Genomic DNA, 72,089 nt, shown 5'->3' on the forward strand with positions numbered 1-72,089 from the left:
CATGACCACATCCAAGTTGTTTGCAAACAACATCAGCATCTGATAGATCCCAATTATCATCGCAGATGGTGCCCCAGATACCATCATGATAAAGCTCTACTCTCCCAGCGCAGCGCTTTGTTCCATTCACCAGCCTGATCTGTCTGCTACCTGTAGGAGGAAAAGCCAGTTGTCAAGCTGCAACACAACCAAAATGCACAGGTCAGCAGAATGGCTGTCTTTTAAAAACATTTTTAAGACATCATGTTTTTGTTATATTACAATTCTTCTGCTATGCTTGCTTAGGCCAAACTTGTTTGAGGCTAAAATTGTATAAAGGGAAAGGCCTACTCCTCTATCATGTAAATGTTTGAATAATTCCTGTGAGATGTTGCAAACAAGGAGGAGTATCTGATCATACTGAGTATATGCAGAGGTCACCTTATCTTCTAAAGCCAGAGAAGCTATTCTCTATTCATACTCGTTTAGTTAGACAGAGACAGTTGCTGTTACAGATGGGTTACAAAATCAGAGAAGAGTAGAAACAGTTATAATATTCTTAGGAAAGGCTGCAGGTATCTATAAAAATAGAAATGTCACAAAATAAAAGCTATTTAATTCTCAAATATCAATCCGAATGCGTGGCAATCATGGCCAAATTAGTGATCTTATGGTTTCTGTATTCTAATATTTCGTTTTGATTCTGGAAGATAAATCCTTTAAGAAATTTAGATGAAGAAAGCATTATGTTAATTACACAGGCTGCCTTAACTATCAAGCTCAGACTCATGCATATGTAAGATCTGCTGAGACCACAGCACAGGGTGGCCTGGAGCCAACCCTAGGAAACATTCTGTGCCTTTCACAGGTAACTCACCTGAACAAATCACACCAACATCTTCAGAAACTCCAGTTGGCACTGTCTGATACTGGTAGGTCTTGCAGAGCATCAGCTGAGTCTCATTTCCAGTACACTGGACACTCCTTAAGCCAACAAGACCCATACCTCGCTCAGACTTTGGAAGGTAATAGGCTTTCTCAGCAGTTCCACACTGGAGCTGCCTGCATACCACCTGAGCATCCTTAATGTCCCAGTCGTCGTCCAGGACTCTGCTCCACACACCATGGAGTGAGATCTCAACTCGCCCATCACAGCGGCTCTCTCCACCTGAGAGTCTCAGTGATTCAGCGGGACCTAGGCTCAAGAGAGTTGGAAAATACATTGAAGAATATCTGCTGCTCTTACTGTAGTATGGATAATTTGCAGGACACATATGGAAGACAAATTTCTATGTTGGTAAAAAATTAATTCTCACCACTGATTAAGCCTTAGCCTGTGCTAAGGCTTTCTTTGCTTTCAGGTACAGAAGGGTCTGCAATAGGAAGCAAGAAAGGCTTCCTCAGCTCAGAGATTAGATCCTGTGGGGAGTCAGGCACATCTAAACAATGTGAATCCCTCTACTAAATCAAGTTTCTATGCTGAAACAAAAGGCTGGAGGGGTGGGGTAAAAGAAGGGAAAGAGTATTAAAACAGGCTGACATACCAGACTTGCTTGTGAGAGTGAGATCACCAGCACTGCTCTGTTCTGAAGTTGCACTGCACGTTAAAGGGCACTTCTGACTTACCTGAGCAAATTACAGTGGCTGCTTCTTTGGCTGAACAGGTTGGATTGCCCAAAGTCACTTGAGCACAATCCCACAGGCAGGACTCTGTCCCTTCACAGTGAAAAGCATCTCTCCATATAGGCCCATTCCAATCCGCTAAATGGTCTTCCATCTGGATTGACTTTGCATAGCCACAGTTTAGCTGACGGCAGAGAATGCTGGCAGCTTGCAAATTCCAGTGGGAGTGGCAGAGTCTTCCCCACGTGCCTTCATGGCGGATCTCCACTATGCCAGAGCATGTGGTGCCATTCACCAACCTGCCCCCTGCACACCCTGAATGTAAGAGAAAGTGAGTACCGAAACTTTACATTTGTAACTGCTCATGGGCACAACCTGGAAGTGACTGGGAAATGGGAATGAGTTTTCCTTATCATTCAATGGTAAAAATGGCTTCACTGGGCCACTGGAACTTCCATACTCATAACTAGACTTCAGTCCACCCTGTTTTACTCAGAAGAATGACTAGAAATCAGGATCTGGTCCCCTTTGCTGTTTTTAAAATCAGGGCACTAGGTTTTGAGACCTTAATTGTTTGGACTAGCCTCACCTAGGGCCTACAGCTATGCATCCTCAGACTGCTGGTCCAAGCCTCACTTAAACCTGGAGCAGGAATTCAGTTCCTTGTCTCGAGTACGTGGCAGGTGTAACTGTCTCCAGTCTTGTTTCTTGCTATGTCTGGCTGTTCTCTCCGCATGGACCCTGCATTTGATTGATTGCTTTGACTTGTCTGGGACTGTCCATAGACCTTATTACCAATACCTTCCTCTGTCCTCTCTGCAGATGCTTTAGACTGTGCCTTGGTGGTAAGGACTCTGCCTGTGCTGTCCTCACTCTCTGCCCCCAGCTCATCCCACCCTGTGGAGCAGCCCGGCTCTTGCTGTTCCCTGACACTAGGAGCCTTTCACAGAGAGCGACCTTGTGGTACAGAGGAAGTGCAACCTTGACTCCTGTAGCAGCAGACAAAAGATGGAACATAACTCCACAGACTCCCCTGAATTTTGGGTTGGTATCTTTCCTCAAAGAAGGTGTTTTTCAGTTCTCCTCTTATACCTTTCCACTGCTTACCTGAGCATACCACACGAGCATCTTTTCCAGCAGGGCATTTATCATGACCTAGCGCACTCACAGGACAGTCTCTCAGGAGTGAGTCATTCTTCTTGCAGCTGAATGTGCCATTCCAGACAGATCCATTTCCTTTCCCTAAGGACTGTCCCCTTGGTATCAATAGGGCAACTCCACAGTCTAGCTGCTGGCAGAGGATATTGGCAGCTGATAAATCCCACAGGTAGTCACAGAGGGTTCCCCATGTGCCTCCATGAAGAAGCTCTACTCTCCCTGAACATGTGGTACTCCCGTTTGCCAGCCTGTACCCGCCATAACCTGAAGGAAGAATAAAGGAACTTAGCTGTTACTTTTTGTTTTTTTGTGCTATTGCACCGAAAATTGTAAGCTGCAAGAAACTAGCTGCAAGGAACTGTCACTCACTGTGTCTCAGGTTATTGGAAAGCAGGTTGTTGATGAGCCAGCTCTGAAAAAAAAAAGTCTGTGTTGTCCATGTTGTAGCCTGCACTGCATGACTAAAAGTTTTTTGATTCTAAGTTCAATCTCTCCTTTTCTGCTCTGCTCTCTCCTCCCCCCCACAGTACTGCTGCTACTTTACAACATCTTTTCTTGCAGAGGCAGTTCTGGCACTACCTTGCTTGTGAGAAACTCAGAATAAGTGCTACCAGTAGCACTCTCTCTCCCAGTAGTTGGTTATCTCATGTTTCCCAGCAAGCAGCAACTACAGTGTGCAATTCTGAGCTTTTATCCATGTCCCAGCGTAAGGCTCTGAACACAACAGGCCATACTCATCAGCATACTCACAATAAATTAAGTGTGGCATGGGTAGGACTATTGTGTGCTGCTACCAGCCCCATGTAGTCCCTCTGCCTTCTCACACTGTTACTTCCTATCTTTACGTGGTCCTTGCATAGTATCCCCAATGAGAGCTGGATTTCAGCTCTGAGCAGAGACTCTTGAGAGAGAGAGATAGGAGCCAAGACCTGTTAGATACCTTAACTGAGCTTTTTGGCTGCTACAGCTCCCCAGCCAGTGCTCCAGGTCACCGTGGCCAGCGGGCCAGTGTCCAAGGCAGTCTTGAAACAGACTGCAGCCCTTTGACTGGGAAACAGACATGAACTGCAGTCCTTATCCAGGCTGGTTTTGTGACAGGGTGTTGCCAGAACCTCTGCCCCATGCTTAGTTTACCCCTTTGAAATTGTGGCCTCAGAAAAAAAGCTGTGTTTGCTAGGTCTAATCTTCACTTTTGCAGGGGGTGGCAGTACATTAGCAGTATGTAGATCCCCCAGCAGTCATGACCATAGGGAGTTCTTAAGTGATGTTACCTGTCAATCACAACTAAAGTCATCTAGGCCTCTGACAACTTTTTTTTTAATAACTGAATTTTGTAACTTGTGCCTCCTTCAATCTTTTGGAGGTATGATACCTCTCCCAGTTTTTTAATTAGCTGAAGTGCCAGGGGTTAACATACGCACTGTCACCACAGGAAATAAATTAATTTCTCCATATTCCTGCTTGTCTTTTCTGGCCGTTTCTCCTTTTATAAGAGAAAGATGTGTAAAGAATTCTCAGCACTATTGAGTGCATGTCTCTAATAGCATAAAAGAAATTACAGCCCTTTTGAGATCTGCCTCTGGTGCAGTAGTGAAGTGATTAGAACAGCCCATGTCAAATATAGACTCTCAGTGGAGTGAATGAGAGATGGCAGGGCTGCTCTCTGTAGCGTCCTGGCCTCCCTTGAGGTGTGATAGGGGAAGCATCCAAGAATCCTGAGGATCACAGAAATGAGTGTGCAGAGGCTCTGAACTGTGGGTTAACAGGAAGAAGACATATAGGACACAAATTATGTTCTCCAGTCCAAAGTCTCACCTGAACATACAACAGTGGCATCATGAGAGCACGTGTTAGTGTGATGTAGGTTCCTGGGACAGTGTGCAAGGTGAGTCTCATTCCCTACACAGTGAAACTCTTCTTGCCAGATCAGTTCATGTCTGTCACCAAAGTGAGTTCCTCTCAAGATATCCACCGCCTGGCCACATTCTAACTCATTACATATAACAGAGGCAGTTTTGAAATCAATGTGTGAAAAACAGACAGTAGCCCAAGTTTCTTCTTGCTTTACTTTCAGATTTCCTGAGCAGGCGGTGTCCCCTCCAGTCAGACGTAGACCAGAGAAGCCTGTGGAAAAAAAACACCAAGAAACCCAGCATCAAAGGTTGATTGTACTGACCTAATTTCATAACTCATATACCTTCATGGGCAAGTCACGTCACTTCTCTGAGGACCACTGATACTTTTAAATAGTGATTGGGGCAATTCCTGTATGCCACTGACAAGAAAGAAAATGGTGTATGAGATTGCTTATTTCTTAGTATGTGAAAATATTAAGTCCTTGGGAAGCTATAGAATTAGGGAATCTTTGAACATCTGCCAATGACTGAGAAGTAGCAACCCCTAAACAGATAAATAAATAGCCATTTACTAGTGTGTGTCCACGAGACTTCATTATTTAAATGAATAGGAAGCCAAAGCTTCCTTCTTTCCAGGAAGAGGAAACAGGAAATGTTGCACCCATCTTCATAAAAGGCTAAAAAGACAGACTGAAGATCTACAGGCTGATCAGTCTCACTTTGGTGCCTGGGAAAATTATGGAGTAAATCCTCCTGGGACACATCTCTGGACTCAAGAAGATGAATAGGAAGAGTCAACATGGATTTATTGAGGGTGTATCATGGCTGTGGGACCTGATTGCTTTGTCTCATAAAAGTGGATTTATGGATGAGGGGACAGCAGCTCATGTAATTTACCTTACATTTAGCATGGTCATTAGCGCTGTCTTGCACAATATTCTTATGTCCAAAAACTAGGATATTACGGTCTGGGTGGAAGGACAACATGGTTAAACAGCCGACTGAATGGGTCAGGCTCAGAGAGTCATGACTGGGGGGTTGCACTCTACCTGAAGACTGGCAGCAAGCAGAATACCACTTGTTGGGTCTTTCCTGGGACCCATTCTGCTCAGTGACATTACCAACAACCTGGAGGAGGTGATGGAGTACACTATTATCATTTTGGGGGGTGGAGGGAGATAACCATGAAAGCAAAGCTGCCATTCAGAGATCTAGACAGGCTGTATTAATGGGCTGAGAGGAATCTTATAAAAATCAAAACCGACAAATGTAAGGTTTGAAGCTGGGAAGGAAAAACCTCATGCAATCATGCTTTATCCAAAGAGCAAAACCAAGCACATCTTGCGGAAGAAGCAGCCAAACAGATATTGGATTTGTTTGCCATTGAAGACTGTCCTGTCTTAACTTATGTGAAGATCTGGAGAAGGAAGGCAGTTGTATGGCGTAACACTGTATTTTCTTGCTTCTCCATCTACACTTGCTTTTTTAGCTCGCATTCCTGGTCATAGAGAAGTTTAGTACTGCTGTCCTGTTGCCTGGGAGAGTTGTGATAGAAACAAATATTTTCTTTTTCTCTTCTATGTCATTTAATAAGTCCATTCTATGTCACTGCTGTGCCCAGGCAAAGTAGACTTGCACATATAGTCAGTAGAAGACTTAGTGCTGGTGCAACTTGCTGTGGCTGAATGGAGGCAGTACTAGGACAAAGTTTGATCCCAGCCTCGTATCTTTTTTCTATTCTGCAAGGCTGAATGAATTCTTACCTGAGCAGATCACTCCAATATCAAAGTAATGAGGGCAGGTAAAAGCACCCCATCCTGTATGTGTGCAGTTCCAGAGAGCAGATTCATCACCACGGCAATCAACTCGATACAACCATGTTGGTCCAGTCCCTTCTCCAAAAGGAGCTCGATTAAGGGCCTTAACAGCAGATCCACATTGTAGTTGCTTACAAACAACCTCAGCATCTTCTATGGTCCAGTCACCATCACACACAGTTCCCCACTGCTCCTCGTGTTTTACTTCCACTCTCCCAGAGCAGGGGCCAGTTCCGTTTGACAGCCTCAATTCATCAGCACCTTCAGACACAGAGACATATCAAGATTATGGAAAGGACAGTGCCTGATCATGATTATCTGTTACATATGGTTAATGAGATTATTATTGCTCTTAATTTACTCTTACATCAGACTTAGTTGGTTCACCTTTCTAAATAGTTCAATTCAAAGGTTTTTTTGCAAGGAGCTTTATCTGTGTTTACAAATTTGACCAAACTGCAGAGCTAAAATTTAAGTTATTTCTAATGACAGGCAAGCTTTCTCTTCTTCTGACTTATCAGGGCTAGGAAATGCTGAGTAACATCCCCACTGTGTGATTCACAAAGCACACCACAACAGACACCAGCAACTGGAGTGAGCGAGGGTACGGCATGTCAGTATGTGATTGCCAGTGTATATCAAGCTAGATTATCCCATGGGTTAATTGACCTGTGAGCCAAGTGTATGTGTCTTTGGGAGAGAGGTAACTGGAGGAGTTGGCTACCAGAGAGACCAGGGGGTCCAGGCCTGCTACTAGAGGGATGATAAGGTCAACTAATTCTTCTCTCTAGACGCTGCAAGTATGTCAGTTTTAGCCCATGAACTGGTGCTAATGCAGCCACTTCTTTCAGTAACTAACCACTGTTTCATTTCTTAATCCATCCTAAACTGTTAGCAGCAGTCAACTAGAAGGCAGTTTTGCCTCCATCTTCATGTGGTCTGTAGCCCGATTCTTCACTGCTTTATCAGACACAGACAATGTGACTTTGACACATGATCACCTCTTTTACACACAGGCAAAGGTTTTACCTCTTCACTAACACTGCTGGACTTCCACAGAATTTTCTGCCTATCATATGGATTTAGAAATAAAAAAAGATTGTTACTCAAGTGACTGAGAGTTGATAACTTCCAAAAGCTATTTTTTCTGCAAACTGTCCTCTTTCCTCGAGTCTCCTGAATAAGAACATCTCTCACATACCTAGCACAAGCCTCAGATAACTCGAAAATCACTTTGCTCTTTCAACATGTTGTCTCAGAAGGAACATAATCTTTCTGTAATAAGTCTTATAAGACTTCTGAAAAATATTCTGGAGAACAACTCACACTCTATTTGAAGAATGTAGTCCAAAAAAGAGTTTTCTTAGCTAAAACATTTATACATTTAAAAGATAAATGAATCCTAAGAAAAGTTTAATTCATAATACCTGTTTAAAGGAATCAGATAACCCATATCCATAAGCCATGTCCAGGAGCAAAACAAGCTCAACTAATTGACCTCTTTGCACTTGAATTTTTAAATAATCCAATAGCTGATGTTTTCAACATGTAATAGCATGCAAGAGGCAAGCATAACTCAATCAACAGATTTAAATATTCCCTAATAAAAGCTATAATTTGCTGTAATCAATCTACTGTGAATTTTTTATGATTCATACAGACACTCTGTTTTGTATTTCCTCACATGCCATAGCATGTCCCACAGGTACCTTCATTGAGTTCAGTGGTTTGGTGTTCTGCTTGGGTAAGGTAAGAAGGCATCAGTTTTACTTGCTCTGGCTGAAGACCCAGTTCTCCTCATAGACAAGGGATGAAAATGAGCCATGTATTCCTGTACCCAGGCCCTAAGAGGAGGTTTTCAGCAGATTGCCAGCTCATTCCCTGAGGGTTGTGCCTCCTTCACTGCTGGTACAATGCCCCTGCCTGGGGAACATCAGTGGTCTTTAGAAGCATGGAGTGTGCAAGTACTTCCAGAGCAGAGATGAAGGTGGTAGGTGCTGATGATGGTGTCAAGGTAAAGCTACCCTTGTCTACATCTTCCAGTCAGTCTGTTACTATTCTCTGACATTAAAAAGAAGTTGGCAGAAAACTCACTCTCATTTCTACAGTACAGCTCAGTTGACACTCAAGCATTGCTAGAAAGATGTCTAAATAAAAACATTTCATATTGTGAAAATGTGTGTCAAGAGTGCCTCCTCTTCCCTGCAGCATGAACTGTGACTACATCCACACAACTGGTGAGAACCTTTAAGATCAGGGCCATACTACATCAAAGCATCAACCATGAAGTCTTGTTCTCATCAAGTAAGTACAATGCTATAGTGCCACCTCCATGTGTAGAGAGAAAAAAAAAGAGATTTCCAAAATCTGTCTCTCATTACCAGCTTCAAACATGTACATATAGCTCTAGAAGAGCAGAGAGACAAATAGTAGTAAGCTGCAGATATACAGGAGTGACTGAAGGGATGGTGTGTTACCCAGTCAAATTCCACTGGACACACAGGGCACAACCACGTCATTTTAACTGATGTTGAACATAGACCTGGAATTATTAATTCTGTCTACAACCAGTTCAGAAGGAGAGGTAAGATAGTAATAAGAATATCCAGCTTGTTTCCATTACAGCTTGACTTGGACTTGAATTCCTGTGAGAATGTCTCAGTAAAATATAAAACTTTTACAGATGGCTTACCCTTCTTTATCTCAGGACCACCAAGGAGATTAAATCAAAGACAGAAACATATTTAAACACCTTCTTGTCTCTTTACCTTAGAGGTTGATAGAATGACAACCTATTTATACTAAATTTACATACTTTTCCTATATCACTGTCTTATGTGAAATAAAGTATGTACTTACCCAGGGATACCTGAATGGAGAGGAGAAGCAACCACAACACTGGAGCAGAAAGATGTCCTTTTGTTGCCATTTTGATTACAGATAGATGAAACTTTGCTCTTCAGGCATTGCCTAGATCAAACTCTGCATGGGCTTTTCTGTGTCTCACAAGTGACTACAAAAGAGGAAATATATAGATTCACGTGCTAGCGTGAACTACATGAAGGAACCAATAGAAATATTGTTCACCTTTTTAGACGTTATCGATAGATTAATCTCAAACCTGAAAGAACCAAAACTTCCAGTAAAATTTGAAAAGTGTGCTTGTGACCTTATATGAAGGATGATTGCACATCTGATGTGATCTTCAGAATTGTTTTACTACGGGACCAATACTGGTGGCACTGGCAGAGCAGTACGCAAAGTGGTTATTTGTGACCTGACAAAGGAATGTAAAAGTGCAGAACCATGTAGTAGAGAAAAAGGTAAAGAAAATCCCTGAATTTTTAGCTTATCCATCTCATTGGGAAAAATTGTTCTCTAATCAACAGAAGTGGTGTTTATCACTAGCGGTAGTTCTGTGAGCAAAAAATTACACCTACTTTGTCTTGAGTCAGGTGCTTCTCAGGGCTTTCTTAATCAGTCAAAACTTTATGGGCAGAAGCTCTTGAAAGACCCTCTCCCTGAGGATGTGAATTACAGGACGTCCTGTTTCGTCTGCTGAATTTCTTTTTGTTTCAGGTGACCGTAGCTGGTAGTTCTACCCACTCATTCATTCAATTTAGAATGGTGAATTTATGGAAATAAAAGCTGCTGTTAATTAAATGGTGGCTACTTGACTCATTCTGGCAACTGGAACAAGTTGCAGAGTGCTGTTTACATGAGTCTAAACACACAATCCTCTTTATAACACTGACAACACATACTCCTTTCATCTGATGGCATTTATCTACTGTTTATCCAGAATCTCAAGTTCAGTAACATCCAAAGTATTGGGTCCTTAGAATATCAAGCTCTGCAACCTCTTCCCCTTCTCACTGGGTTTTTTCTGCTTGTTCAAGGTCTGTATAATATTGCAGCAGTGTAACCTTTGGTCAGACTGCCACAGAAAATGCTGCATGAGGAAGAGCAGAGAGAAGTCTGGGCAGAGGTTGCCCATTCTTTGCTTAGGAGTTGCTCAGGAGCTCAGACACTTGCCTATGGTCTCTACTAGAGCTATAAGGCAGCCAAGCTTGGATCTGGCCATAAACTTTGCTGATAATGACCCTGACCTGATGACTTGACTTTATGGCTTGGACTGCCACCTTACTATGGTTTTGTCTGCATTGTCTGGGCTGCTGGTTTAACCTGGTTGCAGTTGCTGGACCTATTCTGGTTTTATTGTTCGGGTACTATGGGATTGCATCCCTCGTGAAATTCTTGCCTCATACCTGATTTGCTGTTAGCTTCAATTCCTGACTGACCTTCTCTTGCAGAGCATCCTGCTTCTGCTGCCTGATACAGACCTCTGAAAAACAGAAAGTTACTTCCACTCCATTAGAAATCTGGTCAGGCTGAGGAAAAACCCACTACAGAAGTGCTAATGAGAGCTAGACAAGGTATCCATTATAATGTCTATTCCTGTACCGAGGTTCAGTGATTTCACTTAGCACTATTCCTTGCTGATTAGGGGCCATCAACTGAATTCTTATTGACATTTAAAACCCATTCCAGGAAGTCTAAGATTAAGATTTGTTTCTCAGCATACAGGCCCTTGAAGACCAGAGCCTCTTTCATGAGCGCTGCATCCAAGTAACCAGGTACATGCCAGTGCCCATGGATGTTAGAAGTCAGAATTCTCATCTGGGAACACTGGTACTCCCCTTTTCTTCTCTTTTCTGTTGCAGACAGGCTTGTCTTCTGGATCAGTACTCACTTAGGTTGAGACTGCCAGCATGGATTTCCCCATGCCCAATGGGCATGAGAGGCTTCCTAAAAACTACCCATGATGACTTTAAGGAGCCCTGAGTATGTCTAGTGACAACAGGACATGCTCCTAGTTGAATGACGAGGAGAAGACATCTCTTCAAGGACAAGTTCAGTGGCAACATGCTGCCACATCTGTCATCTAGCCTTATCTATCTAGCAAAGTTTGTGAAGGACCTTAATGGTATATTCCTACTAGACTTGGACTCAAAATGTTCCCTATATGGAAAAGTAACCCATTCGTTATCATTGCACAGCCAAGCATTGCTGCTGGTATCCATTGTCTGAATAGAGGGACTTTCTGGGACACCATTCCTGCACAAATAGCAGAAGAAAATCCAGCACCATGTCCATTAAGCCATAACTTGGTCTACATATCTAGAAATTCTGCTCTTTCCTGAGGTGACTGAAACCCTTGTTTCATAAGGAAATCTCCAGTTCTTATCATAGGTATGGTGAGAGATTAATAGGGAAGAAGAGAGGATTCTATTTTCTGATGCTCCTCATGCCATCCACTTTGCATTTGCAAAGAAATGTAGCATAGGGTACTGGCAGGCACAAGGATGTTCTTATAACATGGCTTTGAACCCAGCTGAATGCGCACCATTCATGACATGTCCCATGGGAGTAGCTGGAAGACTCTTGCTGCAGGACCCCACAGCTGGGAATTGTGTAGGGACTGCTTTCACACAGACTCACTTAAGATAGCAAGTACCATGGAGACTCTGGGGTTTTCATCTGGAGCAACCAACGAAGGATGTGGTTAGAGGCTCACCTCATTTTTGAAGCAATCAGCACAAACACTGTCTACAGTTCTAAACGCAAGTTAGTCAGGGACTGATTCCTGGGTTCAGTGTCAAGACTTACTTGCACCCCCACTGCAAATGATTATTTCCCTCTATATCATATTTTCCTTGAAGTGTCCCAAAGCAAAGGTAGAGACTGAACCGGCGCCTGAGTCATGGTGCTTCATGCTCTGAGAGTGCTTGAGTTCACTTGTTTATTGTGCAGTGTAGGGGTACCCATAGGGTCCCTACAGTCTCTCTCTCCGGCAGATGAAGAGCTTCCTGATATTCTTGACACTTTCCAGGATTCATCCCCATGGCAGCATAAGGAATCCCTCCAGATGGACATTAATATGAAGTATATAGAGTAGAAAGTCAAGTCCTTCCTTGTAGCCTGTAAAAAACTTTCTAAAAGAGTTTTCAAATCTGGGAATACGGAGCTGTCTAATGGAAGATTGCTTAGAAAAAGTTGCAGTGGAGATGGCTAAAAAGAGCATTGACAAGCTCCTCTGGATCACATGGACTACACAGAGGTCTTTGCAGGATTTCAGGCATGCACACTGATGCAGGGTAAGCAACAAAGGAAGCAATACAGCCCCTTTTACAGGACAGGGAAGGAAAAAGGGAAAACATCATCTGAGAAACAGAGGTGAAGCAGAGAAAGTCATGCAGGGATGGGAGAGAATGGGAATGTGTACCTCAGCCATCCTTGCACAGTGCTGTGGTACTGCTTACTGTCCAGAAGGTAGACACAGGGAATCTGTGGGGAGAGGAGATCCAAGACATCAGCAGATGTCTGCTGCCCAGTGGAAAAGGACCTGTGGGTGCTTGTCAACGGCCAGCTGCAAAAGAGCCAGGATTGTACCCAAATGACCAATGAGGCTGATGGCATCCTGGCCTATATCAAAGCCAGCGGGACTAAGGAAGTGATTGTCCCCCTGTACTCAACACTGATGAGGCCACACCTTGAGTGCTGTGTTCAGTTCTGGGCCCACCACAAGGGCACAGAAGTGCTGGAGCATGTCCAGAGAAAGGCAATGAGGCCAGTGAAGGGTCTGGAGCATAAGTTGTATGAGGAGCACCTGAGGGAGCTGGGGTTGTTTAGCCTGGAGAAAAGGAGGCTCGTGGGGACCTTATTGCTCTCTGCAGCTACCTGAAAGGAAGTTGTAGCGAGGTGGGAATCAGTCTCTTCTCCCAGGTAACAAGCAACTGAATGTGATGAAATGGCCTCAGATTATGCCAGAGGAGGTTCAGGTTGGATATTAGGAAAAGTTTCTTCACTGAAAGGATTGTCAAGCACTGGGACAGGCTCCTCAGGGAAGCAGTTGAGTCACTCATCATGGATTTATTTCGAAGATGTGTAGATGTGGCACTTAGGGCCATGGTTTAGTGCTAGGTTAATGGTTGAACCTGATGATCTTAAACATCTTTTCCAACTAAAATGATGCTATGATTATATGAAAATTAAGGAGCAAGCACCAGAACTACTCTGAGATACTTTGATTAAGAGACTGAACCCAATGCTTTGCTCACCAAAATGATCTACTAAAGTTGGAACAATACAAAGAAAGCCTTCAGGGATGATCAGGTGAATACAAAGTCAAAGGGCAATGAAAAGACTTCCAAAAATTGTCAGCCAGACTAACAAAGCTCTGCTTCTAAGTATTTTGAGACAGGTTAACAATAACTGGAACAAGGACAGTATAATGTGAAGAAAAGTATAAAGTTCTTGTGAAGACATGTAAGACTGGATGCCACAAGGAGGCTTTTAACAATCAGAAAAGATTGGAATAAGCTTCCCATTAAAATGGTAACAGAAGAAAACTTTTGTAGTAATGACCAAGATCATAATCACTGAAAGGAATTACTGGGCATGTTTCCTTTAGTTAACACAAATATAGACTTGATGACTGTTGTGGTCCCCTTAAATCCCTTGCTCCCTGGTTCAGGAATTATCACAACAGACTTTCTGAATAAATGTTATTTTTGCTGTAGAAATAAGAGAAGGTTTCTGTAGAGTAGACAAAAACCCCTTATTTCATAGTGACCATGTAGCATTTTCATCTGGTACTTGACAATGGACTCTGCCCTGTGGATATGCAAAATCTCAGATGTCCCTACACTGTGATCTACAAGATGCAAACTAGGCAGGTCACTGAAGGGAGAATGAGCAGTGTTAGTGGAATATTTATTGGTCAAATGAGGTTCAGATGGGATTCAGGCAGGCAACCACTAATGAGCTGGTGCTAGTTCTAGAGAGACAAGCAAGGACAAGATGGTTTCATTAATAGAATTGTAAATTTTCTTGGTAGGTGTTAAAGTCAGGGGAGAAAAAGATCACAATCAATGTTTATTAGATCACTTCTTACTAGTTAAATTGTTAATAGAACCAAGCTGTTATTATTAATAGCAGATTACAATTCACATAGTATGGCCCATTATTACCTCACACTCAGACACTTACTGACCTGGTATCATGATGCGCTGTGGTCTTGGCAAACTTGAGAAACTTGATGTTCTGAGTTTTTCTGTTCTTGTGAATCCACAGGAGTGAGAATCTCCAGACCTTTTGTATTCCTGGGAGAGTTTTACATGCTGTTTCTCAGCACCTACACATTCTTTCTTTGATCTGGTTTCTGGTTTCACACACACAGGCACTGCTCATTCGTGCAAATTCATCCCTTGTGGGCTTTTATTACAGAAATGCAGAGCCAGATCTGATCCACAGGCCAGCATATCTGCCACAAGGCACTGTCCTATCCCATGATTTCAACATGCAGCAGTAATCTTTACTTCCAGTTCCTTTGGGCACAGTTCTCTTGTATCTATGTGAAATTTATACCTTTATAGTTGCTGCACATTAAAACTTAAATTTTAAAATATGTCACTCACTGCAACATAATTAAGAGACAAAGAGCTCTTGCTTGATTGTTTCAATTCAGAGTATGAACCCTTTTGTACAGAAGGCTGTACACCTTTCTAAAAGCTCCCTCCAGGTCTTAAGACCATCAGTCACGTATGTATATGAACATGAGGAAAATAAGAACACCCAAGTGCATGTCTTGTGGTCCAAAGTTAATAAGACTGCTTCAAAACTTGTTTTGGGGCTGTGTAAGTATATGTGTCTTTGAACTGCCATTATCTTTAAACAAAACACAGATGGAGCTAAGTGATGAAGCTAATACACTTAATGCTAAGGTATAGATGGGGCTGTCTGAAGGAAAACAAGCAGTTAGGAAGGAAACCACTTACTCGGGCTGTGCTGGAGGGACCTTGAGTTTCAGAGAAATGAAATGTATCCTGTGGTTAAGATAAACCTGAGCTTTGAGAATGATTAATCTCTGTATCTCAAACTGACAATGGTATGAAGAAATATCTGAAACGAAGTCATCTGGAGTAGTATTTACCTTTGTGTGTATTTATGAATGTATTTTTCAAAACCTTCCAAAAGCTAGTTGTATATTTTGTTACTGTCTTGTGAGCTCAAATGCTTTTGGAGAAGTGTCAGTCAGAAATTTTCCAGCAAAAGTATGACTTAAGGAAAGTGTACTTTAAAGAAATATACATATTTAACAAAATTTGGGTTTAGGGAAACCTTAGCTGCAAGTCAATATGACTTATGTTGTAAGAAAAGATCAGATGTTGTTCAGTTTCAGAATAAACTGTATTTTGATCTTATGATGTGCTGAATGTTTCTGTCCCCAAGAGTTGAACAAATTGAAAGTAAAGTTTTAGTGACTTCTTTGAATTGTGGTCTAAGGCAGATGTTTTCATTGCACTTTCTCTGAGATATTTTAATTTATAGAGTTTCTTTTTGTGGCTATTGTTTCTTTCATTTTTCCTTAAAACAATCATTAAAAAAATCTTTTAATATGATTCTCTGTTAGTCTTTTTCCCCTCAAGTTTTTGTTAATTCCAAGTAGTCATGAAATCACTATTTATTCAAGTCATTTGTAGCAAAATTAACTTGAGATAACTGTCCAGGATTTCATGATGAGTGTGCAATCAGCTAAAAATGGAACAACTGATTCAGTGACTGCTGAAAACTGGCATAAATTATGGTGCATTATGCTCTGACCTTTGCTATAGAGAATTGTGAGGTCACTTCTAGTTTTTAATAAATGCCAGGATCTCAGTTCTCAAGATCAAAATGATTCAATTTTCAGTAGGAACCAGGTGGCTTGTATGTCTATGTTTGTCCCTTTTTGTAAGATAAGTTTTCTAAACTTTTTCTCTAAATATTTAAATCTTTCATCCCTGAATTTGAAGGTACAAATTAAAAACAGTCTAAACATAACTAAAAACAGTCGTGTCTTTCTGGAGCTGGTCTTCAAAACCAGTTTCTCCAGCCCAACTAGTACAACATCAAAGTTTTAGCTTAAGAAAGGGATTTCAGATGTGGTCTGAGGATGCAAATTAGTCATTAATCAACATTCTACTGCTGCTAACAATGTTTACATAGTTTCTTCCTTCAGCACTGGTGATTGATTATTGCTAATAATTTAAATCTGTTTTCCTTTTGTCATCCCATTACAGGTTACTGTGAGTGAGCTTATGTATGTGTGTATAGGATGTAGGTGAGAGAGGGAACTATGCAAGGAGGTAAGTGTATTTGCCCTGTGAATAGCTATTTAATAATGAAAAATGGGTTCTAATAACATAGCAGTGTAAGTGATAAAAGACGTTAAAGTAAATATTTTTTGTGCACTGAGTTTCTCCATGGCATAATCTTCTGTCAAGGAAAGTGGAATTTGCAGCAAACCTTATGTCACATGTCTTGATATACAGAAGCAGAAAATCTGTTCAAGAGTTGTAAATTCTGCTATTAAGTATGGCTGATTGCATCATTAAATTTTCAAGTTTGAAGAATAGAAGAATGACTATATCTTTACAAGGAAATAATTTCAGCTATGAAAATTGAAGTATCAGGTATGATTAATCTATTTTTACTAATGTTTTAATGCTTTTGTATTTTTATATTCTCTAAACATGTATTAGGTCTATTTTCAAAATGCTGTGTAAAGTTATCACCTTCCACAAGTATCATCCATATATAGGCATCAATTAAACTGAAATCAGGATAGTAGTTTTGCTCTTAAGGTACATACTCAGAAAAAGACGAAGCTGTGGATATCCAGGAAAGCCTCAAAAATACAATAGATTTTCTATTTCTCTTAGCTGAGGATAGCATGCTTTGATTGTAAAAGCCCAACCAGTAATCACAAGGATGCAAATTACAGTGAATGGCTGTTTGCATATCCTGTTGGAATCATTCAACTCTTTCTGTGTTTAAACTGTAGATCATCTTCCTCTACAATTCCATATTGTGCCCACAAAGAGCAGGCAATAAAAAAATCAGGAATTCAGTGCAAGCTGTGCCAGTTAACTTGTATCCACTTGCTTGAAAATCATACACCTAGAATAGAGTCAGCCTAACAAATACCAATAACCAAGGCTCTGGAGGTTGTATGAAATTGATTTGATAAAGCAAAGTGACTGGATCCCCATAGGGATCCATAATGTATTCTTTTGCTCCTGCTGCTGGTTGGAAGGAATGTGTCAAACACTGAAGACTCTGATGATCTGGCCTGTCCAAGAGTTGAAAATTGTGGTGATGTCAGCATAAATGGTGAAGAAACATGTACTCAGATGCTGAGAGAAATCAACAGATAATTAAGGAAAGCTCTACCAATTAATTAATTAATTCCCTTTGTACTGCTGGTTCTTGTACTTGTAACCAGTTATACAATAATCTACGTTGTTCTCTTCAGCTTTTCTCTGACACTTTTGTTGTCTTGGTCCTGCACTTAGTATGTGTCATGTTCATCTTCCCTTTCAACTCTCTTCCCAGTTTTGAGAGTGCTAGTTATTTCATGTCTTATTCCTATGCAATGGGACCTTAGTGCTTGTTCAGACAACACTGGGAAAGGATTTGGTAGCTATTTCCTCTTAGCCCGATAATGCTGATGTCTGTCACTTCGGCTTTTTACTGGGAAAGATGAGGTTGTTCATTCAAGTCTCTGTTTCTGCCCTGTAAAATAAGTGATCTAGGAATCCATATGAATGTAAGATGTACTTATACATACACTCTTACTGTGACTGTGTTAAAAGCAAACTGTTTTGCCGACAATTCTTTCTAGCAGAAATTTCCTTCACTTTTGGAGCAGCTGATGTTAACTACTCCTGGGCTTTCACAAACACGTATATACTGTCACATTGAACTGGAATTTCTGTCTATGCTACATTTTAGATTAATTCAACACATATTCTTGCAACAGCTTGAAGACAACAGAAATACCATTTTTCATCTCTGACCTTAGTGTAGTGTTCCAGGTGTAGAAAAAGAAGGAAAATAATTCCATTTCATAGGATACTTGAAAATAATTCAAAGGCTAGGTGTAGGTTTCATCATTTTAATTTTCCTTCATGCAACAAAGATACTGTTCTAAGACATTTCACTGCTTAAGTAAAGTGTAGGAAGGTGGATGCGAAGAGAAATTAGTGAATTGGCCTAAATAAACAACAAAATTTGGCCTATGTAAGGCTCTGGCAACCTGCCATATCAGATCCTCTGCTGTAGGCATGAGTAATACTTGCATTGCCATATCTCCTCAAATTAAGCCCCATGAATATGAAAGAAAAGGAACTGTGATGAAGAAATTATGGCCTTTTAAGAGATGTATATTTCTATATGCACGTGCAGAGGTATTAAAGAACCATCATATAAGATGTCCAGTTGCCAGTATGTACACGTGCATGTATATGTTGGTTTTTACATGTAGTGTTCATTTTGGGAAGGTGTGTGAGGAATGAGCAGTATCTGTGTGATGGTGACAGATTTTCCCAGTTCTTAGAACCATGTTCTGATGGGCATTGAAAACAGAGTCCATGGCATGTCTTCTAGAATTTCAGTGGTGAAAATTCCAGCTATGCTTATAGGTATGCAAATCAGAGAAGGATCCTGTAGTGATTTTTTACTTAGATATTTGCATTTCTTGCATTGAGTTAATGACTAGAATCAAATTAATGTTTTGTTATTGGAAAAGAGACCAGGCTGTGGTTTAGAAAATACTTGTGGGCTATTGTCCATGTTTCTTTCATTAATTCATTGATCATTTTTATCACTGATGATTTTATATCATTATGAAGGATTTATTGATTTACCAGACATCTATAGCCAACCAAAATACAATGTGTTGAAATGATCACAAAACTGAACTTCTGAATGTAACCCAGTTGCTTAATCATTTTGTTCAGAGCCATTTCTGTGAATGACTTTATCAGTGTCCAATAGTCCACAGTCCCGTGCAGTATGACAGAAAGAACTTACTTTATGTCCAATGCAAAGGAACTAAAGGCCATATACCTTGTTAAAATTCAATCATAATGATGCGATTTTATAATATTTCTCCTTCAGGGAACAGAAATCACATCACATAGTAGTTATGATGAGCTTGCTCTTCAGGCAAAAAGAAAAGCTTCTATGTAAACTACAGAAAATCCAGGAAAGTCTCTTTAGTGGAAAAGACCTTTAGTTCAAATGCTGGAATCTGTACTTTATGCTACATTTGAGCAGTTTCCTAGAAAATCTTGTGGGGTTTTTTTTCTGGACCTTCAATGGAAAGAGCGACAAGACAACGTGATTTGCATCATCTCCTAGTGCTAGGGTTAGAGCAGGATGAGCTTTGATCTCTGTTTGTTTCTGGATTTGTTTTACTGTACCACTTCCTTAGTCCTGCTGCCTTCACTAATCTGGATACAGGCCTTTTTGGCCACCTGGGAATACTGCAGGCTCATGTTCAGCCAGATGTCAACCAGCTGTGAAGGCAGCAGAACTAAGGAAGTGGTCCCCTCCCAGAATCTTGCCCTCAACTAAAGAAGAAATATTACAGTGTTGATGCTGTGCTCAGCAGTAGCCAAAACACCCTTCTAGCTGCCAATGCAAAGCACAGCACTGTGAGGGCTACTGTGGGGAAATGAACTCCAGTTCAGCCAGACCCAATACGGTTGGTCAGTTAGAGAAAGAAAGATCTACCAGAAGATTGACCCTATAAGGTGCCTTCCAATATTCCATCTACTTTCCCTCTCAGATTCCAAGATGCAGGTTAATGCAGAGTTAACTTTTCCATTTAGTTCTCTGCAAAGACAGCCTTGGAGGGAGGATCTACTCAATGAGCCAGGAAAATAGCACAGGAACCTCTTTTGAATCTCATGACCACAAGGAATGTGGAGTAATGTAACATAAACCAAATTGTGTGAGAGCAGCTGCCCAGGGTCTCCCTGCTGATCAGCCCTGTGCCTTATAGCTCAGCCCAGAGCAGGAGAAAACACAGGATTTATGGGTTGAGCATAGCCCATGTGTCTTTCTTGTTCCTTGTTCCAAGTGAGGGGACACCATGGAAAGACAGAACATAGACCAACCTTCCCAACATGTGTGTTTTGTGGTGCTAAGCTGAGAACCAGCATTTTTCACTGCTGGTGACAAGGCCACCTTAATGGTATTGTTGCCTTGTCCTGAATTTTCACCAGCTCTGTTAAATGGTATAAAAAAGTTTTCATGCAAGCCGCTGCTATCACCTGTGAAACAGTTTATTTATACAGGGAAGGAAGACTCCAACACAATTCATCCTTTAACTTGGTATTTTTAAACTTTTAAAATAAAACCATTCTGGCACAGACTCACTTCAAATACAGATATGTTCCTTCAAACATATTGACAACAGATTGACAACATGAAAACCAGATACATTAAATCAGAATGGGCTTCGTCAGCTCAAGATTCAAGTCATATATACTTCAACCACAATCGCTTTAAATGAACGTGAACTCCCACTGCAACTGAAAAGGGTTGTGAAGTTCCAGTCCTAATGTAAAAATAATGTGCTGAGATTTTTCCTGTTAGCTCCAGTCGTAGGATTTTGAGGAGTCTTCTGGTGTATCTTTTTGCTGGGAACACAGACAGTGATTACTACTTCAGCAAGAGCAGGAAGTTCAAAAGGCCATGTCATTCTCTACTGAATCATACCAGAATCTTAAAGATACCTTTAGGAGCAAGAAAGATTTTTCTGGATTTCAACAGTAGTCGAAAAGGATCAGTAAGAAATTCTGAAATTATTGGGAGTTCCTTAGCATCCTCATTATAGGCTTGTAGTCTCCAAGCTTTGAGCTTGCCTGTGCACAAGCATGATCTGTTCTGTTAGTATCATGATTTGTAACTTAAAGCATTTCAGGTGATGACATTCTTGTCTGAGTCTTGGCCTTGTTTTTCTGTTGTCTCAGAGAAACAGTGGTGATTTCCAAGGAAAACACAACAACTACAGTACTTGTATTCCACAGGCAATCCTCATTGAAAATAGGAGAGAACTTACACAATTCTCCATAACCAAAAATCCCATCCACGTAAAGCAAATTCCCACCTTCTACATGGTTCCATGATGCCCTGATCTATTAATTCTGACTTCTATTATTCTGTACCTGTGGTGACTCCAATTTGGTTAATTTGGACCTAAACTAGAAAATCCAGGCTAAGTCATTGTCTTTTACCGGGATCTAGTTCTGACACGACAGTTTGCGTGGTGCAAAATCCTAACTGGGACCTCTCGAAATCTGGGATTGCTCCAAATTAGGACCACGGAGTGTCCTGCAGAACAGGCAGCTATTACAACTGAACACAGGGATTTCCCAATGCTTAAAGGTAAAAAAATATCACTTATAAGGAGGAGCAAACAAATAAAATATATAATGTAGAGAATAAGGAAGGAACAGACTGACTTGATGGCACTCATATGAGCCTCTAAGCCGGGATCCCTGTAGCCACTTGCATTACTTTGCATCTTCCTGGTGTGTATCCACAGAGACCGAATCAGGAGAATACTTGAAACAGTAGACAGTATTAAAGGGAAAACTATGCCTGCGTTACTGAGAACAATCAATAAAACCACAGTGTCTTTCCTTGTGACTCTCATTTCTGAAGAGTTTGCCGTGGATAAAGGAGCAGTGAAGTTGTTGCGCATGCTGTAGACACCCCAGGCGAATGGAAGTGCGGTTGTGAAGGAGTAGAGCGACGATGTGATCAGCAGCCAGGGCACAAGACTGGCAATTCTTTGCTTCAGCCAGATGAAGAAGGACTGTGTAAAACTGGCAACCTTGACACAATAGAAGACACTAAGCCAGGCACAAGACCAGAAGCCAGAGTAGTCAAGAAATACAAAAACTGTCTTATTAGCTACAAACGCATTTCCTTCATAATAGGAGGAACCACAATATACACTTATTAATGAATTCAGTATAGTCCAGGACTGCAAAATGACACTGCATAAACTCAGAGAGATCATGATCATATCATATGGAGACCATATTTTGCTCCTGATGCACTTAGATAAACTGACTGCCAAGATAATTCCAAATCCTAGAATTCCTGCCATGGATTCAATTATAGCAGTTGATAGAAGAAGGAGGGCAAAAGTCGTGGCCATTGTGACCCAAGAGCTTGCAGTTCTTGGTTGGCTTCTCCTGGGTTCCTGAAAGCCTCAGATCTGCAAGGCAATGTCAATCACAATGAGCTGTTACCGGCACATGCTCACCTATTTATCTTGGGGGGGACAAGTATCATAATGTCGTTCAATATTTATGCTATTTTACACTTTTTTGGTGGTTGATAGCTCAACCAACTTATCTAAGCATGCAAATTGGATAAAGATTCAAATACAGTGTTTTCAGTTTGGAGAACGGATTTGCATTTGATGGGTCATACAGCTGCTGAACTGCAGCTTTGCACTCCAGTGTCTGATGTCCCACTTTACATGTCTAGATTTGTTTTTTATATCTGACGCCTTAATCTCTCCCTGACTTGCACAATTATCACTTCTGGGTTTATGAGAAATACTTGCTCTTCAGTATGGCCTCTTCTCATACTGGGTCAGGTCCTTTTTTTAATCAGATAGCTGCTACAAAGAGGTTTGGTGGGCACCTGACAGCCAGCCAAGGTCAACCCACCACAGATACAATGGTGTTTCATCGTCAACACCCCTGTCATTACAAACTATTGTAAAGATTTTACTTTTTCAAAGTCTTATTTTTATGAAATGAATCACATCAGTGTAGCACCTTGTGCCTGTCAGGCTCCCTTTCTTTGCTGCAATAGCACATCTGTGGATACCAGGGTGAACTAATTCCAGATGTACTGCTGTGGATATAACCTTACCACTGAATCCTTCTCTGGAATGCCTGTCAAAGCAGCCATTCCACTGGTCTTTACACTTGCACAGCTTTTCCATAAATAATTTTTGTTAGTTTTTATTAAAGAGTAATTTACTGTGGTAGATCTTTCCTTCCATGGCTCACAGAAAGTAGTTCTTCATGTATTTCATTATTGAAAGAGAATTTTCAATAGAAACAGAATGTTCAACAGAATACCAAAATCTGAGGCATTTTAGGAAAGTCTGTACTTTCATCTATCCAAAGAGGAAGCCTCTTCCACTGTGTCATTTGTACTGCTACTTGTTTCTTCACACTCAGCAGTGTTTTCTATGCTTCTTCCAACAGTGTTTGCTGACGAAGGAATGTATATTAATTTGCTGCTCTATTGGTTTCTGTGCTTTATCACAGTCATTTTTACATTTTATGGCATTAAAAATAAGCATTTCCCGGGTGCTGTGTGGCTTTTTGTCTTTTGCTGTGAAGTAAGAAACCTTGAAGGAGGTTTCTACACTTAATTCCTTAATTCTACACTTAATTCGTCATTAAGTACGGTGAAATTTTGCAAAGTACTAGATTAAATGTCATATGGCATTAAATGTTACTGAAAAAATTGTAGAGGTTTGTTTTCATGTTCTGGGTGCTTAGATTTTAAGTGTCTTGCTAATTCTGATGGTTTCATAGTGTCATTAGCTAAATTGCCAAAGCTTATTATAGAAGGTGAGGTTTTTCTGTCTTTGTGATCTGCATGGCCAACTGTGTGCTTGAGTATTCTGTGTGTGCTTGTGTGTGTTTCTATGTATTGTAGAATGATAGAATCATATAATGGCTTGGATTAGAAGGGACCTTACAGATCATCTAGTTCTAATTCCCCCACCATGGGCTAGGACACCTGCCCAAGGGGTATGTGCTTGGCCCCACTACCTAGCTTGATCTCAGGAAAATAGAGCCATAGCATCCATACATCATCAGGATAATGGATCCATCAACTTGTAGCAATACAATCCATTCATTACAGAATCTAATTAAGTAGAATAGTAAGTATAGAGACTTCTCTAAACAAATAGTATAAATACTATCTCTGCTGGAGGTGTTTCAACAGAAGAGGTTGGATATTTAATGAAATTACTTAACGATGGACTAACATCTGTTAGTGGTTATTAACATACTACAGTACCATCCTAATGAGGTACAACTAGAGAACTGAACACAGATCAGGTCAGCAAACTGCTTATGGAAAATATTCTAAATTTAGTTTTGGTTGTCTATGTATATTAGAATTCATTCCATATGTAACAAACTACAGAACTTGCAGTTGTTTTGTGCAATTGTCTACTGTCCTGGTAACCCATACCAGGGAATGATCTTAGTTTCCATGGCTAAGAGACCTGGAGTCACTCACATGCCTATACTCACTGCAGACCTCAAAAGCCAGGCCAATCCTACCCTGTCTAGCAACTAGCCGACAAGCTGACTGACACTGCTGCTATTCTGGCTGCTGGATTTGATTCTGCTGCTGCTGTTTTCTCAATTATGCTCATGCTCAGGAATTATCTAAAAAGTCCTTCAATCTTTTTCTCCAGGTAGGGGCAAAGTGAGCTGCTGATGGCTGGCTAATTTCTTCAGCCTGCAGAAAATGACCCTCCAGTTCCCAGGGTCATATTTGCTGTGCACTTGGGTAGAACAGCAGGAACCAGCTTTCTGACTTCAAGAACATCACTTCAAAGTTCTATGTAGTGACTTCATACCTATCACTAAGTGTCACCATACCGCACTCTGGAACCTGTGAAGAAGGTTCTCCATTGCCTTGTGTAGCCTTACTATCTCAGTGTTGATTGTCAGGCACCCCATTTGAAGTCCATGGTGCAGATGGAGATGGAGGTCTCTCAAACCAGCTTTCACAATATCTGCCCATGGGTCAAAATCAACGTCACAGAGATCAGATGGGTGTTAGCTGAACCTGAACACCCCATCCTCATGGAGTCAGTTAACAAAGTACATACATATCCCCATACGCTGTTTATAGAAAGGCTACTATCAGCACATCTATTTCAAAAGATACTCAACATTGTGGAAGTCCAGAAGGAGAATTATGGTTGAGTCATAGGTTACAATGGCCATGTGCATCAAAGAGCAGCAGGAGGAGCTGTTCCATAAGGAAAGGTGAGGCAAAAAGTTAGCATCACCACAAGGTAGGCAAGGACAGCAAGACAGCGCACTTCAGGTGTGCAGTCCCACCGCATATGGGCAAGCAGAACAGATGAGCTCGTGATGGTAACTAGGGACAGCCAGCAGTCCAGTGAGCACCAGACATGTCCATAGTGATAAGACATGCCCAAGATCAAGCCAGTAGTTCAAATCTACAGGTAAGGATCTATACCCAGATCAGCTCAGCAGGTGTAAAGGTAGAGGCAAAGCTGCAGCGTAGCTCAGGTGGAGACCGAGGGTGAGTACCCAGCTTAGAAGCAGCTCCTGCAAATAGAGGAGGCCAAGCCCCACTGAAGCTTCTCCCAGCAATTTGATTTTAAGTCAGTCAGCTGCACTGTGGAAGCTGGCTCTGAAACCAGGCAGCCAAAACCCCAGAAGCAGTGCAGAATGCCTGACCAAATTCACCATAGCAGTACCTGGGAACTTCATCAGTGGGTCCATCCCAGTACCATCTTTCTATTGCCTGGTGGTAAAATGAATAATATCAGCACTATTCAACACAAGTAAATTCAAAGGGTTTGACAAAGAAGACAGATTATTTAAAGAGAATTAGCTACCACAGTAGATGGGTAGTTCAGTGAATGTATAAAGAATAAGTGTACAGTGTACAGTACTCCAGTCTGTTTTAGCACGAGCATAGCCAGTACACTAAGGGAAGTGATTCTTTTCCTCCACAATTTTTAAGATAGTATCTGGAATATTGCATCCAATATTTAGGGGTGGGAGGTATTTTTCTTGTGACTGGAAACTACTAAATTAGTGGATAACACCAGGCTTGAACAGGCCACAGAGTTTTGGAAGACAGATTCAGAATTCAAAATCATCTCGACAAAAATATGTGAAGAGCTTTAGTATCAAGTATGATCTAAAACACAAATGGGTACTGTAGATTTGGGGACTAAACAGAAGAGAAGAAATTTTTTTTATCACTGATGATACCTCACTATCTGGTCCACAGCTGTAACTAATGATAAATAATATGGATGTACTTCTATCCAAAAAAAAGTTGAAAAACAGTGTCTTCCCGACATCATCTAAACTATTTCTTATGGCCATACACTTAATACAGTTAACAGCTGTAAATACTGTGCTTCCACATAATTTCTTGCTGTGATATTACAGTTAAAATATACATGACCAGACAGAGGTCTGAGTTGTGGTCAAGTGGCTGTTGCATTGTAACATTCATGACTCAAGTGATTCTGCATCAGAACTTAATCTACATGCAAAATGTAATTGATTCTGTTTGTTAGCCCTATAATCTGTGAAATTCAAAACCCTTCTCACCTCACACATTAGCACACATCATTTAGGTTATAAAACTTATGCCTCTTTTGCTGTCACCAAGCCTGAGTTTGCCTTAAATAGGTATTAGTGTACAACTCCAGAACTCACACAGGCTTGTCTTTCATCTGGATTGAATCTAGGGATAATCAGGGCTAATGCACTGAAGCACAGGACATAGTTTTTGTATTATGAAATTCACCACTTTTGATTATGTTGAACACGAAAGGGGATTTTTTGTTGTAGTTTTTCAGAATCAGAACTGAGTTTTACAGGAAATATCCTTTTAAATCAACCTGTAAACAGTTGTAAAAAGCAAAGTAGGTAGAAAGTACTTTCAAAAATTGTGGAAAATATTCTAGGATGTATTTTGGAAGGTGGTGCACTGTGAAGAAAAGAGTTGGTACATACGTGATTCTAACAGTGGCTTTCTGGCAATCTGCTGGACTCATTTGCCTTAGCAGGTCTCCTCAATAGAAGGTTTAGTGACTGCTTATTCAGGGATTATACTTTTATTCTTCCTTGCTCTCCTTACTTTTAAATAAATGTTTCAAAGGCTAGAACTTGTTTTTCTGAATGGAAAACAATGCCTCATGGGTGTTTTGGAATGGTTTCATAGTTAATGTCTGAATGTGTAAAAAGATATAAAACCACAAAAATCTTCACCCTGCTGCACAGAAAAAAGAAAAATCAAGTTCTCACTAGTACACTAACTACAACAAACTACAAAATCATTAGAAATAGCCTGAAGTGATATTATAATTATACCTATTTATTCTTAGAGATTGTGCCTAGTGAAGCAATAAATGAGATATGGAAAATCATGTACATTCATGTAAGACAGGGAAAAATAGGGTGAATATTTTGTAGTTTCAAATTCAATGTCTTCTACCATTCTTACTTCCAATGCTTCTCCTGGCTTTCTTGCCAAATCTCTTCTACCCTCCTCTCTTCATTCTCACACTTCCCATCTTTAGTACCTGAAACCAACCCCTTTTCTGTCATCAAGTCTACCCTTCCTGTCTGCTTCCCAATTCACATATCTTGTATCCATTCTGTCCACTTGGATTCCAGGCTTAGTATAGTCTTCCTTTTGGGAGGATTAATGAATCTTCAGTTTGAAAGACTCACAAGGGTCAGGCTATTTCACTTTTTTTTTTACCGTCATCTTTAACGGATTCATCCACGTAAAAAAACTGTCATGTATTGAGCTAGTCTGTTATTACAACCTTTAGTCTTTCCCCTTCTTCCTGCCTCCTCTGAATCTAAAGTTTATTGACTGGTGTTAGTGGTTAGAAGTATCAACAACTTTTCTGTTCTTTTTCCTGAATAAAGATGTCCCAGAAAAGCTGGAAGGACAGGTTGCCCAAAGAAGTGGTAGATGCCCCATCATTGGAAGTGTTCAAGGTCAGGTTGGACAGGGCTTTAAGAAACCTGACCATGGTGGGGGGTTGAACTACATGATCTTTAAAAGGTCCCTTCCAACTCAAACCATTCTGTGACTATGAGTCTATGTGCTGATTGACTGATGCTAGATTAGAGAGCAAGTATTTGGTGGAAAAATGGGAATGAAAAGTTCCTATCTGACTAGGAGTCTCTGACAGCGTTTTTACCCCAGAAGAGATCTCTTTATATCAGCAATGGAACAGTTAGAACACACTGCTGAGAGCTCCAATTCTGGGCTGCTTAAAATGAATTTATCCTGTCATCGGTCAGGATAAATATGGGAGCATCCACAAGGCAATTATGGCTCTGAAGTTATCCTACCTCCGGTTTTCTGAACTGGAATGAAGCAACAAGCTCTCACAGTGCTACAGTATTCTGATGTTCTGAAAGCAAATTTGTGCTTTTGATGGTTACCAAAATTACTGCTAACCTTTAGCAGAAGGTCTTTCATACAAATGAGGTTTTCTTTTGTGTTGTTTTAACCCACAAGTCACACTGGTCAGTGGTAGTATCATCAGTGACCATTTGAGGTAGAAAAGCTTGAGTTAGACAAGTTTATTTTTAAAACTAAGTGCAGTCTCTTTTTAAGTGATAACCTTTTCCCATGAGTTTTCCAGATGGCCAGTGACATTAACATTACCTCATTATGTTTTACTAATGCTCTTTTGTTCATTTAATTACATAAAGCTGGCAATCTTTTATGCAGCCTAATACATTTTTGGAAGGTTGAAGCTGGAATATCAATAAATGAAGCGAAACTTCACCAAACTGTTGCAGGGGAATTTACTATTCACACACTGTAAAAGATCAAAATCCCAATTTAATTTCACTTCAGGACAGATATTAAGAAAGTAATTTTCTGAACTCTGCCTTAAATTCCTAACCATTTGAATGTATAAGAAATACTTGCAACAACATCTGCCAAATGCACATCAATCCACTTAATAAGTTCATATTTCTTTGAATCATATTTTTATTTAATTCTAAGAGGTATCTAAAAGATAATTGCCATTAAACGTTTTTATGTGTAGCAGCTGGAAGGCATGTCCAACATTGTATTCTTTTCAATGTGCTGATCAGTGTTAGATTTGAAAAAGTTAATGCACTGTATAGAGAAGAGAAAGAGTCTGTCACAGAGAAAACACCAGAGGTTCTCTCACTCATGTGAACAGAGAGCTGTCATATGTGCCTTAAAGATAAGAAGGGAACGAGTTGATAAGGATTACTTGTGACGTCTCCCCCCGCTTTGCCTCACTCAAACCCCTCTTCCTGCTTCTGTAGTTAGAAACATTTTACAGGGAAACTTTTTGTCTTTTTTTTCAGCAGTTGGTAAACGTGTCTTCAAATAAACTTATGTGCTAGCAGGAAAAAACAACAGCACGTGTACAGTACCATTTTCATGTATACATGGATACTTCAGATATGCAACTCACAAGATTCCCAAACCTCTCCAGGCTGTATATGCAATAAACACATCAGAGTGCAAACAGCTGTCATAGGGTCCTCTCCAACGTAGACCTTTTTCGAGGCCTAAATGCATATACAGACATTACACTGTCCTATGATCCCTCACCTGAAAAAGACTTTCATATTGAATTGGTAGTATGTAAAATATAAGATATGCTTCCCTGCCTTATTTCTGCCAGGTGCAAATGTGCTCTGTCCCTACCCTGATAGATGCAAGAAACTCTGCTTGAAAACATATATAACTATAGTGTCTGAATCACTTTGCAACAGCTAAGACCATAGTCAATAAAATTTTTCCGAAGTGTGGATCACATAATTTTGAATAAAATATGTCTTACACCTGGATATCTCAGACCCTAATCACAGTGACAACATGTACGTGAAATAAATCCACATTTTTTTTCAAAGAGATGTGTAAAATTTTGAATAAATAAAAATTTAAACCATCTGATTCTCCCCATAAAAACTCAACTTTCCTACCGAATTATTTCACAAACTCTGTCACAGCAGAATGCTACTCAGGAGCATACTTTTCCAATGGAATCCAACAGTAGTGTCTGTTAGATTCAGTATATAATGTTACTATGGTCTGTGATGAATTAGAAGCGAAAACATCACCTCCATACTAGATCTTGCAAGACAGCTTTCTTGGCATTACAGCACCCCTGAAACAAGTACTAATTCAAAGAGCAATGCTCTTCACTGAGAGAGAAAAGTGCATTTAATTTCCTGAAACATCCCATGAACACTTATAATGAAGTAGTGATCCATCTACTTTTCAAGATATGTCCTGATTAGTTTACAAGGTCTGGAAAAAATCATCCATATATACACATTCAAAGAATTTCTAGGTAGTGTGTATGTGACAATCCATGTGGTGTGGCAATGTCAATGTAGTATTTTGTCCAATTATGTGGTAAAATTACATTTACAAGAGGAGATAAGAATACCTGTTTAAAAGATACTGGTATACAAAACCATGTTAACTCCAATCATATCCCCTCAGCATATTGACCAAAGGCTTTTTTGATCTTCTCAATTTAAAAGTGAATACTTCAGTCAAGGTTTTGTTACTTGCTTTAATTTTAATTGCATTGTGTTCAAAATTATCAAAAACATTTTACAATCTAAAATGGCAATAAATTCCTTGCCCAGCTAAATTTAAAAGCCTAGATAGTGTTCAGTAGAGAAAATAGAAGCAAAATTTACTTCTTTACATAAAGCTTGGGATCCAACAAAAGAGTGTCTTGTTATTTCCACTAAGTCAAATCTCAATCATTTATGCAAGTATTTGCAAATTGGATTCTGATGTTAAGCTGAAGGGAAGTGACACACTGCAAGGAAAGAAAGGTCAGCAAAGACCTTTTTTGCACTATGCAAGGCCATTTTTTGGCAGTATTTAGAGATGTTTGACAAATGCAGACATATATAACTACCAGTGACCTGAACGGTAAAAAGAACTGGGAGTAAGTAACTGGTTTCAGCCATATAAGAAGTCTGTTGTGATAGTAGAATGTTAATAATTATGGAAGCACTACAGTATTAGGGAAATAATCAGGTTGATGGAACTGATGGAATCTGAACTACTGTACAGATACCTAATTATCTTCAGACTAGTGAACCTAGACATCATATTTCCCTGAAAGACTAGCATCATTGGGAGGCAAACAGTTCCATCCTGGTATTCTGCTTGTTTCAGTCACTTTGGAAGCTGTCACCAAACTGGTCCCCACCATCTGTCTCAGCTCCCAGCCACCACTTGAGAAGGGCTCATCTCCCAATATCAACTACTCAGTTTTTAATGTCTCAGAGAAGTGATCCTGGTTCCCAGTCTTCAAAGCAGAGAAACCATCCTCTCAGATCTTCCCAATATGCATCTTTAAGTAAGCAAAGACGCACAGGCTGGCCATCACCTGAGAAGTAATGAACAACTGTAAATAGAATCAATAATGAATGATTTTTTTAAATGACTCTTAATGAGAAAGAAAAAGTCAGATGTGTTGACCCCTTGAATGGACACTAGGGTGCAGATGAAAGAAAGCAAGAAGTAAGTCAGCACCGTGACCTTTCCTTTGTGGGAGGAGGAGCACTAGGATGCTTAGCCCACACTATCTTGCAATAGGCAGAGGCCTCCGGGCCCCAGAGAAGCAGCAGGTTGAAACAGGCTAGTGGCAGTGAGAATATCAGACCAAAACAGGCATGTTGGGTGGGCAGGATAGCGAGGCTGCTGAAGAGAAAAGAAACATCAAATAGCTGAGTAGAGGCTGAGGGAGATAGAGAATCACATACTCGTGTTCAAAAAGATTTCAGTGGAGCTCCAAGAGACAGAAAGACGGGTGGGTCACAGGGAGACGCAGAAGGGAACAAAAAGTACTTTTTATGAGAAGAGAGGTGTTTAGAAGGTGGGTGGAGAGTTGTAGTAACATATCCATTTCCCTCCCACCCATTTTCTTTAGGGCGTTTTTCTCAGAGCTTTTCCTCTCTCTTCTCCTCCCCACAGCAAACAGCCAAGCTGGGAAGAAGAGATTGTCTCTGAACTTAGCAGTGTGTCTGGGCATGGAAGACTGATAGCAAACAAGTAAACAGAGCTGACAACTGTGGTAACTGCGGGAGCAAAGCCTGCTCAGTGACAAGGATGAGCACTCCTCCTGAGGTAAGGAAATGGGTCTGTCTTGCAGTCTGCTGAGGTACCTTTGTCTCACACCTCTCTTTTCCTATCCCTATCACACCTACACTGCTTATTACCTTAGGGAACTTGGGGTAGTTGAGTTTTTGACAGTTTGTATCCAGAAAGGGCTTGTCCGGGTCTCGGGATTGACGATGTGGGATATGGTGCAATGATTTAGGGGTTCTTGCCCTTCCTGTTAGTCGTCCTAATGGCCATCCTGATACTGTTTTCCAAACTGTTTGAAGCACCGACCGATAAGTAGTAATAATAATAGGAGTAGTAGTAATAATAATAATGGCCTCTTTTATTGTATCTCCATTTTTTCAACACAAAATTATAAGAAAGTACTTACCCAGAAACATACAATTTCCCCCACCCCCAAATAATTGTGTATAAACATGGCATACTTTTTGGAATGTGAGAATGACATGATAAGGCTAATTGCTTCCCATATAGCGTGGTGTAATTTTCTGATTTGATGTCTTAACTTTTCTGATTTGATGTCTTATATAAATGGCTAATAAAGTCTTATTTTCATATTTACAGACAAATTGCACTGAAGTGAACTGTTAGGTCAGCATTGCTAAAATATAGGAAACATTCAAGGACAACAGAGATATGTAAAGTGTTCTATGTGACTAAATAATTCAAACTAAAAAATACCTATGTTTTGTAACAACGAGAGCTGTTCAGTGTGACTCTGGCTGTAATTCAAAAGATAACTTTATCTTGTCCGCATTTTTCTAGCTGAAGAATTTGCAGAAATTATTGTTTTGTATATTCATTTCCATATTTCTGTGTGATAAAGATCAGACAACAGTTATCATTTTAGTTATTGGCCATGGTTATGCTTTAAAATTTTAGTAGTCCAGAATATAATTCAGCAACCTTTCTGTTTCGTATTTCACATTAGCAGATACTCTATTTTGAACACAGCCTAAAATATTTCTCAAATGGCATTTAATGGGCTCAATTTATTGTGCTTACATGAATTGCTGACAAAAGATAAATTTAAGAAAATGAAGTTTTTGGTGAGTATGGAGGCATTAGTCTGAAAATATGTCATCCACATGAGTAATGTGATAAATGCAATTTGGGTAACAGCCAAAGTCAGTAATTCTTGAATAACCTACAGGCTGAAAAATAAAACCTCTAAATTATTTGGTAAATAGTTATGAAAAATAACTCCAATTCTCTCTGCCTTTGATCTCTTTCTTTTTATTTACTTTATTTTTGTGAAAGCTAGATGCTTCTTTTTCTGCAAAGCACTGAACTCTGTGAAAATGAAAGGTGAGGAAGAATTATGCAGAGGAACTTCAACCTCCCTTCAAAATTCAGGAATGACTCACGAACAGAAGGAAGGAGATGCTGCAGGAAAATCAAATTCTTTGGCTGATATAGGTGTATCAAACAGTTCTTGCTTTAGTGACTGTACCTGTTATGATTCTGCTAGTCTAAGTCATGCTCACGTTTGAATCAGATGGTTAATATAGTATCTTAATTCAAAATAATACATTTTATAATTGATGACAATTAGAAGTCTTCTTTTAGTGATTTTACAGGCATTTGTTCTCACTTAGCTACAGTGGAGCCATTTGAATTTGAACACTTGCACATTCTTAAAAGCATGAAAGAACTGAAACTGTACTGGAAATTGCATTCATCTGGAACTTTATGCAAATACTGATTATTTTTCTCACTCCTAAGTGAGACCTATAAGGAAAAGCTCTGTCAGAGTTTGAAGTCCTTTTCCCCAGGCTTGTTCAAACCATTCACTTGCATCCTTATATGGAGCATTCTGGATGAGGCAACCAAGCCTCAAAATACAGTGCTGCTGCTTCCTGCAAGCTATGTAGTATTCCTGTATCCTGTGCCCTGGAAGTTTTTATATCTCAGCTCTGGTTCCACCTAGTTCAATCCACATTCCCTTGCCCAAAAATCATTGACTTAGGAAGGGTTCTGTATTTCAGTACCTGTGAACCACTTAGTCCGTCGAGGCACAAAAGTGAAGTTTGTTCTAGATAAAGAGTCTGATAGGGATTTTGCCCAGGTCAGTATCTGTGTAGGAGTATTGAAAGAGTGGGCATTTGTCTGTCTAGATTTGTTTAAGCTGTTGTCATGAAAAAGATAGAAAGGACAACTAAGTATGATTGCCCTCCTCTTTTATCTCTGTTTATGTAGGTCCACATAAAATCTCTCAAATCCAGACCTAGTTACAGAGGCAAGATTAGAAAGACATTCCTTATGGAAGGGAAGTGTTTGAAGAAAATTTTTATCCTTATAGTTTGTATAGCGCAGACCATAATCCAGTTTCTAAGTGGAGGTACATAGCCACTTCCCCTGTCACTTCTTTTTGGTATGCTGTTATTTTGAGGCATATTGTTCTTAGCAAGACAGTTGTTTCACATTGGAGACTTGAGGGGGACAGTCCTGTTTTTCTTACAGATTTTTAAAATCTATTATTTGATGTATTGTGCATTTCAAAAGAAACATAATGTATAGGCTTGATATAGACCTACTCTTAACCAGAAGATCATAAGAAATTGCACTGACAGTCTTGAAACACCAATTTCTTCTTAGTGTCTCTACAGCCATGCCACTTATTACTCAAAAGAGAGAGACAGATGTCCTCTGATAACATCAAACCAAAGTATTGCAAAAGTATAAATATTTCATAGTAGGAACAAACCAGATTTTTAATGTGAAAAACAAGAAATCTATTGCAACAGAGAATTCAAAATAATTGTGAATGTGAATCATTCACTCCCTCCTAAATGGTGAAAGCTGGGGGCTTGCATGTTGAAGAATAGTTTTTCTTCTCAAAATTAGCTAAGCTAATTTTCTTTCACTCACATCCCTACCATACTGTTAAATTGTGATACTTACTCTCTTACTGTAGGAGTAAAACCTGAAGCGTTTTGCTACAGGGACTTATGAAAGGAATTTCGATGTCCTCCTTTATATTTCGTACAGTGCCAGTATGATCATGTCCTGTATCTAGCACCTTCTAATGCCAGGATTCACTTGTATGTACATGCTTTCCATTTAGTTATTCAGCATCCTGCCTAAAGAAGTCAGGATAATAGGATTTTAAAGGAGAAAAGCAGTTAGGCACTTAACCCTTGTTAGCAATTTCCAGGAGTCAAGTAAGCTTTTGAAAGGCTTCTGAATTAATTGAATAAAATGCATGTTTGAAAGATATGAAATAATGAGGTCTCTTTTCCTACTGGTTTTTGTGTTTTTTGTTCTGTTAATGTTTTTGTGCAGGAATTGTACATAGTATATTAGTCTGGATGATTAACAGCAGACTCATTCATTTCCTTAATGTTTCCTTCAGTGAAGGGGTATGTACTGCATGTAAGGGAGCAGCAAGGTCAGAAAAGGGATGGAAGTCTGGGACTTAAGAATCATGACAAAGAAAACAAGAAGTAAAGACTTGGTCAGCAAGGGGAGCTCTCCCCACCCAGGATGGAAATGCAGGGTATATGCAGGTCTGGTGACAGTAGGCAGGGTCAATCAAGAATGTAGATTGACAGGCAGGTCCAAGCTCAAACCTGCAGAATCAAGTCTATAGATTAAGATCAGGATCCAGATCACTGGGATGCATGTCCAGATGAAGACATGGCTGCCACTGCAGCATAGCTCAGATGGAGATCACGCATGAGAGCTGCAAAAAAAAGCTACCAAGTGAAAAATTTGACATGTCCACTGAGGCAGATTCTCACTTTTCCTCAAAGAGTTGCAAGGCTTGACAAGGTTTCTCAAATAGCTTTCTTTTATCAGAGAACCAGCCTTCAACAGGGTGCTAAGCTTGAGCCTGTGGGGACAACACCAGCCAGGCCCTGACACTGGCATGCAGGACTCTCCAAGTAACTCTTTGATCAGCTTTCACAGCTATAAGATTTACTCCTTGCTTGCTATATCCAGGGTTTTCCATTATCTTCTGGGGTTTTCCCCCTTCTGCCTCCTACCTCCCTTTTCTTAATGTTTATTCTTATTCAGTCATCCTACCTTTCATTTTATTCAGTTTTTTCCCTTTCCTTATATTACCAGTATGCATTCTCATGTCTGTTCTTTTGTAAAGTGCTTTTCTCCAGTCTTAGGTACATTAAAGTATGCAGGAGTGAACACACAGAGTAAATGTCATCTTATCTAACTATCCAGGTAGATGTTAGGTAATCATGTGCCTTCCTTTACAGTCAAGAGAGAAAAAGAAAGGTAACTCTGGAGGATGCTTCATCTCATCCTAAGACAGATATCCAAAATAGAAGGTGTACTCATAAGGTGCTTAGCCTTCTCTATTGACTAAAAAGACACACCTACATTATGAACACAACTAAATTTATGTGAGATAAAACATGTTTGTATATAAGATTTTCTCAGTGACTTACAGCTTACTGGAGGTTATAGAATAGAGCAAATCTTTTCTCTCACTTGAACCAGGCTAGAGGGCTTAGGATGCAGTACTTGTTTCTTGAGGAGAGATCTGGAATTAGTGCTCAGGTTGCCAGACTGTAACAGAATAAAGAACCATCAGTTCTAGACATCACATCATTAGCTTTAAATGGACTCGAAAAGGCTTTGATATCTTCAGGAGGTATATGCAAAGGGGTTCCACAAACCAGAGTGAACTATGGAGGGACAAGCCTCCTCATAGCAAGATGCATTTTCAATATATAATTAGTAGCTCAGTGCAACAGCTGTAGCTTGAAAAGACAGGGAAACAAAGAAAGGGAGAAAGCCCCTGGGAGTACAGACACTTAGATGAGTTGGATGACTATTGGTGTTCTGGCACTAATCCATGATTAATAGATGGAGTATATTATCAGTGCTAACTTTAATATAAATTTTTCTTTCTTCATTTTTTCTGTCTCTTCAGACCTGTGACGAGGAGCTGAGAACAGGTGCAAAGACAGAACGATGCCTTCAGGGGAAAAGCCTACTTCTGTGTACACTTATTCTCAGTACTGTCCTTGGCTTTACACTGCTTATCACCTACATCGTGATGACTTGTGCTCTAGGTATGATATCCTTTCCCTTTCTTCCTCATCCACCCCATTTGTAAGATCCCTTTCTCTCCAGTCTGCCTCCATTGTGTACTAAGCTTAGCATCAACGTTAAGAACCAGACTTTCAGAATCTCTGGGAACCATAACACCTTTTGTAAAAAAGTTACATTTTCCTACCTCTTCTTTGGGGAGAGATCCTCCACATCTGTCCTCCTCCTCTGCCTGCTATTCGATATGCCTGAGCCCAGTTTTCAGAGAGAGCATCATTATATTGCTTTGCATCTCATCAACATGTTCTGTCTGTAGTCACTTCCAGGAAAGTGAACAGAATCTGATATTTGGAGCTCCTCCTCCACCTTTCCATCTCTGGCTTAAGTCTAGTCCTGATTTTCTAGGATAGATCAGTGCAGTCACAGTGTAAAAGGAAAAGTCATAGTCTTTTGCTAATGGAGAAGCTGTGAGCATAGAGCAGAAATATTAATTTGCCTATCAAATTTGCTAAAGAACTATCTAGAGAATGGTTCATGGCAATATCTGAGCATATAGAATGCTCAATACTGAAGATGCATTTATATTGGTGGATGCAGACACTCCAAAATAAGCATTTTTGACCTTTTACCTAGCTTTTTTCTATTCATCTACCTGACATTTTTCTTTAGCTCTTGTTATGTGTTGGAGGCCATTCACTACATAGACCAAGAAAAAACTGTTAGTTTAGATCTTGTCTATTTCCACTCTACCAACCTTTTCCCATGTCAACTGTTGAAACCATAGTATGGGAAGTCTCACTTTAATTTACAGGTGGCTTGTTTCAGTAAATAATTGATCTCATCTGATGTCGATACAAGACACTGAACCAAAATGAGAACAAATACCCAGTGATTTGCAGCAGTTTAGATAAAGGGAGTCACAAATCAAAGTAAGATATTATAGAAAGTTTTTGTCCTCTTTTAAAAAATGTCATTGCTGAGGTATGTTTCCCGTACTTGAACAAACCATGTTTTAATCTTACGATCTTACTATTGCTGTGCTATGTCTTTCTTTTCCATCATGTGTTGACACTATCAGTTGCTTCTTGTTTATTGTTAGGCCAAATTTGGCTGGTTCAGAGAAAAGACACTGAGAAGGCAGAATAACCCTAACTGTGACTACCTAGGTAGTACAAAGAGAGAACACCACCTCTGGACTGATTACTTGCCCTTTATTTGAAGAATCTCCCTTATAAAGTGCAAAGACAATCCTCCTGGGAAGTAAAAGACAGAAGACATTTCACTCCATATTCAGCAAAAACTTACAAGGAATTTAACACTTTGCATGGAAAGGAGTTTGTACCAAAAATAAATCTTTTAGAGGAAATGTCCCACAGAGAATTGTTTGTTTGTTTGTTTGGTTTGGTTTTTTAGTTTTTTTGTTTCTGTTTTTGGTTTATTTGTTTGTTTGTTTGGAGTTGTTCTCACTCTCCACTGTTACTGCTCAGTTCTCTCCTATTTACTTTCTTCTCCAGGATCCTGTGATGTCAAGCCAGGTCTTGCTCTGTTGGAAAGACTCCTGAATTCTAGGAATGACACTGTAGAGCCCTGTGAGGATTTCTACAAATATGCCTGTGGCAACTGGAAAGGCAAACACTCAAGCAGAACCACAGAAGAATCACTAAATGTATTTGATGTGTTGTTGGAAGAAAATCTGTTGATCCTGAAAAGGCTTTTAGGTAGGGACAGATGATTGGTGTGTTACCTTCAGCAACTGCCTCAGTTAGAGCTGAGAGTACTAGTAACTGAGAGCACAATCATTTCTAACAGGGACTGAGTCCTATCTCTTCGTTCTTCTATCATTACAGGTACAGATTTATTTTTGAGCATATCATATTACAATAGCTGCATTTTAAACATTTTAATTACCCTTGCCAAGTGTAACAGATGAAAGTCAGATTTTAAAATTCTGACAACAACTCAAACTATTTTCTTGTTGTCTTGTAAAAGTAAGCACTTGTTGCTGTGCTTGCCTGAATGTGCACTCTAGTGATGTGGCCTGTCTCCATGTGGGACAGATATGGACTTAGATATGCACCATCTTCCTGCTGTGCTCCTGTTTCCATGCAAAGAATGTCACATATTTGGCCTCAGGAAGAGCTGTGGCACCAGAAAGCCCCTTGCTTTGAATCGCTGTGGAAAATGTGGATGTATTTATTGAAATGTTCTGAATCAAAGCGTAGTATTTTCTTACAACTGTTCTCTGCTTTAACACTGTACCAACTTCTTTTTTAAATCACTTTTTAAATTTTTAATCTTTTTTTTTTTTTCTCAGAGAGTCCACAGTTTGGGATAAGAGGCTCAGCCCAGGAGAAAGCAATGCAATTCTATCGTTCCTGCATGAATATCGAACAGATAGAATCTCAAGGAGCTCAGCCATTGAAGGACCTCCTAAATCAGGTGAATATTAGTGCTATTTCCTCTCCTTTCAGAAGATAATTCCTTCAAGAAGGAAAGTGTGCAGTTAGGATCATATGGTCCTACAGCATGTAATTTTTCTAGCATCTGGCCCTGAAATAAACTCATGGTTCACAACACAACTTCCAAGTGATAAATCTTCTAGCTTTAAATACAGTTTCAATATCTGATTTTCTGACATCAGAAAATCATCTGAATCTTTCCTCATAACCCTGTACATTACTTAAGGATGGTCAAAAACCAAAGACTACAAAGAGGGATCGTGTTTAATCTCAGCTTAGTTTCAATAGTATCTGACTTACAGGCCAGGGAACATCTTGCAAACAGCTAAAATTTTTGTGTCTAAAATCTGATGGCCATCCAGTGGTCCAGGCTTCAAAGGGAGCTTGTTTAAAGAATAAAATTTTTCTCTTTCCATTCTGGAAGACTCCTCTTAGTGCCATGGAGGGTTATACATCTTCCTGCCACCAAAAGAGCATTTATGTCTTATCTCCAAGGAGGGTGCAGAACTTTCCAGCAGAAAGAACTACAGGCCCACCTGTGAATCCGATTGCCAGGGAAGTGGGACCTGCGAGCCCTGATTCCTGGTTGTTCTGGTTGTTGGATGCCTTTAGAAAACGTCTTTCCTCTCTCCTGCTTATCTAGCTTATTTTTCCTGCACACCTTGCTCTGCTGATAATTATAATTCCTTTTCCATGTGTCATATTCAGTTCATTGCTTTGCTTGAGGGAAAGTGTCAGGTCATTTTAAAGCCATCAGAGCTCTTCACAAGTTCCCCTGTTGCTATTTGCGTTGTTGCTTCACAGTTGTCATAATGACTAAGCTCATAGGTGTGAAAAAAATTTTGTAAATATGGATCAAACAAGTTTTTCTCACCTGCAGCCTTGCTGTCTCCCTCCCTCTCTAGGTTGGTGGATGGAGTATCACAGATGTGGAGGAAACAAAAGATTTTAATGAAACTCTCCAGATTCTTATGGGCAGATACAACACCTTTCCCTTTTTCAGAGTCCACGTGGGACCTATTCCTTCTGACCCCAAAACCAATATTATTCAGGTGAGTGTGCTAAAGAAAGAGCACTACCAGGAAGCACTATGAGTAAAGAGTCAGACCAAGGCTTGGTCAAGTTAAGCCTATATTCTTCTCTGAGGAAAGTTTTCCTAAATTTCAGTAAAACTCTTGATTTTATCACGTAAATATGTTATAAAAAGAAATTTATTAACATTTCAAATTCCATAATACAAAAATTACCAAAGCCTGCAGAGCATATTCTCACATTTCCAGGGTTTCTGGAAATAGTGAGATGTTTTTCCTTTACTCCTTTTTGCAGATTGACCATCCTGAGTTTGAGTTGCCACCTGAGAGTGAATTCAAAGAAAAAAATTATCTTGAGGTAACATATCAGAGGCTGAAGCAAGGTAAAAATGGCTATTTGGTAAAGGGATCTCCTTGAATTGCCTCCTGGTTCAGAGTGGTCTATTTCCATGGGTTACGGTCAGTCACCTCTGAAAATGACTCCAGAAGGAATTCTTTACAGAACTCTACTTTTCCGAAAGGATAGTTTGTAAAATGTAACCCATTTTAGATGCCAGATTTAAAACTTCTTATATAGAAACAGAATGCTAAAATTGTAGTTTATATTTGCCAAGTAATATGAACATGGCCTTCCCTTTGCGTTTCACCTTGAATGAATGTTTTTAGAAAATCTCTTTGTCCAAAGTAAAGCTTTATAACAAAATCTGTGTATTGGGGGCAGAGGTAGCTAACATTTTTATAGTTATTTTAAAATGTTCAAACATAAGTTGGGGAAACAAGCTCTTTGACCCTGAGAGTTATTGTAACAAAATTAATTTGACATTTTTCTGAACTTCGTAAACACTGAGTTGTTTTCAGTTTCTCAGTCTGAGTCTTTCAGAAGAGTCCTCAAAGAAAACTAAACCTGTCTACCTGTCACAAGCATTCCTTTGATACCTCATAAAGATTGAAACTAGAAGCTGACATTTTCTCTCAATCAAAAATACTGGCTCATTATATCACTACATTTCTTTCCAGAGGTGGCAGGCCCGTACCTCTAAAATTATTCTAGTATTTAAAGTAATTGTAGTCTGTGACAAAAATAATCTTTGGGGATTTCAGTGTTCTTCACTGAGAAAGGAACTGCACCTGAGAAACTGTACTCCACATGTGAATGTTGCAGTGAGAAGACAGTTTTAGGGGCGGGTCTGCAGAAGTTTTGAAAGATTGAAGTTTATATGGTGAAGATGGATGGTTGGATGGTTGGATGGATGGATGGATGGATGAATGGGGTTATTAATTTTCAGTCATGTTCCTCCCACTGATCATACAGTCTGTATTGCAGGTTCTCCGTGTGTATCTTTCATATTTGAGGAAACTGGGGGTCCTACTTGGAGGGACACAGGATGGTCCCCCTGATTCCTTTTCCCCTACCTTGGCCTTCATCTCTAACCTCCAACAAGTTGTCACCCCACTGAAGAAAAGACAGGAGAGCGGGATGCTGTTCTTTCGCACCACCATTAGGGAGCTACAGGTATCTATGCCTTAGAACTTAAGTAACATGATTACATGTGACATTCAAATTGTGAAGATCCAGATCAAAAGACAAAGGAGATACTCTCTTTGGATGCCATTGTCTTGCAACTTAGACTTGGGGAGCCTGTTGAGCTTGAAATAACTTATAAACTTATGATCTTTAACTGACAGCAGTTGGATTTTTTCAGGCCCAAAATTCTCTCCCCTCTCCTGTGCTAATTTCCTTTTCTACTACGATCAATATACACATCATAAAAACAACTGGACTTGTTGAAAGTATCTCTTAACAGTATTAGAAAGATTATTCTATTTCCCTATTATTTCTTGTGAGTCAATTTAGATCCATACTTCAGTATGTAAGCTTTGTTTTACTTCCAGGAAAATGCACCTGCTATTGACTGGCTGTCATGTCTCCAGGCTGTCTTCCATCCCATGCCAATGAACCTCTCTCAGCCAATTGCAGTGCATGACATGGATTACTTAAGAGGCATGTCACAACTCATCGAAAAATGGCACAAGGGAAGGTAGGAGTAGTCCATATCTGTGGCTGTAGTTGTTCATGCCCCAAGAAATATTTACTTCAGATACCATGAATTAAATAAGTCTGTGTCAGAGGCTGCTGAATCCAGTAGTATAACAATTGCAAGGCTACTGTGGCTCTATATCCACAGATCTGGCCAATACTAAGGCTTAGCATATATTCCCAATAGGCTTGCATGCATGCACCATATATGAACACATATATAAAAATATATCATATATATATGTATGTGTGTCTGTGTATGTGCGAGTGTGATCAATAGAGATGGAACACAGCACCTTTGCTGTAGCACTAATATAAACATGAACAACTCAGACAGCCTGATCCTATTCCCCAGCTCCAGCTAATCAGGACTGGTCTATACTAGCGAAATACATATTTGCACACACAAAATACGGATCACTCCAGTAGCTGGTCTTAGATATTCAATCTGTCCAGAAGCTAACCCTAGATTCCCTGGTGTCCATAGCTGCTGGCACTTGTGTTTATTACCTGGATATGAGCCCCTAAGTCTTGCAGCCCTACTTTGGTTACAGTTACTCTGGTCTCTTCCTGTTAAAAACACATATATACAAACAGATCTCTCCAGTACCCGGTCCAAACCACTAGTATCTCCGATAGCCAACTCTCAGACTTCTCTTTCCAGCAACTAACTCGAACAAAAGTCCCTCCCACAGCCAACTCTTAGCCAACTCTCTCCAGTATTCAGATCCATCCCCAAACACAACAAATAGAATGTTAGTTAAGAATAGTATTTAATAAAATAGGGTGTATCCTAGTGACAATGTGCAGGGCTCAGTCAGATAGATACCCTGGCAAGCCACAAATTTACATTCAACCATTCTCTCTCACCACCTTTCCTCTCCATTTTCCCATGTATGTTCTCCCAATCCACCACGATCTTTCCATTTCCCTGCCTTTGGTCCTTCCCATAAACATGCCGTAATAAAGTCTCACAGAATCCCACAGACCTCTCAAAATATTCTTTAATAAGTTTCACCTAGTCCTGAAAATTATCTTTCTCTTACTTCCCATAAAGAATCCTGTGCCCCCACAGGCAATTACCCCTTGAGTCTCAATGATGTTCTGGGGAGTTTCTTTGGTTGACTCATGTCAAATCATCCTCCTTTGATAACCCCAGGTGTAGCCTATTCAGAGTGCTTTGTTGTCATTGTTCAGGTTCCTAGGGTTCCTCTGCCTCAAGGTACTCCTTTGACTCTTGCCTTACCTCTGTGTTTAGAGTGACTAGCCTTCAACCTTCTTCCTTTTTAAATGTCATTTTCCTACAGGGTCCTTCACATTTATATGATTGTTTGTTTGGTTGGGAATCTCTCCCCAGCCCTTGATAGTCGATTCCAAGATGTACGCCTGGACCTATATAAGATTCTTTATGGAAAAATGGGATCTAGAATGGTGAGTTAGTCTTTAATCACCTTCTTCAGCCTCCCTAGCAGCTGAAGGCCATAGATCATGTCTTCTGAAAGTTCTCTTGATGCCTTGTCTATATGGAGTTTCTTAGTTTTGGGGGGGGGGGGGAGAAATCTACTCTCACTAGGCCATTAATTTCTTTCTTTTTCTCAAGGAAATATGTGAGCAGACATGATACACGAAACTTTACAGAAGCTGAGTGCACTGTGTCATGGACTAGTGAACAAAATATAGATGATCACCTTTCTTCTATGTATTTTTCTCAACTAGCTTATGAATCTTCATCTTGAGTGAAAATAAGTGGAGTAAATCATAAGGAAATCAGTGTTTTAATTGATTAAATCTTTCTGAGATAGCTTAAATAGAACTACATTACTTATTCACTGCTGTTGTTTTTAGACAGCAATGTGTATGCTACTGATTGCACATCTACATATCTTTTTGCTGACTTCATATTTATTTGTCCTCACTCTCATGTGTCTATTTCTTTCTCTGTTCTTACAGATCCCAACTGAGCGCTGGAGGAAGTGCTTGACTGATACCAGCTCTTTCTTTGAGCCAGTTCTAGGGAAGATGATTGTGCAAGAAATTTTTCCTCAGCAGACCAAGAAACTTGTAGGTATTCATCATCTTACCCTCCAAGCAGAGTGCAGCTTCACCTTTCTTTTTTTGACATGCCAACTTATGACCACATCAAGGCAGCAAAATCATGTGTAGGTTTTATACCTTTTTACATATTCCTGTGCTTATGCACTTTCCCTCCTTTTTTGGGAGTGAGACATGTCAGAACAAGACATTGCTGTCATTGCTAGAATAACCAAAGCTAAATACCAGTTATTACCTTTGTCTCAACTGTTAGCAAAGTCGTATATGTGTGTCACCAATAGCTATGACAGCTCTAAAAATACATGCAATCTCAATGTGCTCTGTGGAATAACAGTTAAGTATTAACAGTATTCATCACCAATATAATATATTTCAATAAGATTTTCAGTAACAGAGCCATTAAGCAATCATATGACCAGTTGTAAAGAAACAAATCAATGCCAACACATTCTGAGTGTATCTACAGTAAAAGGAGCAGTTAGCATAGCCATAGTTTTTGTGAGAGGCAAGATGAAAAGGTGTGTGGGAGAAAATAGGATGCCAAATAACTTTAGCCTAAATCACTGTGGAAACTGAAATCTCTTTCATCACAAAAAGAGGAAATTTTCCCCAATTATTCTGTAGTTGAATTGCTGGAGCAGGGGAAGATGGTAGCTAAGCCTGAACAATGTTCTTCTGCAGCTGTGACCATTCTGTCTTTTCTCCATGGCAGGCTGAGCAGATGTTCTCTGAGATCCAAGATGCTCTCTATGACCGACTGGATGAGTTGGAATGGATGGATGAACAGACTCGCCAAAGCGCTAAAATCTCGGTGTGTGCAGAAGGCAGAAGTTACTGAGGCCTTCCTTTCCCTGAAGCCTTTGGAGAAGGAATGGAAGAGGCCTGCACCTTCACATATTCCTACCTGCTTCTACAGGCACACAATCTTAAATAGATGTTTTATACATACTAAACACTGAAAGTGGTTTTATAAGTGCCATCATGCATGTGCACAGACATTGATGTGTAGGCATAGAGAGGCTCAGTTTTTGTTTGTCCATGGATACTTTGAATTAATTGCATTGAGATACAATTCAGTTTTATACACCTAGAGAGGTTAAAAGCTATAAAGCTGAATGGCAGAAAACAATGATATAAAGAAAAAGAAGAGTAGAACAACATTAGGCCTCAGGTTGGAGAGTTAAGAAAGAGAAACAGAGTAGCTGTCATTTTGAAGGGCTGACACAGATCATGCTTACATTGTTTAGAAATAGCATTTAAAAGGACTTGCAGAATGTAAAGCCTCCTATTGATCATGTTTCTTTTTGTTCGTTTATTTGTTTATTATTATTTTAGGTTTCCAAACTACAGGTGGAGATTGGCTATCCAGCTCACACACTCCAGACTGCCAAAGTGAACCTGGAATACCAGAATGTGAGCTATATAATGTAAACATGCCTGTCTCGTTTTTGGCAGTTTACCAGTACCAACTGCTATCATGTCTGCTTATGAAAGAAGTTATGACCTCTGGAGCAATGCACATTTCCTACTGTTCATTTTGTGGGGATATATGGGCCCAGAGAACCTTTGTTCTATACTGTTGTCTATGCTGTCTCCTATTTAGAGTGGCTGGCCTGATAGAAGCAATTTTTGATCTGTTGGTATGTTCTGCTTGGCCTGCAGATAACATTCCTGTCCTATCTTAAACTGAAGGTCTTTAAAACTTGAAGAGAAAAAACCTACAAGTATCCCATTGGTTTCTCTTTTGATTAACCCTTTTTTGACCTGTGGAACTTTTCTTTTTCTTTTACTGTTCAATTCATTCCTTGCTTATGCCCTATGACAGTCACATTAGCTGTCTCTTCCCTCAGCTGGAGATAAATGAAGACACCTTTTTCCTCAATGTGGTGGCCTGCTTGAAGATCCTGAGGGAAAATTCCTACCTGAAAATCCTTCAGCATCACCCACAGAATAAGTAAGTCAGAAAGTGATCTGAAAAATGTAACAGAATTACACAACTGTGAACTAACTGAGGTTGGAAGTGACTTATGGAGATCACCCAGTCAAATTCTCCTGTCAAAGCAGGATTAGATAGAGCAGATCACTCAGGACCATGACCAATTGTATGTCTGTATCTCTCTTTTACTGTGGAAGGAGAGGGAGAGCAAGTGGGGAGCAGTGGGCAGAATTGGGCATAGTACTTCTAAATGTGGTTTCACCAGCTCTGAATGTTGCTGCACCCTCCTTTAAAAAGCCTTGAACTGGATAACCTATCCTGTGTTCAGCTTGAGCACATGCTGCCAAAATACCCCACCATTTTGGAGAGAGTCCCAGACTCTTGAAAACACCCCACTTTTTTTGCCCATGCTCTCTTGAGTAAGGGGGATAGCTGGTTCTCCTGGACCTCACAGCAAAGGAAATAGCAGAGCACTGTGATGATGTGAATGCTGGCAGGACACAGGATGCTTCAGAAGGCAGGCAGCATTGTCAAGTGTGCTTAGGGCCTTACACTTCCTGAAGAGTATTCTGTGCAGGACTTCACAGGTAGTTGATAAGAAAATTGTGAGGGAGAATCCCTTCATGTGTAAGAAAATTAAGCTATTAGCTCTGACCATCTGTAAACAAGTGAAGGTTTATTTTGAACACCTGGAATTAGATGTGAATTTCATCATTTGCTGGAGGAAAGGAACAAAATTTGAGATAAGAAGTTAGTACATTCTCTAATTTCTTTCTTTCTTTTTTTTTTTTTTTTTACTTCTAGGTGGCATGTGTATCCCTGGAGTGTGCATTCATACTACTCGATAAGGCACCACATGGTGGTCTTTCCTGCTGGAATGTTTCGCAGCCCTTTTTTCCACATAGAGTTTCCCAGGTACAGAGGGGCTGCAAAGGTGGAAGCTGAATGTAGTCCCTGGGCTGCACCATTCTTCCAGGAAGTATCTTAATGAGTTAATGAGTCTGTCTTTAACTTCTTTTTATTATTGCATCCCAGAAAGACACAGTAAAAGGGGAAAACCAGCTTTTTCTGAAGCCAGATGAATACTGTCTTATGACTTCTGAAAGAGAGTGATCATTGACTCTGCTGGAGCAAAATCAGAATCTAGGTGATCTAGTGTATTACTAGATCTAGGATATTACTGGAATCTAGTGTATTACTTCAGAGCAAAGAGTTAGAAGTCTCATGTAGGTAAACTGTAAAGTAGACATTTCACCTGTGCCTCTCATTTTCAAGATTCCAAGAATTCCTAAAATTCAAGCCATAGAAACCTAACCCAGAGAAAACAGGAGCCTCACAGAGCAAATTCTTGTCAGAACTCTTTTCCAAATGTATCCAGTTCTCCTTCTTTTTTTTTTCCTTCTAGAAACCTTTTCTAGAAAAGGTCTAGAAGAATTAAGCAAATAGATTTTTAATTCTGAGTCTTTCCCTGCAACAAGAACACTTCTGTAGACCATACCACTCTGGTTGGGTTCTTTCTTCATATAGAATGGATCTCTTAAGCAATATTTTTTCTCATATTAAAAGCACTTAAAGCAGTTGACCGTAAACATATCAACCAATGTCCTTTTTTGCTGATAATGGATAGATACTTCTCTTAATACCATAGCAGTGAAAGATAAGCTTACGCTGTGGCGAAAGTCTGAAGTTTGAAAGAAACACGTCTCAGTTAAAAGTAATTATTTTCTCCATGGTAATGTTCTAGTTCTTGCAGTATTTAACGAATTCATTATAGTATTAAGAAAAGGGGATCTCAAAAGAATAATAGAAAAGAAATACTTTTTCTGGTGCTGTGGGCTGCACTTACCATATTCTTACTCTCAGCTTCTTATTCCTTTTGTATTCAGTGTTAGTAAAATACATTTTTCTCACTGTCACCTTATTAAATAGACTGATAAGACAAACTTGATCAGCTTTTGGTGAATTGGCACAATAGCATTTTCTCAGATGATGCTCCAGAGTTTAAACTTTACTGGCAAGAGCCAATTCACATGACTGTGAGGATAAACTTTAAAACAAGAGGTCATAAAAGCAGTACAATTGTTATAGTATCATAGAATGGTTTGGGTTGGAAGGACCTTGAAGGTCAGCTAGTTCCAACCCACCTGCCATGGGCAGGGACACCTTCCAGTAAACCAGGTTGCTCAGAACCCCATTCAGACTGGCTGTGAACACTTCCAGGGGTGGGACATCCACAGCTTCTCTGGGCAACAATTATAAGTTATCAGCTTCTGAAAGAGCAATTCTAAGAGAAGATGAACTGTTCTTGTCACTTCCTACTGAGTTCCCAGTGATGTAGTGCAATAATTTCATGCATCAGCCGTGCTAATCAGTGCATGGGAAGAAAGAATGAGCCCATAATTTCATATAATGGAAATACAATTTGAGTGTACTCTTCCTTGTGTGACTACTTGTAAATTCATGGCATAGAAGCATAGAAATTCCATTTAGAAAAAACTACTGGAGGTCTCTAGTACAATCTCTTGCTAGTAGCAAGATTGCCAATGCAAGACCAAGGAAATTGAAGTCAAACCTTCATGTTTTTAATTTGCCTTGCCAATTTATGTATCATTTCTCACTAGACAACTGTTACAAGATTGCTTCTCCAAACATCCTACTTTTATGTGGTTACCATTACAGTTGTTGTTTGTGGTGAAAATCAGGGGTAAATAAGGACATATTTCAACAACAATACATGTCATTACAGTTCATAAAAGCAGAACCTCATTCACAGATTCTTCATTGTTTTGATGGCTCATTAGCTACAAATACTTTAAAATAATCCCATAGTATAACTTTAAGCATTTGTAGGATAATTTACACTGGTATTTGCATTTTTACATATCTGAGCAACAATAAATAGGAAGTGCTTGTGTGCTCTCAGAGTAGAATACTCCTGTTGAGCCCACGGTTGTGCTCAGTGGCTATAAGGAATGCTCATCTGCCCTCTTTTTCTTTCCAAAAGCGCTCTTTTCATCTTTATTTTTCAGTGCTGTGAACTTTGGAGCCATCGGGGTCTTCATGGCACATGAAATTCTCCACTCGTTCTATGGTTATGGTGGGTACTGGCTTTTTATTTACTCTTCTAGGTCCCACTGGTACTTTCCCTTAGGCCATATGAAATCCTAGTCACTATTTTAATGTATACATATATCATTAAGGTAGATGAAGTTAAGTAAACCCCATTCCAGCCCAAACTGACTACTAAGAAGAACCAGGGATTAATGTTAAGAACACAGACAAATGCCATAAATAGCGTTACTTTCTAGGATTTTTTTTCCCACAGTGTTGCCTGAGGGCTGTCCTACATGCAACAGGAGTGCACTACAAAAATCTATAGACTGCTTGGTTGAACAGTATGAAAGCTACAGCTTTAATGTCAGTGGCACTTTTACACTGTTGGAGAATACAGCTGACACCGGAGGGCTCACCATTGCTTACCAGGTATTGTAGTTTACTTCTCTAATCTCATAGTCTCACCACACAACTCAACTGCCATGTCAGAGGATTGCTCTGCTGTACCCCTCTCCTGTATGCTGCTTCAGTTCCATATTTCTTGCACACTTGTGCCAGTGAACTATGAGCCCTTCATGCCCTCTGTTATTCCAGAGGATCCTCAAGAAGCTTTGCTTGTAACCTCACTACTTCCATGTAAGACAACTTCTCCCCTTCACCATCTTTACTTCCCCATTTATGTTATGCATACAAAAGCATGCTATTATTTATGTGTATGTTATACTTGAGGAAGTAAGCTGAGACATGAAACAGAATTCTGTGTTGTGGTAAAATGACTCCATAAAGATATTTTCAGCAATATTTTAATCTAGAGAGAGTTTTTTATTTCCTCATGCAGTGCTTCAGCAGTTTAATTACTGGGAGTGCTGTGAGATCCATAGGTCTAAGATGGTACTTTTACATTCTTGCACGAAGAATGATAGGAGGTAAAAAGTCTTTTAATTTACACTCAAATATTTGTGAATTGTTTTGAACATAATTTTCATTCTTACGTTGTCCAGTTACCACATCTTCTCTTATGACAGTATGTGTGGGAGTATCTGATATGGGAAGGAATTATGTTGTTATTCTTCCACAGTAGAATTATTAGGGGCATGGCCAGCAGCAGAGAGCCTCAGAGTGAGGTGAATGATACAATCTTGCTAATTTATTAAATATGTATTAGATTGATAGATTTCATTGGCATAAGACATGAGCTTGGGTTACTGTCTGAAGGAGTATTTATTATTACCCATTTTCTCTCTCCACAGGCCTATAAGAACTGGCAGAAAAAGCACAAAGAAGAGAAGGATTTACCTAAGATTGGACTTTCACATGATCAACTTTTCTACCTCAGTTTTGCTCATGTAATGAGTTCTAAGCTAGTCATGTGTCTTTCTCACTCTCCATTATTAGTTTGTCTTTCTTGATATTCAGTTTCTGTTCCCTCTCTTCACAGAACTGGGAATGACCGATAAATCTGTGACATTCAGAATATTATTTAGAAACTAAAATTCACAGATATGGGCCCTGTTACAGATCTCAAAGCTAACAAAAGTCCTGTCTGCAGATAGAACTTTTACAAAGATCTGAAATCTACCAAAATTAACTCATAGCAGACAAGCTGTGTCAGGGAAAGCATTGCCAGCTTCTGAGTAGTTTTTTTGCTGTTGAGTGAAATCTTACTGCAAAAGTCCATCCCTTCCTCCATTTGCCTTTCTGTCTTGCTGAATAACTAGATGTCTTATCATTTTGAGTGACTACTAGTGAAAAAAAGAGTCTCAAATGTTATTTAGAGATAAAGAACTAGAAGGACATGCACACATAGTTAGATATTTCTGTGGGAACCTGCTTTAAGGATTTCTACAAAGTTGTGCAATTGTGCATAGCTGTGCTGTTGAGTTCCTTGTGATAGATCATTGGATTTCTGTGCTTAGAAAAGTCACGTCCTTGTAAGTCACTGTAATTGTGCAAAGGGAAAAGTTTTGTGCATATGTTGAGATTAGGTGAGAGCAGTGTGTAGAAAAGGAGATTATTTGGTCTAGGTGGCAAGATTTGCATTTCAGAAGTTGTCTGGCAGCTACTGCATCATTTGTCAATGAAAAAAGACTGAAATAACAAGAAGGAAGACTTGGATTGCCGGTTTAACACTAGTAAAGTCACATAATCCTCCCCCGAGTCTCTCAGGTAGTAATGAGATTTTGTGTAAGTGCTCTCCTGTCTTGAGGAGCACTCATTGATTTCACTTAAGAAGCTGAAACTAGACACTGAGACAATATCTTTACCATTACTTTAGATGGAGTCCAAGGTTGAATGATCCTAGCCAAGGTGGCCTAAATTCCCTGTGTTCTGGACTATACAGTACAGAAAAAGAACAGATGGCTTGTCAGATAGAGAAATTGGGACAGAGAAGTATAAGGAAAGGAAAAACAGTCATAAGAAAGATTTGAACATTGTTGGCAGCCATGTATGCATGTTGCCTTGTTTACTCTAGCACCCCCAGACGGGTAGAGAGGTGTGAGGAGCCTTAAATCTTGATGACATGAGGACTTTCACCTAAACTGACTTCTCTATTTTACTTCCTTTCAGGCAATGTGTGGACACCAGGAACCAGAAAAGCTACAGTTTTCCCTGAACACAGATCCGCATAGTCCCTTGCCACTTCGTGTCTGTGGGCCTGTCAGCAATAGCCAGGACTTCTCCAAGCTCTTCCGCTGTCCCAGTGGATCCCCAATGAACCCAGACAACAAATGCCGCATCTGGTAATCTGCATGGGAAAGGAGGAAGAGAGATATGACCCCAGGGACAGGAAGGCCTGACCGTGAAAGTATGACTATCTTCGCAGGGCCCCTGGGGTGACATGGGTGACCTTCCTTTACCTTCCTTTTCTTGTTATCCTCTCTGTAGAAGTTGATGGTAAGGAAATTTTTAAACTGAGTTTGTAAGTGAAGAAGATCTCCTCCAAGGCTCTCAGAACTCTGTCCCAGATGTAACTCTGGAGTGTAACAAGTCCCAAGGTAGCAAGGTGACAACCCAGTCTCTAGCAGACAGCAACTTCTGAGGAGCTATAAACAGAAAGACTGCTGCATTACTAGTCCTTCTATTCAGTCTATCCCAGCAGCTTCCCAGTCATGTTTAATGGACAGGTCAATAAGCTGGAGCTCTAAGACTTGTTCATGAATGAATGACTCCTAGGAAAATGCTATGGGTTACTATGCAAGCCACACATGTACTTTATAAGAGAGGGAAGAATCCTCTTCTCTTCTTTTACTAATAAATTGAGACAGGTACTAGGAAAGACTCAGTGACTACAGTTTCCAGGCTGAAAGATGTTACTTAAGGTTACTGAAGGCCTTCTCTGTTCTGTTTTTGTAATAATGAAGGTTATTGAAGGCTTTCTCTGTTCCATTTTTGTAATAATGAAGGTACTGAAGGCCTTCTCTGTTCTGTTTTTGTTTAATCATAAAAACTTAAAAGAGAAAAAAGGGGAAAGACTAAAGCATCCCCATTAGTGAAAAAGGGATTGGGAGCTGAGAACAGATTCTCTTTCTTCTTTCTTTTTCAACAAGACTTTCTTTTTTAGTCTCTAGGGTTAAAGATATGGTTGAGGGTGGAGTATGGGACAGTCACGGGGATTTCTAGAAGTCTCTGAAGATTGATTAATTAGAAATCCAAGAATTTCTCTGGATCCTGAACCTGGTTCTCTCATTCCTGGAAGTTCTCTCATCCCTACATTTGTAAATATTTACCATCTAAACAGACAAGTAGAGCTGCTGCAGGATTTTACTTTCTACTTAAAATTGGATTTTAGGTGTTAATTTAATTTGAAGGAAAAACAGACTAAGAAGCAATATGTTTTGGGGTAGCAGGAGAAGTGCTTAAAATACATTCTCAAGATCAACTTAATAATTACATCCATTTCAGGTTCTCATAATTAGAAAATTTATACCAATATTCTAAAATTTACCAAAGTCAATAAGAATAAAAAATACTCCTACCTTTTGCATACTCTTCAAACTGTTCTTGATTATGGGAGCATCTTTATTTTACCTGTTATATTGGCGGTATGGGGATTGTTTGTGGAATAGGTGGAAACATCCCTCATCAATGTAAGCCTTGTAAAAATAACTGTGTTAATACTTTCTAAGTACTGACCAATGCGGCAAAATATTTTCCAAGAACAGACTGTTTAGATATTTTGTTTTCATTACTTAACTAAAATATTAATAAAGAAATTACTTTGATTGCAAACTCTTTATGATCAGGCCTGTTTCTTTGTGCTGTATTTGCACTGTTCCCAACAGAATTGTCATTCTTAGCTGAACTTCCAAGTCATAGATAATAATACTTCAAAATTATTTATTTACTCATCATAAAAAATAACAAAATTGGACCTGTGCTTGTTGTTACCATTTAAACAGTGTATAGTCCTCCTTCACTCATTGTTTTCTCCTAGCAGCATGTCCAGACTGTCTTTTTTTTTAGATGTTAATATCAGTTAACATTGCACAACACATTGTGTGTAATACAGATGTCATTTCAGTGTTCTGAGACTAGTTGATTTCTTAGTTTATACTGTTTAGAAAAACAAAAGCCATTGACAGTCTGCATTGTGAGGAATCTAAACTTTTCTTGTATCTATCTTGTTAAGTGTATATGGGCTACCGTTCCCTGGAATATGCATTTTTCTCTTGTTCTTACAATATATGATGAATTTATGAATATTCTACTTAAAAGACAGAGTCACCCTGAAGTTGAATCAATTCTTATTAGAAACTATGATGTTTTTACACGAAGAATGTATGGGAAGTGCAAGAAGGGAGGTCTGACTTAGAAAAAATTACATGAGTCTTGGATTGAGAATTTATTGTGTTTCTCAAGGAGAAAGAAAAACACTTTCAATACATGCAGAAGGTCTCTGCCTTGGTCTTCAGTGTTCCCTGGGATGTGGTTGATGAAGAGAAGCCGTATTGTCCAGGAGGTGACCATGAAACACAGGTAGATGCTCAAATTGTTATCATCCATGATCACAGGAATTATTTCATGCTCTACGTCATGCATAAAAAAAAGAACACAACGCTGCCAATCTTCAGGGAAAGAGCCAGATCCAACAGCAGGTCCTTCACCGCTGCGTTGCTCAGTGTCTCTGAGTCCTCAGGCTGCACCATATCGATCACCTCCATTCCTTCCCCTGTTGAGGAAGCCACAAAAGTTTCCTCCATTTCCTCCCAACCTGTGACTGGGGTGAAAAGGAGACAACATAAGCTTTCTTCTTCTTCACTTCTTTCATACTTTTCATCTTTTCATACTTCTTTCATCCTTTATACCTCTGCTTCCCTCCCCTACTTTTCTTGCCCTGCTTTCTAAACTTTCAAATCCATCTCACCCTTACTATATGTCCATTTTCTCCTTCATCCTAAACAGATTTGCATTATACCCCATTCCATCTCTGCTTCTGTTGTCCTTTTCTTGTTTCTGTGATTCTGTTTTTGAAATCTTTTATTTTAGAAGTTGCTTTGTCCTTACTCTCCTTCCTTTGCATCTTCTTCCTTTCCTTTTTTCCTGTACTTTTATATTATAAGTCATCTCAGATACATTTACCTTCTTTTATCTTTTCAGGACCATGATTGTAGTAATAGGCTGTAGTGGCTCTTGACAGCCCCAGCTGGAGCCTCTACCTGAATCCCATGGGTTCAGGGGCTTTATTTAAGCTAGGGCCTGGGTCTCAGACCTGTATTTGTGGCCTGTTGCAAGTATACCTATCTCCACCTCCATCTCCATCACAGCTGTGCCTGACTGGACCTTGTTATTCTGGATCTTGACCTACAAATTGTCTTCCTGTTTTGACCTTGAATATAGCTTAACACTATGGACTTGCCTGCAGTAATGGACTGTGTCTGACCCTGATTTCTTTCATTTCTTTCTTGCTCCCCAGGAGCGGCCTGGACCTTTCCTTTTGGATCTCTGTAGGGTTTGAGGGGGACCAGCTGAGATGGGAGGCTGCAGTCAGGGCCATGGGTGATCTAAGAGGCCTTAATATCCATGAACCAGCCTGAACTTGTGCCTCTCCCACATCCTCTGCCCTGTAAGTGTAGGGCTGGGCAGTCACTGGACTGTGTCTGATCCTGGTCACCATCACTACATTTGACCCTGACACTGATTGGTATTTCTTCTTGAACTTGGACTTGTTTCAACATCATGGACTTCCCTGGTGACCTCTTGTCTGGTCCTGACTGCCATACCCAGGCCTGTCCTGCTCAGGCCCTTGCTCTCTCATTCTGTTGCTGGCTCCCTATTCCTTAGGGACCATCTGACCCCCACTTCTCCTTGACATATATGTTCTTGTTCCCCCTCTGATTTTCTCCTTACAAAACCAAGCTTCTGTGTCCACACCCTATCTCATTTCCTGTCTTAGTTGGTCTCCAAGCCCCTTCTTTCTCATCCTCCCACTTCAACCCTTCCTCTCACCTGCTGATGGACTGTTTCCCTCTTGCTGTCCATTCTTGGCAGTGTGAATCATGATCTGGCTTTTCACTGGTGTGAAGGCATTAGAAAAGACTGAGCAGTAAGTAACTGGGAACAAACCCATAAGATAGATGGTAAATCCCAGAAAAACAATCAGGGTTTGATTATCCCCCATTCTGTTTTCCTGTCCAGCACAAGACACTTCTGCTCCTTGCTGCTTTTCAGCTAACAGAGTCTGGACTTAACTACCACCACAGTCTTGGTTGGGGCACATTGTGACATCATAGCACTCATCTGACATACAAAGATGTCATATGCAGTTAGGCAAAAACTTTGCGTCATATGTAGCTAACAACACTCTGAAGTAAGCAAATAGTGTGAACATTATTGGGAATAAAAAAAAAAAGGTGTATCTCATCTCAAAGTTTAAAAGAGAATGATGGAGACAGGATTATAACAATAGGATACCACCTGATATCAAAAGATAACACTTCATCTTGAACATATCTGTAACTAACAACTGTCTGAAACTGAACAAAAAATGTGCCAGTGGAGCGGACAATATAATGAATTTCCCACTTCAGTGTTTAACCACTTATTACTAATTTGTGCTACTTGACTCACACAGCCTCAATGAATAGAAATAAAATTTCAAGAAACTACAGTAGAATGACAAGCATGTGTTTTTAAATATCCTCTAGATGGTGATCTAACAACATCAATGAAGAAACAGCTTATTTTACAAAGCACCTATTCTCCATGGATTATTAGCCCTTACCATTCATTCTGCCAGACCAAACTGCCCACTCTGACTCTCTGTCCAGACTACATTTTAGGACTCTGATGGTGACTTTCCACCATGTAGCCTGGAAGATAATTTTCTAGCTATTTTCAAACTCGCATTTAACCCTAACTATCATTTGCTGCAGCAAATATCTTCCACATTTCCTGAATTTACGTACAACTTTATATTACTCTCCTTTGGCTTTCCCTTTTCCTTTGTTTTTTGGTGGGTTGTTTGGGTTTTTTTTTTTTGTTTGGTTTGGTTTTTGGTTGGTTGATTGTTGGGTTGTTCTGAGTTTTGTTTGGGGGGCGGAGGGTTGTCACTTTTTGGCAGGTTTTTTTTCCCTTTTCTACTATTATTACTATTTTTATTCAAGGTTTTCACTTTTTTTTCCCAAGATATCCAGAAAATTGTCTGGAATTTAGACAGGTCAGGAATTTAGCTTGTCAAATCAAGACAATCATTTTCTCAGGCCTATGAAAGTTACTACAGACTTAAGCACATGCAAGGATATATACATTCCCATTCATAGATACTGAGATTTCTACGCCAAGTGGTGGTCTTAGGTCATCTTGAGCTCACTGTCTAAGACATTCAAGGATTTTTTTTTCCAGCTAGTCTTCAAAAGATTTTACACTCAGCCTAGAAAGTGCTCATTAGAACCATACTGAAGGAACTTAGAAGTTCAATTTTTCAGAAATATTCATTAAGTGGAATTGTTGAGTATTACATGGCTGCCTAAATTTCTTACATACTGTCTCCTACTGAATGGTGTGTAATGCAGAGCAAGTTCAATACACCGTGTATCAGTAACTATACACTCTAGCACAGGAGTAGGACAGAAGCTTTAACACATCTGAAGACTGAGTGCATCAGAAAAGAGTAAGAGGGAGTGTGACTGGTATGTGGAATTTTCAGTCCTGCAGAGCAATTAGTAAAGCAACTTCAAGAGGCATGTTCCCTACAGAGATCTCTGGATCTAAAGGAATCTGCACCCAAATCAGTGTAAGATTGTATATCAAAGGTGTTCTGCATTCCTCGCAGGGAGTGCGAAATACTTGCAAGTCCTCACCTGCACCTCTGAAATTCTTTATTTCACTGAAGTAGGTGAGTAAATAGATGCTAGATGTGAAAACTCACACTACCACTGAGGTCATGGTGACATATTCATTCTGGCATAAGTCCATACTCCTGCCTCAGCAAGGGTTCCTGACACTGGACACTTGCTCCTACATCTTTTCCTTTGCTGACACTAGTGTTGATGTGGCTCAGTTTATGTGGTATATTAGGTGACAAAACCCTTCTAAATACCAGTTTTATTAGATCACTTTTCCCATATGTGAGTTTTAGATCCAGTTAACTGTGCAGTCACACAAAGGCTAGTCTGCAGCTAGCCAGCAGAAACAAATTATTAGGGTGGGATAGAGGAAGTCTAGATTGCCCTTTACTGAGTGACAGACATTAAAAATTCAATAGAAGCCATGGTCTTAAAAAGAAACTGACCACACAATCCTTGCTTGAGTACAGAGAGTTCTGACTCTCCTTTAGCTTTGTTTGTGGCTATATATGTTCACTAGAAAAGTATGTATAGTGAAATTAGGAAAAGGATGTACTAAGATGAAATGTGAAATGAGAAAGATTTAAACTAATAGCAGTGCTCTTTCAGTACAGCTCCATCTCTGAAGAATTCATAAAATCAAACTGCAAAATTCTTTAAAAAATTAAAAATATGGAGAACTGGACTCTCTGGCAAAGGTTTTTTTACTCAGCGTGGTTGACAATAGTAAAATATTCATCTGGCCATCTCAGACCTTGTATGCATATTACTCTGGATGCTCCCTATTGCAGTGTTTTGTGTATGTGGATGCAAGTGTGTGTGAAAATTTCAATTTGTATGCATTCAGGATAATAAAGATGGAGAAAAAAAGGTTGAATTAATTAAATTAATAATTACTGTTTTTTCCCCAACTTCATCTCTATTCCCAGAGTTGAATTATGCTTTATCAGGACTACCACCCCATGTGGAGGCAAAGATTATGCTACATTCTTCAGATTTATCTTCAATAAACTATCTTGTTTTAAAAGTTGTTGGATATTGAGCCTAAGTTGGACTTATTTTGATCTGAGTCTTTTTTTGCTTGGGCTTTCCTGGCCTGCACATTAGTAGATTAACATCACTTCTTCCTTCTGAAGAAGACTGGCCTCCATTCAAAAATCTTACTTCACATGATCTGGTCCTTTTCTGGAATCCTCACGGTCCTTTCTGCTTATTGTCACACAGGCTGCACTGGACAACAGATTCCTACCTGACGCTGTGCTTTTCTAGCCAGACCAAGAGATACAAGTTCATTTCTGCAGCCAGTGGAGTGGATTCTTAGTGTAGTCCAAAGGACTGCCCTTGGACTCCTTTAAAGCAGAAGCTCCAAGCTAGAAAAGAACAGTGGATATGGATTTCTCTGTCCTTACAATGGATCCAGAGTGGTGCAAAATGGGTAGCATAAGGGAGAGATGAATACATGGAAACAATTGGATAAACTGGAGTTATACCAATAATTTCTCTTTCTAGGGATTGTCACTCAATATTTCAGATTTTTGTCCCTTAGCAAATTCTACAACTTGACTCAGTGTGAGGTGCAAAGATGATGAAAATATCCAAGCCAGTAGAGCATATTGCCTTACCCCCCTCCCCCAGCCCAACCTGAGAGCAGTGGGCAAACTAGTTAATGTATGCTTTCTCCCTCATCAGGTTGAAAGAGCTGGTGCATGAAATCTAGTAAAGCAACTCTCCGGTCCAGTGAAGCACAGGACAATTGGCGGCACCTGAAAGGTTATCACTGTCTGCATCAGATGACTCTCCTATGTGAGGTCAAAACCCCATTGGATTTGTAATGAGGAGGTGGATGAGGCTGTAAAGTCATTCCCAAGTTGGAGCAGTGAGGGCCTTGGGGCAAAAAGGAGCCAATGGAGGGAAGAAAGGAAATGGACTGAAAGATCATAATCACTAAATTTCTGCATCCTACCTTAAGGCTGTATTCCTCAGAGAACAGGATAGTGCCGGGAAACTAAAGGCACACCCACTGTCTGGTTTTGATGCCCTGATCAGAAAACAGATAGAGATGGAGAAGTCGAGGATACTGCAGTCTGTAAAGGGGAGCAGATTCCCTTGTGAGTGCCCAGAACCACAAGAGCCAGGCAACAGTCTAGCGGGGAATGGCACAAGCAGAACTTTGTGAAGATCCCAGAAGAGAAATAAGTGGAAAGATGCAGAGCAGGACAGAGAGAACTGGCAGAGTTTTTGGGACCATAGGGTAGGAATGGCAGGTAGCTGCAAGACAGGAATGATGGATGTTGGGTTTGAGATGAATCAGCTGCTGCAGCTCAGGCCATAGGTAATTGTGAATGGAGGTCTGTAGTGAAGTGACTGCAGTCTATTCTATATTATGGCTACTGATCTGATCTTGCAGGAAGTCAAAACGTGCACTGCAAATTCTGAGAAACTAGTTCCCCTCTGCAGACTGTGTTTTTCATTTATCTGTCATGCATTATTATCAGAATGCTAACTAGTTGTTAGAATCTGTATCTCATGACTATCCTGTGCATTACACAGGAAGGCAGGTACCCCCCCTCTTTGCTTTCTCATGCAGAATTCACAGCTTCTAAGGTCATCAGTAAATAGAAAACTTAGAAGGAAGGGTCAAAGAGAGCAGAAGCCTGTCTGAGGTTTCAAAATTTGGCCACTTTTCACCACTAATATTGGATCCTGAAAAATAAAAATATCGTGCTTCTTTTAAGAGAAGGTACCAGCAGCCAGGTTGTATCATCCCAAGATGTGAAAGATCACATGCAAGATGTGAAGATAACATCCTTTCTCCAAATATTTTGTATATCTCACCAAGACACAGTAACAGCAAATGAAAAGCTTCTGAGCTGGGAGTGATGGATCATTATTTTAAAAAAGAGTGAAAATTGGATTTCTACTGAGACAGAGGCTGTGTAGCCACTTTCTCTTCTCATTGTCTTCTTGTGCAATTTTTGTTTTCATTTGCTTTTACTTGGATTACTGTTAATTATTTAAAATAACAACAGTAGAATTATACTCAAGACATATAGTATGAATCAAGCCTGTATTAAATCTGGTCTTTAATAGCAACGGAATGAGTCACCTCTATGAGGCAGTCCTTTCCAACAAGCTCAAACAGCTGTACTAGTACAGGATAAACTAGTTTTTACGCTTAGACTTAACTCATTTTTTTAAATATCTAGATTTAATGGAAATAAACAGCCCTGCCTTTCATTTTGAATGAAGTGAATTCAGATAAAAGACAAAGTTCACAACTGGAAGCTTCTACATCAGACTACTCCACCAACTGCTGGACCTCCTTTTTAAATACATGAAGAACCTGATTCTTTCATCATCAACAGAGGAGTGAGAAAAGCTTTAATTGTTGAAGCACCCCTCTGTATGGCCTGTAAAGCCACATCATTTATCCAAATATCTTTATGGCAATCATCAACCACCTCAATATGCATTCAGTAAGTATTGAAATCTCCCCTACAACAGTCTCACTATGCTTGTTTTAAAGCATTTTTATGGTTTTTTTTCTAGTTTACTTCAGGCTGCCCTGATCAAATTTAGACACAACATAAAACATAAGTTACTTGAAAAGAATTTCAGCTTCTTATACTTATTATTTCAGAAAGTCATTGTTATTAAGCAAGTTCTTAAGAAAATTAATATACTAAGATTGTAAGAAATTTTTTTGGCCTTCTGTTCTAATTATGCTTGCTTAATATTTTCAGGGTTCTTTTCTTAGCAATGAAATCTAGGAAGTAATTTTTTAAAAAGCTCAAAAAATTCAGGGACTCAGTCCAAGATGCACTGTAGTCTTTCTGCAGAAGACATTGCAGTGCTTGTACAATGAAAGTTATGTTCACTTCCCATGGAATCTGCATATATCCATAACTCTGCTTTTTATTCCACTTTTATGATGTAGATATTAATGTTTTTCTTCATTTGTGAAATGATCCAAGGCCTATCTAGAAAAAGATACAATTTAATGCCTATTTAATTAAATTAATAACTGTAATTAGTTGTTATTATTATTTAACAAATTAATATATATCATTATGGCAATAGAATGAGGCCTCCAAATGGGTGGAGGCTACATATACCCAAGGTTCTTGCAAATGAGAATGTGAGGCAACTCTCCATTTTCTTATTTAAAATACAGAGAAGAGGAATGGTATAACAACCGTGGGAATGCAGAAGTCATTAGGTGCATTGTCAGGGCCTTGAATCCCTTTCTCCCCGGGCAAAACATCAGTGACGTTGTTTTGACATGTTTTCTTTATAAACGGGCAATTATACAAGGTTCTGTCTTAATTTCTCTTGAACCCATTCCAGAGTTGACCACATGATGTAACTACTCATCAGATAAGGTACACAAATCACTGCTGCAGTCTCCTTCCAGGCTGTAATTTGGTTTGGGGTAAATGAGGGCAGTACAATGATAAGATGGAGATGCAAGATAATTAGGTAGTTGGTAAGAAAGACTGTGGTAGTTCACTGCTGCCAGAGGTGTTACTATGAACTACCCCTGAAGCTGCACAATCTGTGTCATGCAATATATTTCAGTCACTCTTACTAGCGAGGAAAAATATATAGTTTTAAAAATAGCTAAATAATTAAATCTATGTTTAAACAATTTAATATGATTATTAAGAAAATTAGTCTTCTTTCATTTCTATTATTCTAATCATACTTTCTAAATAGCTATGGAACACTATATGTTAACCTTGGTAATTTTCAGTTCTGAATTTCCCATGGGACAGATATCATTCCAGTATCCCTCTGCCTCCAACTCAGAAAAGCTTCACTGTTCCAGCCTCACTGTTTCTGCCTTCAGTGTCTGTAAGCCTGGGTCTGCAATATTGACTTGCTCTAACGGAATAGGAAGATGTAAGAGATTGCACTGTCACTTTAAATGTAACTGTATTTGGATTTTGAAAAGAAGTCAGTTGCAAAACAGCCATGGTTTCATTGAGGCCAGGATTTTGCTCAAGTAGTACCTGCATGTGTGCTAGCTAAGTGGGAGTATAACAAATAGTCTTCAAGGAGTCTGACGTAGGAAGTTACACAATGTGATACTCTAAAGTGTTAGAGTGTTAGGGTTTTTATTTCTTTCCGTTTGCTGAAACAAAGCCAGTCAACCCAAAATTGAATGTTTCAATGTTATTTCTTTGGAAATTATTTAAATTGTGTAAACAGAGTTGTCTGGAGAGGGCGAGAGAAGTGTTTGTGTCCTACTGTGAAGCATTTGGACTGAGAGGACTGTGTTGCAGGACAGTTTGGACAGGTAATGGCTGCAGCTGCAAAGATATCTTAGATGCTTTGCATTATCTACATCTGTAGTGTGCTTGACCTTCTTTTTATCTATTGGATAAAGCTCTTTTAAACCTGGGACCCTCCCTTTTATTGATATTCTTTTCAAAATGGGAATGTATTGATACTGCCAACAAACAACTTTTGCTGTTTCTAATGCAAGTGAACATGTTTTGAAAGTGTAGTTGTGGCAGAAGTATTCCCTAGTATGATATTATTGTCATGCTTTCTCAGAATTGCAACAGAGGACAGAAGTTGTCAGAATGTGTATTCTTCCCATAATACTCTTGATTATGTGATGCCCAATCTGTAATATGATCTGTATGTTTTGGAATGTGAACCGTACCCACCACTGCAGCACCTGAGCCCAGGTTCTTACTGAGTTTCTTCGTTTATGTCTTGTAGTCTAGCCCTAGGAAACAAATAGCAGAAGTTGTTTTGAAGATTTTTTTTGTTGCTGTTCCTCTTTATTTCCAAATATAGCAGATTCACAAGTGTTTTCTTGAAGATGAACCCCAAAGGTGGGGAAGTTCAAATGCCTTATATTTAGTAACTTATGTGACTGCCTTCTGAGTTTCTTTTCATGTGAAATGACATAGTTTAAAAGTGTATTCTAAGGGTTTTCTCCCCATGACTTCCTAGTCATGGCTTGAAATGTTTGCTGTTTCTACATAACATAAGCAATAGCTATTAATAAATACTTTACATTAATTATTAAAAAATACTTTATATAGTTTCATAGGAAAGGATAATACTACACAGTGGCTAGGCAATATTAAAGAACTGACACAAAACATAAAAATGCTAGAAATTACATTTGCTACCCAGTAGTGAGAAGTATTCTCAAAACTGCAAAATGATCTTTTATTAGCCCTATAATAAGTTCCTTCTGTTTTTCAAAGTAGTTCGTTCATTTGGGTAAGGTTTCAATGCATATCACTCCCCTAGGTTAGATAGCTGTGGAAAAACTGGCCATTTAAATTATTTAGTGTTAAATCACCTTGTGATTTATTATCAAGTTACAATTGCTCTATTTATTATTACAAAATTTATCTCCCACAGGTAATGCAACAAGAGTAGCTGAATGACTGCTCCAATTCTTGGAGTCATCACCAACATATCTTTAACACTATCACTGTATGGTACCATGTGAACTAAAAATGCAGTTAAGACTTTGTGTTCCTCATACCGTGGCAAAGAAATAGTATAGGTAGTTTCAGACATAGCATCCATAGCTAAGGGAACTACCAAATCAGAGAAGAAATTTAGTAATAGAGTTTAAATTTATGCTGTCAGTATTGTTGCTTCCAATTTATTATTTTTAACTTCTCCTTGACAACAATGTAACCTTTTCAAAGACACTTTTAACTGAAAATGTTATGGAGCTAAAAGTGTCCATGAAACACATGCAGAGCTGCAGATCACTGCAAATCAGCAGTGCTTCGTGAACTGTGGAAATGAGTTGGCAAAATAAGTCCTATGGGTTTTATAAGCACTAGAATATTGATGTACATGCTTCCTATACTCCAAGTTCTTAATATATTATTTCTGAAAACAAAACAGGTATCAGAGTTTTGTCACTGGATGGTGGAAATGAAGATAAATCAAAGAGTTAGGAAAAGGAAATTTCCAAATGAGGGAGGACTTAAAACTCTACATAGCCTAAATAAGAAAATAGAAAGAGGTGACATTACATTTTTTGGAACCGAAACACTTTACTGATGGTCTTGTCTGTAACAGACAAAATCAGTTCTCGAATGAAGTTTACATATGGCACCACATGAACATATTTATAGTTGACTTCAGAAAAAACTTCAGATACAGAGAAGGCTTTAAGAAACAATTTTCCTTGCTAATCTCACACTCAGGAGAAGCCAAATTGAATAAATGTATTAGGTTAGCATTTCTTTTTCAATAAACTTGGTGACTCCAAAGGGCAAATTATGGAAAAATGCCGTGGGTGCACAGGGGATGTTCAGGCGGAAAAATACTTTGTGGTCTTTTCCCCAGGGTTTGGATGAAGGTCAACCAGATACAGTGTTCTTACAGCAGTTCTAAAGACGTGACCTCTGATCTTACAGTCTTAAACTCAGAAGATGGGCAAAGACTTGAGCCCTAATACTGGTATTAATGGGAGATGGTCTGCTTTAAGAGCTTCAGCTGATCTGATTTGTGTGTTTGTGAAGGCCCCACTCTAAGTGAGAGGCTACACAGGATGCCTCAAGAAGTGTTTTCCCAAGAAAAGTGATGCTACCATTTTATTTTTTTTGGAGAATGGTGGCCTTGAACCTCCAGCAAATTTACTCTGAAATCATGAGGAGCAGATGAGAAGTTGCTTCTTCCTACATATAAACACAAAATCATAGATGTTTCAAAAGATACCAGATTAAGAAGCAGGTTGGTTCACAGGGGACTCTGGTGTGCAGAGAATGATAAAAGGGTTTTTTAAAGGAGGTTTACTCTACAGTCTGTAGTGGTGAGATACCTGAGCTAGCTCTATATTAACTGAATTGGTTGGTGGCAACAGGATCAGTATCAGAATTCTGGGCTGCTGTGCCTGCTTGTGACAGATTCTCATCCAAAATCCTTTAGCTAATACAGGGAGATACCATGGTGACTACAGTATGGTTGTACCTTTGGTGTGTACATATTTGAAATAGATCAAGGCTAAAATTATTTGACAGAGGGTACATCTTGGGAAGACAGTTGTTTTCCAGGTGTTATGAAAAGCAAATTCTTATTTTTCATTTCTGTAAACTGAGATCCTGCAAGTTTAGTTTAGCTAAATCCTCCAAAACTCATGCATTGCAGTCCAGAAAATGATTTTAAAAATTATTACTATGAAGACAAATAGGTTAAAACTAGGACACTCACTATGGAGACAGTTGTAAATAAGTAAAATAAAATATGCATTTATATTTGCTATTCAGTTTTTGAGTATTAAACCAAGATCTGAGCTTGTGTTTAGTGATAGTGGATGTACACTGACCACAGCTCATACTGGGACATAAGGACTTCATCAAGGAGATGTGATGTCACCACTGAGTCCCCCCCTAATGCAATTTTACTATACCAAATTGGGATGCTTTGTCGTGATCTTTGTATCACATTACTTTCAGCAGCACAAGTGATTTTTTGTTGGTCACTCAAAGAAAAGGTGTCATTTTGGATCATCTAATCAACAAAAGAAAGAAATCCTTGATTAAGATGTAGTTTAAGGAATATTTAAGCATATTTAATTGTTTGGTTCATGGCCACTGATAGTAAGAGACTTTAGGGAGGCTATAAATGAGCCTCTACCTGGAAAAGGTCATGAATCATACATGCAAAGGGAATAATAATAATAATAATAATAATAATAATAGTAATAATAGTTTTTTTCTAAATGTCAGCTCTATTCAGGGTTATGTAAGTCAATGGAACTTCTTTCCACTTAAGAACCTAGTTAGTTGTCAGTGAAAACATACACTTCAAAAGCTTCAGGAGACTGTTCATAATAGAAAAATTTGACTGTGCTTGGTGTACGTAGAGGGGCCAAAGACCTGACTTCTCAGAATAACTTTTGTTCTGTACTCACTTTTTAATTAGTGCAGATCTGTTTCAGGGAACAGCTTTCTGGTATATTCAACATTCTCAGGGGGAAGAAAATGTAATTTTTAATTTTGATCATTCATCTGTTCTTAATTATGTCATTATAATGACAAACCTCTTTCTGCTATGGAGTAAAACTGCTATCAATTTGTTGGCGGGGATGAAGGCAATTAATCACCAATGCAAATACTCATGCAATACCAATGTAACTATTTGGTTCTCGTGGTATATCAGGCTCAAAATTCATCAGCTGATAGTCTAATCAGATAACATGAATCTAAAGAAAACCTCAACATATTACAAGAAATGAAAAAGAATGGTAATGAAATGAAACTTTCTGATACAGCACACTGTTATGGCAGGCAAAATAAAAGAAGAATCCTGCATTATTAAATAGGGTGAACACAACAGAATCTGAGGAAAAACAAAAATCTAAACAAAAAGATCTCAATCACCAGCTTTTCCAGCAGAAGGGGAACATAACAAATTGCTAATAAGTAACTAAATATACAAATAAATTATTTTAGTTTTAGTAGTCACTTTAATAAATGCTTTAAATAAAAAAGAATCAGTTCCATCTTATAGGAGATTTGTCATTTCCTTTCTCAGTGCTGATAAAATTTTATTTAAAGTTTAGTTCTCTGCCTTCTCCCCGAATGAGTTTCCCTTTGCGTACAGCGCTCGTCACTTTCTACCATAAAATTTTCCATGAGGTGCATAATAGTCCTTTTCCCAGAAGCCCAGGGCAATGAGTGCTAGAGCCCTTGAGTATCTTTCTTAACCATTGTAATACCATACCTGCACACAAAGAACAGGATTACTCACACAGTAACACAGTAACCTGAACCTTCCCTGGCTTAGCTAACCAAAGCTGATTAATAGACAAATACTTCTTCTATCTAAGGGCAAGTACTTTGAAGAATATCCTTCAGGATAACCACCTTGAGAGGAACATATCTAGCTTCTCTGCTTTGTTTCAGAGGAGACCGTTTAAAACTCTGTTGGCTTGGGATCAAGCTCTGATAAACTCAACTAATCAAAGGCTTTCCAATAGTTAATGAAAGAAACCACTATCTGCTTTCTCACTTCTCTATTGAGAAAATTCTGTAAGCAGTTCTTCAGATATCATAACTGGATACCATAACCACCAAGGTTTGGATGGGATGTCAACTCCTTCAGATCTATACCCAATCTGAGATTTTTTTCCCAGTCAAAATTCAGACCACCTTGAGCAACTTCATATTAGGAGAGCTTAAGTACGATTTTCAAGAGAATCTGTGTAATTCTGGAGACTAGATCCCATCCTATCTTCTGTGCTTTTTATCCTGGGAATATAGATGATCTTCATATACAAGTAAACACAGTCAATACTCCTTCCACCACTAGTCAGCAAAGAAACAGTGGTTTCTTGCATTAAGCAGATCTTGCATTAAGCAGATTTACTTGTCTCTACTTTAGGAACAGTGGATTGTTGAAGCTGATTTTCCAGAACAACCAGTCAGATCTGGAATTTGCCCTTGATCTTCTGCCTTCTACTGCCAAAACTTTCAGAACAGGTCTTCCACCAAAATTTATGTTCAGGAGTTCCCCTAATGATGCTTTGGACAGCAACATAACTCAGAGCTGTGTGTTCCAAGTACTAAATAGTGTCACCTATTGCAACAAAAATAAACTAGTCACAATCCAAGTTTAATTTCCTGTCTTCCATCCTGACACAGTAGCACATTTGCTACAGGCTAAGACTCAAAAAACTCAGAATCAAATCAAGATGTATTCATACTTCAGAGGTCTTAGAGAATCCTTTAAGCCTGATGCCAGCTATGAAATTGGCAGTCATTTTACTCACACCCAGCCTCAAATCAACAATATAAGGCATGAAAACCAAGCAGCTGTCACACCAACTTCTTCTTTTTTCCAAACTGCAAAAATTTTTCTAGCCATGGATTTGCAGTTTAGCATTGCTATGGATGCATCCCGAGCTATACTTTCACACTTTTGTGTACCTTTAGGAGCAAGAAGAATTTCCACTGAAAAAGCAGGACCTACATACTCATACACATAACTTTACAGTTACGGAATGGAAGACTTAGCTATTCTTGTGGCACTCCTGACCACAAATGAGAAGGCTCTCCTAGTTTGATTTCTATATCTTACTATTCTACTGTCACAATTTTTGTGTTAGTCTACAGCACTGGTGAGGTTCCAAACCCTTTTTTACTTTTTCTATATTACCTATTTTAATGTTAGGACCCACTACCAGTTCCCTATATGCGGGACTAGATTATTGGTTTCACATTTACTCGATCCATCTTTTCCAAAGCTTCTGCTTCTATTCAGTACATGAGTCCCCAAGACACTCTCCCCAGACAGGAGGTTGGGGGATTGGTCTCCTATGTAAATCACCAGTAAGTAAGCTTCCAAACTCAGCAAGAGAAAGTTGCCTGACTTAGCTAATAGCTCAAATCACAACAGTAGAAAAACACCCAGGACACTTCCCTGGGCTTTCCCAGTGAGGCAGAATCCTACTGACTCACTTATTCAAGGTTGTTTATAAATTAGAATTTTCTTGGTGAACCTGTTTCACTAAGAGATCTCCTTTACATTGTTGATATGACTGCACGCATCAGAGATCTTCAATTCCCTTTTGGTTTTTCCTGGAAATGCTACAAAGTCTACTGCAAATGTTGGTGAGTAGGTTTTATGAAGTCTAGTGATGCTGCATGAGGATTTTCTGTGACAGTCGATGGAACTATTGCTGATCCCTCAACCAACTGACCAGGACCTCAGGAAAGCATCTTTTAGGGGAGTCTGTGCCTCTGCTGACATTCCTTAATCATAAGTAGCTGGCCTTGCTTCTGCTACTCCAAGTCAAAAAGTAGAGACCACTCCACTTTAAGTCTCTTAACCAGGCTTACTACACACACACACTTGCATACAACAAGCCCATACTATTAATTAAGATAATACAGTGCAAAGTTTTATTTAAACCATCTTCCCTCTAGCCTTTTGCACTCATTCAGGACAGGAGACAGATTCACAGAAATACACATCAGAATTAATTGCATAATATAGAGTAGATCCTTACAGGACACTTATGCCCTGATATAGTTTATAATGCATTGTTAAGTTACGTCTGTTTCTGAGTTACCTGTGATTTACTGGTGGTTAAGTAATTCATATTTACACAGTAGATGAGATCTTGTGAAGATAAGAGTTTCTCAAGACTGGTGGAGATAACACCACTAGTATGCTGCTTCTGGAATATCTAGTTATTTTCCTCTGTTAATTTGTTTTGGGGTTTGATATGTATCACACTCAGTTGTGTGATATCACATTGTACATAATACTGTGCATTTCCATACAATCATCCACAACTTTGTTTTCTTATGCTACACAAGTAAGATACTATAACTTGAACAACTGGAAATATCACAGTCCAACAGGATTCCCTAACATATCTGCAATACTTAAAGCAGTTGTTGCCTAGTTATTATTCTAATCTTCTCAGATGGAAGATTATCCATTATACATATTGAGAAACTACATCACTCTTTACTGCTGACTTGGCAAGTTCTTGACTTTCTGTTCTGTGTTCTGTCTGCACTTAGAAATTGTTATTTGTCATTGTTTTTTCCCTGCATTTCTGCTTCTTTCATTCTTCTCTATCACAACTCACATCTTTAGAGCTTTTATTAGATACTGCGATTCCAGATAAAGAATTGAAGTACAATGAGAAATGTACAGGGATGATGTTGAAAGACTGATCTGCTTGTATACTGCACTTCCACTCTTGCTCTTAAGATGGTAGTCTAAACTTGGGAATGCAATCTATGCACTTTGTTTTTGCTATTGCTGAAACAACAGGATTTCTCTTGTAACTTCTGAAGTGGTAATTTGTAAGAGCATATATTTATAGTGATTTTATTTATGAATTTGATAAAAAACCTGAAAATGTAATTTCATTTTTAAGATTTGAACATATATGTGACTCAGAGAGAATATATGAAACAAGACAGGGTAAATAAGTGGAAGAAAGAGAGCTTCTGAACCCACTTGACAGCCTGGTGGCTCTGGCAAAACAGGTAAATCTTTGTGTAGAAATTTGTCCAGGTAGAAGGGTTGGGGCAATACTTATCTCTGACATAGACAACTTGGATTGTCTGTATGCCAGTCAAGATGACTCGGCTACTCAATGGCTGTACAGTGCTCTGGATGTGTTAGGCAATTATGCTACTCAATTTATCTACCAGTTGCTTAAAATCTGGGGCCAAATTTAGAAGAGAAATGTAGAAGAGAATTTCAATTCATCATAATAAATGAGTTGACTTCCCTTTCTTTCTTTTCTCTACAAAAGCCACTTTGTGTAAGTTTTCCTGATATGACTTGTTACATAATCTTCTGTGCTTAATGGAAACATTTAAAATCTTTTCAGAAAATTAAAATGGGGGACATCTACCATGTCTAGCTAATTTTGTTGCTCCTTTGTTTTCAATAGGCTCCCTTACTTTTACAATGTCTTTTATCTTTTCTGTTTCCTGCTACTCAGAGTTCACATTCCTATGGATTCTGTGAAAGACTAGGATTACACTTAAATCTTTGTAGTAACTTTAAAGTATCACCCAGCTCTTGCAATTTTTCCTCCTCTAAAGACACTGTAAGAGAAAAACAGAAAGATTAAAAAAATAAAAAAGGATTCCCATCCTGATTTGTCACTAGATAAGCACACTGGATTTAATTCTACATACCTTCAGCACTCAAAATTTCCAGGAAGGTTAACAGGAGTTTTGTAAGAACATGGAATGTAAGGGTCAGGAACATTCAGAAGGAAAGGAATCTAGGTACTGTACAAATTATGTCTGTCTCTAGCACTGAAATTCCTTTTATAGTAGGCCAGTTTTGATTTATTTTTGAAAAGAAAGAAGGAACTGAAAAGATGGCTGAGATGAAAACTGGAGACTATATGAAAAATTTACCCGTAGTCTTCTTCCATAATTTTCCTGTAACAATTTTTCCTTTTCAAGTATGTTGCT

General features: G+C 39.3%; 4 protein-coding genes across 4 annotated transcripts in view; 1 reads left to right on the plus strand and 3 right to left on the minus strand.

The window, feature by feature from the left end:
* The window catches only part of LOC103764151 (antigen WC1.1), a 15,721-nt gene extending 6,359 nt beyond the window's left edge, over positions 1-9,362 (minus strand). Inside the window, exons 1-7 of the mRNA XM_018074507.2 lie at positions 9,293-9,362; positions 6,380-6,694; positions 4,576-4,884; positions 2,710-3,024; positions 1,606-1,917; positions 857-1,174; positions 1-150 (exon numbers count right to left, since the gene is read on the minus strand). The exon at positions 1-150 is cut by the window's left edge and continues 165 nt beyond it. Coding sequence (XP_017929996.2) covers positions 1-150; positions 857-1,174; positions 1,606-1,917; positions 2,710-3,024; positions 4,576-4,884; positions 6,380-6,694; positions 9,293-9,362 — 1,789 coding nt within the window. The remainder of the gene's footprint in view (positions 151-856; positions 1,175-1,605; positions 1,918-2,709; positions 3,025-4,575; positions 4,885-6,379; positions 6,695-9,292) is intronic.
* A 12,198-nt stretch (positions 9,363-21,560) lies between these two features.
* On the minus strand, positions 21,561-22,496 carry LOC103765492 (taste receptor type 2 member 40). The gene has a single exon (XM_029960646.1). It carries the CDS (start codon positions 22,494-22,496, stop codon positions 21,561-21,563), a length of 936 nt encoding a protein of 311 aa, XP_029816506.1.
* Positions 22,497-31,848: 9,352 nt separating this feature from the next.
* KEL (Kell metallo-endopeptidase (Kell blood group)) lies at positions 31,849-52,944 on the plus strand. Its single transcript, XM_018074569.2, has 19 exons — positions 31,849-32,024; positions 32,123-32,275; positions 37,170-37,311; positions 38,803-39,006; positions 39,603-39,727; positions 40,653-40,799; positions 41,074-41,136; positions 42,103-42,291; positions 42,672-42,817; positions 44,124-44,247; positions 44,767-44,877; positions 45,581-45,679; positions 46,204-46,281; positions 46,719-46,822; positions 47,609-47,719; positions 49,834-49,901; positions 50,130-50,287; positions 51,109-51,204; positions 52,427-52,944. The coding sequence occupies exons 2-19, from the start codon at positions 32,258-32,260 to the stop codon at positions 52,601-52,603; spliced, it is 2,160 nt and encodes a 719-aa protein (XP_017930058.1). The 5' UTR covers positions 31,849-32,024; positions 32,123-32,257; the 3' UTR covers positions 52,604-52,944.
* Positions 52,945-54,719: 1,775 nt separating this feature from the next.
* LOC103764357 (LLLL and CFNLAS motif-containing protein 1-like) lies at positions 54,720-56,577 on the minus strand. The gene is made up of 2 exons (XM_008931295.3): positions 56,306-56,577; positions 54,720-55,076 (listed from the first exon to the last, which is right to left on the minus strand). The coding sequence occupies exons 1-2, from the start codon at positions 56,475-56,477 to the stop codon at positions 54,886-54,888; spliced, it is 363 nt and encodes a 120-aa protein (XP_008929543.2). The 5' UTR covers positions 56,478-56,577; the 3' UTR covers positions 54,720-54,885.
* Positions 56,578-72,089: the final 15,512 nt, after the last annotated feature.

The sequence above is a fragment of the Manacus vitellinus genome, unplaced genomic scaffold (assembly GCF_001715985.3).
Source record: "Manacus vitellinus isolate BGI_N305 unplaced genomic scaffold, ASM171598v3 scaffold_28_pilon, whole genome shotgun sequence".
NCBI lineage: Eukaryota > Metazoa > Chordata > Aves > Passeriformes > Pipridae > Manacus > Manacus vitellinus.

Coding starts and splice junctions, on each gene's coding strand:
- LOC103765492 (XM_029960646.1), bottom strand. CDS start 22,496: ATGGCCACGACTTTTGCCCTCCTTCTTCTATCAACTGCTATAATTGAA.
- KEL (XM_018074569.2), top strand. Junction 41,137..42,102: donor AAGAAAAAAATTATCTTGAG/GTAACATATCAG, acceptor TCTGTATTGCAG/GTTCTCCGTGTGTATCTTTC. Junction 45,680..46,203: donor GCCAAAGCGCTAAAATCTCG/GTGTGTGCAGAA, acceptor TTATTATTTTAG/GTTTCCAAACTACAGGTGGA.
- LOC103764357 (XM_008931295.3), bottom strand. CDS start 56,477: ATGGGGGATAATCAAACCCTGATTGTTTTTCTGGGATTTACCATCTAT. Junction 55,077..56,305: donor GGGAAACAGTCCATCAGCAG/GTGAGAGGAAGG, acceptor TTTTCACCCCAG/TCACAGGTTGGGAGGAAATG.